This window comes from Accipiter gentilis, chromosome 15, assembly GCF_929443795.1.
Source record: "Accipiter gentilis chromosome 15, bAccGen1.1, whole genome shotgun sequence".
NCBI lineage: Eukaryota > Metazoa > Chordata > Aves > Accipitriformes > Accipitridae > Astur > Astur gentilis.
In genome coordinates this window covers 19,306,998-19,379,086 of record NC_064894.1, presented here as the reverse complement: position 1 = coordinate 19,379,086, position 72,089 = coordinate 19,306,998, and positions in this window count along the sequence as shown.

The window sequence follows — 72,089 nt, the reverse complement described above, 5'->3', positions numbered from 1 at the left end:
GAGAGCTATGTTCACTATCTTCATAAGAAATTGACCACCAAATGATACGTAAAAATCAAGAGAATTCATAGCTGAAAAAAATGTTTTATTTCTGATTAAAATTAATAGAGTGTATGCTTGAATCAATGTTTAATTTTATAAAGGGGTTGCCTTGGTTATATTTTTGTCATAATTGTCATGCATTAGACTCAGTTCACTTTGGTACACAAAGGGGGACACTGGCATAAAAGTCCTGTAAAAGTGGATAATCATGACCCTTGATTCCTCTCTTTTTAACTTGTTAACTCATTTCCCTGGTGTCTTTTGAACTTTGCATTTGCTTATTGACCAGTGGTACAGTGAATTTTGTCTCACAACAGAAAGATGTGTCTGAAAATTAAATCATACTCATATGCCACTGAAGTAAAGCCTTATTAAGCAAGGAAATAGAACAATAGTCCATAACGTTTAAGTGTTCTAGCTGATTCTATAACAACATTTTCTACAGCTGTTAAGGCTAATGTCTCTCTACTATCTCAGAACATTTTTATAGTATTGATTTTATTATTATTATTTTATGCTCAATAAACTTTTAGCATTTTTTTAACAATTACATGTGATTTTCGTGAACAATAGATAGTCTCCCAGGAAAAGGAGGCTTTAAACAACTCTGAATGTGCCGCATACCAGTGAGATATAGAGAGTCTATTATGTAGCTATTTCATTTCAGTGTGCACTAGGCAGAGAAAAGAGCATTTTGTTTGATTAATACCACGCAAGATCTTCTATCAAAATATTAATATCCTTTAAATAGATGTATCCACTTTGTAAATGACATATCATCAACTTTCTCTATTGCCATCATTGCAATATTTATCTGTTTCTCTGGTAATAGTAGCTATAACTCTATGTATGACCCTAAAGAAATAAAACATGCATATGACAGGACAATGGACAAGGTTTGCACTGTATATGTCCACAAAGATTTCTTTCTTGCATTTATTTTCTTAGGTACTCAGGAGGACTAAAATTGCAAAATGACACAAAACCCATCAACAGCTACAAACGGACTGAAACTGTCCACTGGAAGTCAACCTAAAGAGAAAAAACATGCACCCTTCTCAAATCTCTACAGAAATGCTGTTAATGTAATACTGTGCATCGGGAACAGAACCTAATAATAAAAACATAATTACCCCTAAATTTACAATCCATGTATCTGCAGAATTCCCATGATAATCTCATTGCTTCAAATGATATATGCACGCAGAAGCTAGCATTTGATTGAATATAATTAAAATTCAAGGCAGAGGGGGTTATGATTGTTCAGATCACATGCATCAGATGACTAAACACCAGGGAAAGAGAAGACTACTTCAGCTAAAAGGGTAGTCCTGTCACACCAACGAAAGGCTACAAACTTGTCGAATTTTGACTGGAAATCTGAAAGACTATGTGCACCTCAGTTACTTGTACTTGCTACTCAGATCCCGGAAATGAGAAGATGGCCCAAGACAGCCTTGTAACACAGGGACCATTCCCGTGTATTTGGAACACTAGTCCCAAATTTTCATCCAGAACAGTTGTGGTTTTTTTTCTTTACTGGGTCGACAACAGCAGAACAAGAGTCTGATGATCCAGATCCTTGTATCTGGTTTCATAAAGGTCAGCTGTTTGCTGTTACTCAGCAGTGTCAGTGGTTGGTAGAAAACATTTAGAAATGCTTGGCACATAAAGCTGTGAGTGTTGTGTTTTCTAGGTGTGCTCTGGAAGTTCACATACTGACAGTGTCTGATGAAACAAAAGCAGAGTACTTTCATTTAAAATAGAAGTCCCTGAGGATTACACGTCATTTCCAAGAGACTGAGTTCAGTCCCCAGGACAGTCTATGAGGATTCAAAATTAACCTCTTTCTTTCCCATTTCCAAGGGAAAGATATTATGGCACAGGAGAGAGAAAGCAAATTTCTAGAGGTCACTGATGGGAACATTTTGCTGCATATTTAGATTTTGAACCCATGCTGACATGGATATTGCTCTACCAAATCAGGCTAACAATACCTTTATATCGGACAATGTATATGAAAGTGTAAAAAACAGATGATTGTGCCGTGATATTTCCCTCAAACATTCTCCTAGTTTCCAAGCACTTGTTTCATGGAATCTAAAATCATTCTTAAGTGTTTCAAAGGATTTCTCCTCCATTAATTTGTCCCATTGGACATGGATAGTCTTACAGTTTCTGCAAAGCACAGTGATCATAAACTGGGTGAAAGGTTATCTTGTTTTGTTCATCTGAATCAGCCACCTTCCACTTTCACTTAATGTCCGTTTCGTTTTTGACTACAAAAGACAATGACCAATGAATCACTATTGTCGTGGTTTAACCGCAGCCAGCAACTAAGCACCACGCAGCCGCTCACTCACTCCCCCCCATCCAGTGGGATGGGGGAGAAAATCAGGAAAAAAGAAGTAAAAGTCGTGGGTTGAGATAAGAACGGTTTAATAGAACAGAAAAGAAGAAACTAATAATGATAATGATAACACTAATAAAATGACAACATTAATAATGAAAGGATTGGAATGTACAAATGATGCGCAGGGCAATTGCTCACCACCCACCAACCAACACCCCGCCAGTCCCCGAGCAGTGATTCCCTGCCCCCCCCCCACTTCCCAGTTCCTAAACTAGATGGGACGTCCCATGGTATGGAATACACCGTTGGCCAGTTTGGGTCAGGTGCCCTGGTTGTGTCCTGTGCCAACTTCTTGTGCCCTGGCTGGGCATGAGAAGCTGAAAAATCCTTGACTATAGTCTAAACACTACTGAGCAACAACTGCAAACATCAGTGTGTTATCAACATTCTTCTCATACTGAACTCAAAACATAGCACTGTACCAGCTACTAGGAGGACAGTTAACTCTAACCCAGCTGAAACCAGGACAGCTATTCATCTTCTCATTACCATTCATGATTCTGTAGTCTTTTATCATATTCCATTTTGGTCATTTTTTTCCAGGCTGATGAGTGCTAGTCTCCTTAGGTCAATGTCCTGGTTTCAACTGGGATAGAGTTAATTTTCTTTGTAGTAGCTGGTATAGTGTTATGTTTTGTATTTAGTATGAGAAGAATGTTGATAACACACTGATGTTTTTAGATGTTATTAAGTAGTGTTTATACTAAGTCAAGGATTTTTCAGCTTCTCATGCCCAGCCAGCAAGAAGGCTGGAGGCGCACAAGAACCTGGGAGGGGACACAGCCAGGACAGCTGACCCAAACTGGCCAAAGGGGTATTCCATACCGTGTGACGTCATGCCCAGTATATAAACTGGGTGTAGTTGGCCTAGGGGGCAACCGGTGCTCGGGAACTAACTGGGTATCTGTCGGCGAGTGGTGAGCAATTGCATTGTGTACCAGCTGTTTCATATATTCCAATCCTTTTATTATTGTCATTTTATTATTGTTATTACTATCATTATTTTCTTCCTTTCTGTTCTGTTAAACTGTTCTTATCTCAACCCACAACTTCTACCTTTTTCCTTCCGATTCTCTCCCGCATCCCACTGGGTGGGGGGGAGTGAGTGAGCGGCTGCGTGGTGCTTAGTTGCTGGCTGGGGTTAAACCACAACAGTCAACCATCTTATGGAAGTTATTCTATCCATTTGATCATCCTTTTTATCCTTTTCTGAATATTTTCCAGTACTACTGTGGTAAGTCACCTTGTATTCAAGACTGTAGATTTATAACACAGTCTACTGATGCTTTGCAGTTTTGTCCTCTATTCCATTTCTAACAATTTGTAAGGTTCTTTTTGCTTTTCCAGCTACCATTCAGCACAGAGCTGACATTTTTATAAAGCTATCTTTATAATCTCAATATTATATTCTCCCTGTTCTTAGGAGCTAATAGTTCAGGAGTCCATCACTGTATAGGTAAAATCAGAGCTTTGTTTTCCCATGTCTTTAATTTTAATATAAAATTCTACTGAATTTCATTTATACCTTTATTGCCCAGTCACTCTCAGAGTTCTTTTTCAGAACTTCCTGATCCTTACATTTATTGATCTTAACTGCTAATTTCCACATTACTTTGAATACCTCTCGATTCGACCCCTTTTCCAGATCACTTATAAATGTGGGAGAGAAATGGATTTCGATGTTGTGTCCTCCAGTTTGGAAGTTAAACAATTCTGCTTCTTATCTTTTAATTTTGAACTCTCTATATTTACTGGGTTTTATTCATTACACTTTATGTGATAGTTACATGCTTTAGTGTAGAGCCTGATCTATGGAACGGTGAATAAAACACTAGATAACTCCTTTTCTGGGGCAAACCCCACTGACCCACAGACATAACTTCCCAAATGTTCATTCTCTCACTGATCCTATGAATCTTACAGTCACTGTTCCAGGCACTTTAACTTGAAGGGACACATTCATTCATGCTGTTTAGTTTAATCTGTAGTCTAACATAGATCCCAATCTTATCTCCAAAAGAAGTTTTCACGCCAGGAAAACTGATGTCCATATGGTGTCCACCTCAGAGGCACAATCAGATACACTATCCAGAAAAGTTAGAAGAATTTCTCCTTTGGATTTTTCCATCAGTCCCAGCAGCCATGAATTAACTATGGTGAACTCCCTTCCCGGGCTCCATAACTCTCCATGCTTGCACAGAGAATGTATGTACACTGCTCAAGCTTATGAAGTCTACCAGGTGTTGCAGTGTCTGAAGCTGTGCTCAGTAACACCCCAGTTCATTTCTAAATCTGATCTGTGCAGATAAAAGAAGTATAAATTCCCATCTTTTGCTCATCAGTAATTTCCTCATACTTTTGGTAAATGCATGAGAGTTGTTGCTTCATAAAAGTTCTGCTGTCATTCAAATTCAGTTTTCTTCATTCCTAAACCAATTTAATGGCTCACCAAGTACAACTCGAATAGGCCAAAAACTCAAACACAGAAAGCTTACGAAAAAGAAAGTTGGAAACACAAACCACATCTGACACTCAGAAAAATTAACTTTTTGTGATTTGTTTTTACAGGCCATGTTCAAATAACTATTGGTCTGTCTTGAGACTAGGAGACAGCATTAACTTAAGCTGGTGGAAATTTCTGATCTTACTGTATGTCTTTCCTAGGCAGCTGGGTAGACCCAACTTTCATTTAGCAAGGATTTTGTGCATGAAACAATGACACTTATAGATGAATGAAACTATACGAAAAATGTACATGGTCATCTTAGAACAATATGACAGTTGTCTAACTAATGAATAAAGCATTCTCCGATAGAAGAATGTAATCTTGGTGTTTGTTACTTACTTTGTTCTCCCCCTCAACAGGCCACACCATTCATTGCATCGTTTCTCCTTTTGCCAAGTACCACTTCTGTTATTTGGTCTGTTTGACACAAGAAAGTAGTACGTTAGTGTCCTTGGGCAAGCCTTCTTCACGCCCCTCTAAAAGAACTGCTTGACTGGAAAAGGTCTCAGTCTTGCTCAATCAACTCCTTGCCTCTTCTTCATGACTTCAGAAAGAGCTGCTTCTGTATGATCTCCCTTCAGTCCTCATAGTGTTGTCAGTAAACCAGGTCAGTAAAAGAGCTCTTAGGAATAAATCTCCTTCTGCTCTAGTCTCATTCAAATAAACATTACAGCAGGAGCAGGGTAGAGCTCTATGAGCTCTGAACTGGCAGGTTTTCTGGTAAATTTCATATGACTTGAGGAGGAATTCGGTCAAAGAACTGGTGGAGAAAAGGCTTGTTGTTCTTTACCTGTTCATCATTTTATGAGAGAAAAAAAAGCTTGGTTTTGCCTTTTACACCATCTGAACTGCCCTTGGAATGAGGTTTCTTCCTCATCCTGTGAAAAGCCGCTAAGGAAGGATCAAAATCTGAAATGTCATCTGGAAACTTGTTGTAAAATATTAAGATCATTTACATTGTTTAAACCTTATCCCTTACCCTGGCTCATTACTAATTTGCTACATATTCTTATTATATAGAAATCTGGAATGCTTAAAATAGCTCTTCCCAGTTGATCTGATTGTTCAAGTGGTCTCAGACATTATTAATGGAGAGCATGAAAATCACAAAGCCTTGATGTGATGTGTCTTTAATCAGAATGCCATGAAAAAAAACCCTGTATTTTTTTCAAGTGATAGCAGATTGTTACTTTCACTGCATTTAAATGCACATCTAGTAATTTCACATTATTTACATTTTAAAACACTTAGTGCCATTTAGTGCAATTTTGTATTACAATACTAATATTATACTAGCAGTAAATTCAACTCTATTCTGAAATGCAGCATGGAATTGCTCTCCTTTCTTTTAAGTGAACTTTCTTCTACCACATTTTTAATAAATTCTAGTAAACATTAAGTATGCTACTGCTGCTTTCACAGAAGTACTTATACGACACTTTCATTCTGTTTTTAGACTAATAATCTGACTTAATTATGAATGATGCCAAGATTATAAATGATTGGGATGTCTTCTGAAAATGTAAATTGATTTTACATGCTTTTTCTTCTGCCTCTTTCTAAAATAGACTTAATGTTCCAAGCTGGAACATCTGCTTTCAATAAAATCCTTATGTATTTTCCCCAGCGAATGCACTTGTAATATGTAATTTCTCTTTTGTTCACAGCTATTTCCATACTTTGTCTTCATCTTTGTTTCAGGCTTATAGAACGGGGAGTTAAATGCCTTGTACATCTGATGCATTTTGGCATTTTTCTTGGAAAGACGGACCACAAAGCTTGGAGTAATGTGCAATAGCCGTTTACAGCATGGGACGAAACGCTCACTCAGGAAATGTCAAGTCTGAGTGAGATCTGCCACTGCAGCTGTAGGTCTGTTTCTGCCAGGAGGGTGGAAAGAAGTTGTTACGTACAATGTCCTTGGCCTTGCTTGGTATGGGGAAACCAGTGTATGTCATGGAGAAACCGGTGTGTGTCTCTGAAGCTTGCCTCGGCAGGCGTTGTATGTTGTGCGTTAAGAGGGCATTGGTACCACAGAATGCGAAGACTTCCCTGTAAAGTAAATGCCATAGTGACCTGTTTTCCCATGGCACCGAGCAAAGGTACAGAAGTTCCTTTCAGCTCCTCCCCTTTCAACCATTTTTTCATTTCAGGGAGAAAAGTCAAGGGCAGTAGGTATTTCTGCTTCATTAGAAAAGGAAATGGAAGAAGCTTTTTGGTTGCTCCGTCAGACCAGTCGCAGTGTCTCTGGGGGTCTTTGGCAGAGTTAAAACAGGACTAAGACATTTCTGTCCCTTTTGCACAGAAAAGTCTTCAAACCTTCTTTGTCCTCATACCTGTGTCAAGGCTAATAAATAAACCAGAAAGTGAGAAAGGGCCTAGCTGAATGTGGCTGTGCATACACACAGACTTTTCAATGAATTCCAGGAACCTTAATGCATAAATCCGAGACAAAAGCAAAATGCAGCCCCCCAGACAAACAAAAATTGGATTTAAAGACATGCTTTTTTTGCTCTACTAGCTTCCAGTGAAAATAGCTATGCAAATAAAGCCCAGTAATAATTTACAGTGGCGCCTGAAAGTGCCAATGTTCCTTTATTTTTCCTTTTTATTTCTTCATGGCTTCCACCCCAAACTTTTTTAATAACCTAGATGCAGGATAAGTAGGCAGTTGCCTGGGGCAGCCACAGCTTTAGTACCTACGTTTCATTTGAAAAGCTTTGCAGATCTTTTGAGGAGAGCAAGGAAATATTTAGGCAGCAGTCGCTGAGCAGCAGCTGCCAATTCCCCCTCCTCCCCCTGTACAGTCCCAGCAGGATGAGCAAATTAGGTCTTTAAGCCCTGTCTCCAATTTCTCCTCCCCTTCCCTCCAAACATTATCAGCTATTCAACCCAACATCAGCTATTCAACCCAACTCCTTCCCTAACTTTCCCATAGCAAGGGACAACTTTAACACAACACTCCTGGAGTGGGTAAATTTGATTTTTCTCGTGCTTTTGAGAAGCACACAGACAACTCAAGATTCAGGTAAATATTCAGCTTTCCTGAAGGCCTTTAGAATCCTGGAAAGGAAAAAAAAAGATAGATTTTGTTTGTTTGTTTAAATACCACACTACTGATGTTCTGATGTGTGTTGGCCTTTTGTTCCGCAGTCAGCCAGATGATTTAGTTCTCCAAGGTTACACTCTATAACTATCACAAACTGTAATACTAGTTTAAAGATACTTTTAGTATTGTCTGTTAATCAGTCTCAAATCTGTTGGTGTATATTTATCACCATATAGTTGTACTGTATAATGCGCTTGTGGTGTTTGATTTCATCTGTATTACTCCATACAGTTGCAGTCTTTATGGTGTATTACATTTTTTAAGACCTTTATCCATAAAAGTTCATTTAACACACTGTCATTTGCTAAATATCTTTAATTTAGTTTTTCCATTGTTGTTCTTAACATGTATAAAAATAAAATTGAAGAAATAAAATATAAGACCAGTGAATCAGCTGATGAAGAAAGTGTTAACATGAGAATTTTTTTCTGGAAAAAGTCAGAAATTATAGTCCTAGGAATTTTGACAGTTGTTTGCATTAAAAATTAATCATAAACAACAGAAAAACTGAGACAGTTTCATTGTGTTATTGGGATGCTTTCCTAAACAGAAAGTTTAAACTTCAATTTTAATAACAGTCCAATGTATAGTGTAAAAGGATTATCTTTACAACTCATTTGTACCATGACTACTTGTTCAGGTCTCTTGTGTTGCATCTAAATACCAGGAGTTAGTCTACTCATCACTTCTGGAAGTGACTGAAATGTCACATTCCCATGGAAAATCAGAATACAATGAACAAAGCTGGAGACAGTAGCTGGCCCAGCTGATGCTTTTGATATTTTTGATTTTCCTTTATTGGTAAGTATTTTTCCATTTTATTTTTCAATAAATTAAAAAGATAGATTTGTGGTTATACACCACATTTCCTTCCAATGTTACTCTCTTTTATTGTGATTAGAATTTTACATTAAGTGTTAATGCTTTTTACTAAGAAGCAGGTTAATTGTATCATCTAGTTTCAATTAGCTCTAATAGAGTGTATGCATAGCTACAGAGTCTATTGTGCATATCCTCACATAGATGGGGAAATGGAGTAAAAGCTATTATTTTGATGTCCTGATAAATTATGCTCCGTATTATGTTAGATTAACAAAATGCATGACTAATGTCCCATGTACACATGAGCTGTGACAGCATTTCTGAGTGTTAATAAATCTAAGTACTGGCTGATGTCCAGTTCTTTTTTTATGGTAAATGCAAATTAAGTCCACATCTTCTCATTATACTTAGTAATTTACTTTTAAATGATCAAATCTAGTCATTATTGTTGGCAACCTTTATACTGTAGCTCTCCAGACTGAATTAAAAATAGTAATAAAAATAAAGTAATGACTATATCTAGATTGGGGCCTGAAGATAGTTGTTCTTTCTGAAAGCACATTGCAGTCATAATAAACAAATGAATGGCTACAGGCAGCACGTGTTTGAAACACAGTGGACTTGGAGATACTGAATCTGTTTGCAAACTTCACCAGTATTCAAACCAACAAAAATGTTCTTCTGTGCAATAGAATGTAAGTATCAAAAAATTATATTACCCCTTTATTATAAAAAGGAAAAACTTAGTTTTTGAAGCTGTGAGGTACTGCTGAGACCAAGGACATGGAAGGGTGCTAGGAGCAGTGGTGTCTGAATAAGGGTATGGTTGGCTGCAACTAACCCTGTAAGTCACAGCAAACAGCAATTATAAGAGTGGTTTAGACTCCCTCCTGTGGTGTGGACTGATCTGTTCCCTACCACCAGTCCTGGGAGGACAATGATGCTTTTCTTAGGCACAGAGCAAATGGAAACTGCTTCTCTCTCTTGTGGATCTGAGCTGGAAGCATTATTCCAGGCCTGGATCGTACTTGGTTTGCAGAAGCAATTACACATAGAAGAGAGTTCATAAAATGGATGTCACCGCCTGGGCTGCCCATGGTTAACTCTGGACCCCGAGATGATGTAGATCCAAATATAGTTAGTACGAGGTAGAAAGCTTATATGCTACTTGCAATATTTGGTTTCTAGAATGGCTAACTCTACACAGAAAATAGTATTGTCCTTAGCACATGCTGCTGGGTTCAGAATCATGATTTAACGGCATTCTCTTGTGTTGCTGAGGTGACTGCAATCCTGGAGAGATGTTCTTAAAATATTTACTGAATCCCAGAGTCCCTGTGCAGTAAAGAAGTGGGAGCAGAGGACGACATCATTTGTCTGAGTGGCAGACCAGTTCTTGCGTTGACAGGGGACTGTAGTGAATCTTTGCATGTAGAGAACAAGCACCTAGGTCTTTCACCTGGTACAAATGGATATATGAAGCAGGGCATTTTACACATCTTGAGAACCGAGCTTTGAATCTACAGCTGAAGCCATGCTAAGTACAACATAGGTGAGAGGCAAATGCAGTGAGTACAGCATAATTGGAAAGCAGCGCACCTATGATTGTAGCCTAGGATACAGAAATTATTCATCCTGCACTGTATTTTGCAATCCAGCCTTGGGTCACAGAAAAGGCTGCTTCCTTTATGGTGCAGTAGACACGCTCAGGCTGCTTCAGAGAATATTTGTGATCCAAATATTCTAGGTCTGCCGTATATGAAAGGGGGAAAAATTCATAGTGCTTTGCCTTGAGTATAACAGTTTAGCAATTCTGAAAGAGACTATGTTTAATGGGAAGGCTAAAGCCTTACGAGCTCTTCTGGTAAGCCTGTTCAAGCCATGTCTCAATATTTGATGGCTGGGCCGTAACATATTGACTTAGTATTTACTATTGTTTTGTACCTATCTGACTTTTGTGAATGTTACAAATAAGTGCTGCTGCTTTTAACCCAAAGAACTAGGCCAATTATACATACATCTCCCCAAAAGGCTTGTCTTTGAAACATCTTCATAGTCTATTGGTAAAAGATGAACAAATTAACAAATTGAATCTGACAGAATTATACTTCAGTAGCCATTCTTAACCAATTTTTCATGTGAACGTGATTCTAAAGAATATAAAATAGTAAGGGGAAAGAAGGATAGGAATACAGTTTATTCTATGGGCAAGTATTCTCAGCTACTTAAAGGATAAAAAGTCAAAGATAGAAATAACTTGACAGTTTAAATAGTAAACGTATACTGCATGCTGTAGAGGCTGCAAGTTCCTTCCAGGCAAAGGGCCAAATTATTTTGGAGAGAGCACGGTGGTTGGAATTTAATTATTTGACAGAGCTGGAACCTCTGAAGGGCTTCTTTGTGCGTATTGGTGAGAACTCTAATTGAAGCAGACAATGAACAGGTCAGAGCTTACTGAGACTGATTAACTGCATCACCTGCCCTGCAATTATTGTTACTGCTCTTGAGGCTTTTAACTGAGAGAGCTTTCCTCAGGAGGTACATATGTAGTTTTCCAAGAAGGCTTTCCTACCCTCTCTGCTTAAGTGTCTCAACATTACCTGAGTGTAGGCTCATCACATTTATCTAGGGAAAAATAGACCTCTGGAGGGGGTGTTTCAACTCCTCCTAAAATATATATCTAAGATGAATTGGTCTCTGAAGGTGTCATTTCTCACCGCTGGCTTTAGAAGAAATCTAGGGTGATTAATGACTTATATTTAGACATTTGTTGAGATAAAACTTACCGTTGGTGTGTTTTCATTTAAAATTTCTTTGCATGTGAAGAGAAAAATAAGTTACGCGTAGTTGTAGTTTTGATTCTGTATCTTTGAAATTATGTGATCCACTATTAGATATGCAAACAGCCCCAAGTAATGACAGATGTAATGACTCTACTTGTGTGCTAGGAACTGGTCATTGAGATAAGAATGGACAGTCCTGCTCTATTTTCTTTTAGACTGTTTTGTGAGAGAACATTTTCCTGTGATTAAGTTCTGGTTCGTTTCTAAATAAAAAAGCTAACTATTACATTTTTATGACAGATCCATCTGTGAGTAGACAGACCACCATTTTTTTTTTTTTTTCATACATTGTAAATTCTCTTAAATATGTGGAAGAAACTTTAACATTCTAGTAATGAACATCTCTGATTTGAAAAGCTGTGATAGATTTTGAGCACATGCACTGGGATTATCTACAATGGTGAAAAGGAAGGCTATATTTTCTTCCTCACAGTTTACAGGCCGGCATCTATGTTGGGCAAAGTTTTCAAAAGAAATCACTGTAATTAAATAGAGAAACCATACACAGAATTAATTTTAATATTATGTGCACTTAAGTTATTTCATGCTAGGCACCCAAAGTTATTTGTTGCTATTGAAAATCTCTTCTATATAAACCAAATCTAGAGACATCTAGCTGAAATACACATCTCAGGTATCTAGTTCACCTGTAACACAGGTTATCATACATAACCTATATTATTTTAGAGATGCACATTAAAATGATTTCACACCTATTTCCCCCCCCCAAACTTCAATATTTCTTCTTACCAGCTATCCACAAGACTTAGGCTCTGATTAGGCAGCGGGATTGTTTACATTTGCATCCACATGGCAGTCCTTGAAATAATTTTGAATACTTCTATTTTATTTCCAAATTATATTTTTAGAATTCTCAAAGTCTGTTAATTTTATGAACTTCCTTCCCCCTTTTCAAACCATTTTTGCATATTTTATTACAGAGCTTACTTTCCTAGTCAGGCATCACAGCAAAATATTTAAATGCCTAATAATCACAGTCTAGAGCTATAAGTATTAATAAGCTCATTCCTCAGAATCGAAGTACTGCTTTCTTTCTATTCCCTTTTCTTTCCTGTCAAATCTAATAGGAGTCAGAACTTCCTAAATCCTGGTCTACAACCTTATTTTTTTACTGATTTAAAATTACATATTGCAGTCTGTGGTCCTAATCCAATTTTACAGTTTTATGTTTTTTATAGGAGCAAGAGATTGTGATGTAGGTTAAAGTGCATTAAAATTCTGGTTATGTCAAAATTCGTGACAGATCAAGTAAGGAGATGAAAAGGGAATTCTTCAGGGCAGAAAGGACAGCCTTATCTGATGTAGGTGAACCAGATACATAACAAATATTTCATGTTTTTTGAATAGAAGGATATCACAGTCATATAAGAACACTTCTACTGGAAGTCCTCAATTAAAAGCAGTCCCATATGACCTCTTACATTTCAAAAGTCTAGAGTATGAGAAGTGATAGCTTCCCACCACAACCAGAACTAAATGATCTCCAAAGTAACTAACTCAGATCTTATTTAAATATATAAAATGGAGAAGATTGCAAGTCAATAGACAGTGTACTTTTTTCAGCATCACGAGTTAAAATTAATCACATCTAGTGACACTGAGGAAACAAAGTCACGGTGTTGCTTTCTCATCCATTGAAAGGTGGAGGGAAGACAGAACACAAGGAGTTAGTTTGATTTGTAGCAAGAGAGACAAGAATGAAGGGGCCTTTTTTAAAAAAAAAATCAAAACTAGTAAATCAAGGAAAACAGTTACAAATCCTGTATCAGTAATGACATTGATGTGCCTTTTCTGTTTAGAGGCCTGTCTGTTTCTGTATGTTTATATAGTACCTAGCCCAATGTAAATGTTAAGTGATGCTTTTAACAAAAATAGTAAACTGTTGTTCAAAAACCAGTATTGAAGCCAAATTTTGCATTAGTAATTTGTCCTGATTGTATTCTAGGGTAAATTTTCTTTTTTGAAATTTCTGGAATAATCTTTTAATAGATTGAGAAAGGTAAGGTTTCTACCTTGTGTTTGAGCAGCTGCAATGAAAAATGGGTACAAACTCTTGTGCGGGTCTCAGATCGTTCCTTCTTCTATCATCAGATGAATGTTACTGTTCAGTATTTTAACTCTCAGCACAATACTACTTTATTTTAGTCATACATACACTCTATGAAAAGAAGCATGCATCCTTTTAAGTCTGAGCACTCCCTGATACAACTTGGAAATACAGTAAAATAATGTCTTTTGCTCAGTTATTGTCCTGAATCAAACTCCAATGACCAAAGGCATATTTCTGATCTTTTCGGTCTGCCTTTGGAATTCTTCCTGTTTCTATCAGCTCGGGAAACACATTTCACCACTCACTCCCTCAAGATCAGCAACCTGGGGCCATTTTGCCATTCAGTTGTCTGGGGAGAGCTGAAGCTGCTAGACACAACTGAGTGGGAGGGATTCTGATGCTGGACCAGAGTTTTGCCATATTTTGCTAGAGGTAGAAGCTCAGTTTGCTCAGACAAGCCACAGGCAAGAGTCGGGGGCTTATGCAGATTCATTTCCCCTTATCTTTTTGTAGTGTATTGATATTGCCATCTCTCTTCACCTTTTCTGGTACTACGTAAATTGAAATGTTCATGCTAATTCTTTGAATGGTAGAGGATACAGGTAATTTTGACTTTGCTTCTTTTCTGGGTTGACACAAACAGATGTGCTTTATGCTTTATTAGTTTCTTTCTGGGAACTGTGCTGATGAAATAGTTAAGAGTGTGTTGCACATTAGCACTGTCATCACATACAAGTTTATTAGTGTGAGGTATCCACCATGTGCATTGATCCAGGACCACCCTGCAGTACCACAGTTGTTTCACATCTAGATAGAACCCGGGTTCACTAGTAAGATCAAGAGCAAGTAGTTTAGAGTCACAGTAACTCTCTGTGTATGTGAGCCTCTGTTTTGCAAGTGATCCTGTGACATTCTGAGTGGCGACCTTTTTTTTTTTTTTAATTAATTCATACTCTCTAGAAGGGAGCATGACAAAGACTGCAACAGTGAGGAAGGTTTGAAAGGACCAGCGTGCACTAAAAAGAGTAATAGGGAAATAACTGGCAATTCAGGGGACAAAAAAAAGTCAGGAAGGTAATTTTTGTCCCTGCCTGCAAGACTTCTGAATTCCTGTTCCAAAGTGAAATGAAATTGAAGAGTTTCTGAAACATTTTGGTGGTTTACGTGCATAGTGGAAAAAACCTAAGTCGCCCAAAATTATGCTCCTGCAAGGCCAAATCCCATTATCAGGAAGCTAACAAGCTGTGGGAGAAAAGAAGTTTATATCCCTGGTCATCTTACCTGAAGAAAAATTTACATCTCGTATTCATGTGCTGTTTATTCCCTTATTTGAAGAATAAGTCAGAAGTCTCTCCAGATCTCAAGAAACAAGTCTAAAGAGCAAAATTTGCTGCTGATCAAGTTTGTGAGTACAAAGTATTTGAATTTTGACAAAGCTGTATTTCTGCAATGAAAAACATTTTGTTGCAAATTCTCTGTGTCTCATAAACTCATTGCTTCAGAGCTACATGGAAAAAAAATAAAAATTAAACCTGTCATTGGAGAATGCTGTATTGAAGGGATTAAGCAAGTTAAACTAAATATGTACATACTGTCACATTCACTTTATGAGAACACGAGTCTGAGTTTCAAAGAAGTAGAATATTCACATTTTATAGGGTAAACAAAATGGAAATTCTGTTATATCTGAACAACTTACTTCAAGAGAGTCAGCAAAGTATCTGTGTGTTAGCTGGTACTTAACTGTCTTATCCTAATTACTTGCCCTTTAGAACACTTCATATTTGTAGTAAATTTTCATCCTCCAGTATAGATCATTACAATATCAATCCTGAGTGTTAATGGAATTTTTTTTTTGTTTTAACTTCTGTTGACTATAAGTAGTAGGGTCCTTACTGAAACAGATTCATTAATTTGAAAAATGATATTATATTATATTTTAAAGGTCAACTAAAATTGTAATATTAAAAATAAAACAATGGTTAACAATAATTAAAGGTAAGTGAAAGTAATCTCAGAGTTTTTGCCTTTTCTTATAAAGCCTTGTTATGTTTGAGCCCAGGACATGACACAACCATGTGTAAGAATTTATTGCTCTTAAACGAGAATTGTGTCAAGGACACCCACAAGTTCATATTAGCATGGACTGTTCAGTAGTTGATTGATTATTGTTACACAATAGGTTGATTCTTTGCATATTCTTTGGTTTTGGAGTTATATAATGTTTATTGTAATGATTGATTCTTATTATTATATTCAGCAGAAGAAAATGTAGAAACTATTCTTTGAAAAAGCATTTAATTTGTTGTATTATGCAGAGACACATTGCCCAAGTGTTGATCATGTAACTTAAACGTTGAATGAAGGAGGCTTCTGCCATGCTCTTCATCTGTGAAGGAATCCTGAGAACACATGGTCCAATCCTCTTTATGAGAGAGTCTAACCTCAGAACTAGAAAGATTTTATTTATCCTCTTCAACACAGTTCATTTTCTTGAGAGGCCTTTCATATATCATTCGCAGTAAGCATTACGTACACGTATGTGCAGTTAGGCAAAATCTGTGAAGGTTTAGTTAAATGTTGAAAGCTTGGGAAGTCATCATGTATTTACTTATTGTGCTCTAGACACTAATGACAATGGAAAACTAAACCCCATTTTGCTCATATGTTGCACCATAAATAATTTAAAGATGCTTACTTAAAGTTGTGGGCGTATTGGTGAAGATGTAATATGAGTGAAGCCATTCTTATGAAAGGACCAGTTAGAGTTTGATACTACATTTCCTACTTTTTGTCATCTCACTGAAATCTTAAGAATTAAAAAAGAAGAATCCACTCCATGGCTTTGATATCAAAATTATCTGACTTATTTGGAAAATGGGTGTCTTCTGAAACATTTTTTCTTATTCAATACACAAAACAAAATGTTTGGGGTTTGTTTGGTTGGTTGCTTGGTTTTTTTACATACAACGGAATTCATTGGCACTAGTACTGAACAGTCTGCTAGGAAGGCAACATATTTTCATGAATCTCACATAGAACATTTATGGAATTCTTTATAATGATACTACATTTATGAAGGATTTTCCTAAAAGACTTGCATATGTGAGAAAAAAAGCACTGAGAGCAGAGCATAAAGAATGACTTGCAAAATTATATTTCATGTTCATTTATTAGTTAAAGTGGAATTAATTTCCTAGGATGATCATTACTGAGGTAATGCATGACAATCCAATGACAACTTTGCATTTATGCTGTCTTCCTTATAGGTTGTCACACTATAGTTCAAAAGCACTAAATATTTATATATTTAAAAAAAAAAAAAAAAAAAAAAAGAAGGAAAATTAATGACAGAAGCTATAACTCACAGAAAAACTGTTATCTTGTTCAAGCATTCCAGTAGTATCAAAGAGCACTTGAGCCATCAGAAATTATAGGTATTAAACCTAAATCATTGCTTAGGTTTTTCAAATGCAAATTCACTTCTTGGCACATTTTAAGTGGCATATAGTATTTCCTCCAAACTGTATTAGATAAAGTCATGGACTATTACACTGTTGTCATTCAGCTCATTTTGATGAAAAAGCAATTACTTATGGCAGATTAATGCAAAGAGTAGCCATAATCACAGTAGGTTATGTTAAAAGTTTATTAGAAAAACACAAGGCATTTAAATTAACCCAAATGACCAGCATGTCAGTTCAAAAGAAACATGTGCTTTAATTTGTTAAACTGTAACCTTTGCTATATTAGAAAAATACTTTGACACAAACACTTTACAAATGTCAGCAGAAAATCTATACTCCATTTCTTCACATTGGTTTTGTGACACAGTGTTTGCTGATACTCGTCAAGGGATAAGTTACGATTGATTTCCTTCCACCCTTACTCTTTTCTCTTGTATTACGGGGAATTAAAGGGCAAAAATGACCTGGTTTTTTTCCCAGACCATTCATATGGATATGCTACAGTAGGTAAACTTAACTTCTGCCTGGAACTTAAAGGTCAACAGAATCTCTCAAAAAAGCTTTGAATGGTAACAGTTAGAGAAGGCCAGAGCATCCTAATATTGAGGAGGAAAAGTAATGCGGAAAGTGGAAGAGCTGGTGTGGAAGGATATTCTGAGGCATTTGCTTCTGTGTCTTTTCTCTAGATATTACTCCTGTGTATTTGCACACCAAAACAGAATTGCTGAAACCAGCCTGATTTAAAGAATCACTAATATTTCTTGCTCTAGCATAAAATCTCTTAATTTTCCTAACTCTGTTCCTCTCTGTTCCTTTCAACCACTTTTGTCAATGTAAGATTTAAAGGTTGTGTTTATACACTGGAGGTTTGTTCCCCTATTGAAAGAGCATTGCCTTTTTGCTAATGCATTTTCAATTGGATGGGAAGGTGTAGTAAAGACACTTAGAAAATAACGTTAAAGCTGGATCCTACAAATGACACAAGCATATGAGTTGCTTCTTTTCCATGCCTGTAGTTTCAAATATCTGACCATGAGCTGTTAATACACCTGACAAATGAACACACATATGTATAAATACATGTATGTGCACACATATATGTAAACGTACATCTCAGGTGGCTTATTGTGCTGTCAGAGAAATGCTTTTCTTGGAGAAAGCTTTTAAGAAGCAATAAATCATTTTGTTGATGCTCTATCAAGAAACTGCAGTGAGGAAAATGAATGTCTTTGACAGTATAGAAGATAGAAACCAACAAAGCTGTGCATTTCATGCAAATGTGGGTCTTACATGTTTATTTCTTCATTGTCCTTTATTCCCCAGGAAACAATGTAGTCAAAATGAATACCCAGAGAAGATATCTCAACCCAGACCCTCACAGACTTAGCAAAACTTCAGTGATTTAAATGCAATTGTGCCTTATTAGTCCAGGAGAATTTCTGGAATGGCTCCATAGATATTCTATCTGAAGGATAATTGTCTTTCTTCTGTTAACAAAGGTGGGCATTAAGAGCATCTTGAACAAGAGATGTGGCAAATGGAGAAATAAAGGGATCAGAGAAAAACCTTTGATCCAAAGATAAAAAGAATATATATATGTATTTTTAAAAAATAGGTTAACAAAATAATCCTGTATATACGTCTGAAATTACTAATGAGAATGAGCAGGAAGAACATTTAGAGGGCAGTTATGCTGAGATATGTTATGTCCTGCAGCATTTGGGGGGCGGGGGGGGGGGGGGGGGGGGGAGGGATTGATTACTTGTTTCTAAAAATTGCCAGAAATTGGTATCACAGGTTCTGTACTAGTCTTTCCTGACATATGAATTTCATGTTAGGTATGTTCCTTACTAATTGTAGAGAAATCCGTCACAGACTTGCATTTTTGTATGTGATTTAACAAAAGTTTTGACTGTGTTGAACATGGACTACAATTAGGAAACAAAATTAAAATACTTCTGTCATGGTTTAACCCCAGTCAGCAACTGAGCACCACGCAGCCGCTCACTCACTCCCCCCCCATCCAGTGGGATAGGGGAGAAAATCAGGGAAAGAAGTAAAAGTCGTGAGTTGAGATAAGAACGGTTTAATAGAACAGAAAGGAAGAAACTAATAATGATAATGATAATGACAACAGCAATAATAAAAGGATTGGAATGTACAAATGATGCACAGGGCAATTGCTCACCACCCGCCGACGGACACCCAGCTAGTCCCAGAGCAGTGATCCCCCACCCCCACTCCCCCTCAGTTTCTATACTAGACATGAAATCACATGGTATGGAATACCCCATTGGCCACTGTGGGACGGCTGCCCTGCCTGTGTCCTCTCCAGCCTTCTCGCTGGCTGGGCATGAGAAGCTGAAAAATCCTTGACTTAGTCTAAACATTACTTGGCAACAACTGAACACATCAGGGTGTTATCAACATTCTTCTCATACTGAACTCAAAACATAGCACTGCACCAGCTACTAGGAAAACAATTAGCTCTATCCCAGCTGAAACCAGGACAACTTCTTTCTGCTGATGTCCACATATTCAAAGGAATGTAGCCTCTTAAGTCATCTGTGATGGGATAAACCAAAGGGATTCCCACTCCTTGCACGGAATAACTTTCTATGCAGGAATAACAGCAAGATAATATAATGTAAGTAATACAGTTTGCAAGGAGTTGAGAGATCATCACAGACAGTACACGGGTGCAGGTGACTACCATACAATTGAATTTTCCTGGTTTCAGTTCAGAGAAATGTGATCCATTAGCTTTCAAACCCATAAAAATAATAACAAAAAGTCTCAATAAGAGACATCATTCTGCACTTTGGCTTTTTGAATGTCATTATGCTCAATACAAAATGACAAGGACCTTAACAAAATGAAGAAATCCTCATTGAAAAGAAAGAAAAAAATTGTTTAATACCTTGCAACGGAAACTGACATAAGAAGTTCCAGTGCTCTTTTCAAAAGGGCAACAGACCTTTGTAAAAAGTTTACTTTGGTTGAAAGACCAAGTAGCTTAAGTATTTGTTTCCCAAAATGTATATTACCATATTGCTTAATAGATGTCAGTGATGTGATACTTGAACCTTTTTGATTAAGCTCCTGTTGAACTTTAGATTGCAATAATCAACAGTCTGTACAATTTAAATTTTAGATTATTTAAGAAGTCTTCAGAAGCGCAGACATTATAATATGAGATGATTATTGTCGTTGTTATGAAAGAGGCTGCTAAATCCAGTGGGAATGTTCATCAGCATACTGTAATCAACAGCTACGGAGAATGCTTAATTACAGTTATTTAGGTGACATGTTGATGCAGTAGTAGTGGTGTTGAAAGCAGAAAAGTTGCATGAATTAGCACTTGTAGCCATGTGAGAGGGTATTAAAAGGCATCAATATCAATGTAGAATGTCTGATTATGTGGCTGTTTATACTAATTTGTCTTACTATTAAACTACAGTGCTCAGCATAAAAGACCATTGGGCTTACATTTTCTGTCTTTGATACTTATTCAAAAGGGAAATTATTACATTGTATTTGATTGTCCAGAATTAAATGTTCATAGTAGATTTAAATAGCTTTAATGGATAAAGTATACAAAAGAAAATGAAGTACATGTACCAACAATTCTTGTAACTCTAAGTTTTATTTTTAACATCATTTCCCTGATTAGATTAGGTGTCAAAACTGGCTTGTAAGAAATTATGAATGCACAATTTTACATATTCATATATTTTGTATATTCATGAATTCTGTATATTCACTAGGTAAATTCATATAGCTTAGTAACAATCATTGTTTTGGGTTACTACTTAATAGCTTCTGGACTTGTGATCTTTTAAGTATTAGGCTCATCAGTCAGTAGTGAGTCTTGCTTTGACTTGGGATATTCTTATGACTTACATATTACATCCATAAATGAACAAAGCTGTTAAAATCCTTGTCTCTAAATTGGAGAGACATGGATTTGACATGTGAACTACTTGGTGGATAAGGAATTGGCTGCATGGTCGCACTTAAAGAGTTGCGGTCAATGGCTCAATGTCTGAGTGGAGAGCCGTGATGACTGGGTTCCTCATGGGTCAGTACTGGGACCGGCATAGTTTAACATATTTCTTGGTGACAAGGACAGTGGCATTGAGTGCACCCTCAGCAGCTTTGCTGATGACACCAAGCTGTGTGGTGCGATCAACACGCTGGAGGGAAGGGATGCCGTCCAGAGGGGCCTTGACAGGCTTGAGAAGTGGGCCCGTGTGAACCTCATGAAGTTCAACAAGGCCAAGTGCAAGGTCCTGCACCTGGGTTGGGGCAATCCCAAGCACAAATAGAGGGTGGGCGATGAGTGGGTTGAGAGTAGCCCTGCAGAGAAGGGCTTGGGGGTATTCGTTGATGAGGAGCTCAACATGACCTGGCAAAGTGCATTTCAGCCCAGAAAGCCAACCCTATCCTGAGCTGCATCAAAAGAAGCATGGCCAGCAGGTCAAGGGAAGTGATTCTCCCCCTCTACTCTGCTCTTGCAAGACCTCACCTGGAGTACTGCATTCAGCTCTAGGGCCCCCAACATAAGAAGGACATGGACCTGTTGGAGCGAGTCCAGAGGAGGGCCATGGAGATGATCAGAGAGCTGGAGCACCTCTCCTATGAAGACAGGCTGAGAGAGTTGGGGTTGTTCAGCCTGGAGAAGAGAAGGCTCCAGGGACACCTTATAGCAGCCTTCCAGTACCTAAAGGGGGTCAACAAGAAAGCCAGAGAGGGAGTTGTTACAAGTGCATTTAGTGATAAGACAAGGGGTGATGGTTTTAAAATGAAAGAGGGTAGATTCAGACTAGATGTGAGGAAGAAATTTTTCACTTTGAGGGTGGTGAGGCACTGGAACAGGTTGCCCAGAGAGGTTGTGGATGCCCCATCCCTGGCAGCATTCAAGGCCAGGTTGGATGGGGCTTGAAGTGACCTGGTCTAGTGGAAGGTGCCTCTGCCCATGGCAGGGAAGGGTTTGGACTAAATGATCTCCAAGATGACTTCCAACCCAAACCATTCTATGATTCTGTGATATTTCATTTTTCATGTAACCAAAATACTTTATCTCATCTGATAAATATCAATCTATTGTTATTAAATTTGGGGTCCATATGAAACCAGTGTTAAATGTACCACAATCTAAGATTTTTTTGGTTTTGCTATGTACTTTTCAGAATTCTATTTCAGTATTTAAATCTTTATGTCTTTAAAAATTGTATTATTAATTTTATAATAGTTAAAAAGGAACTGGCAACTAAATCTGAAATTTCCTGACAACCATAAGTATTAGGACTATTGATTCATCAGGATGATTTTATGTGTGCATTATGTGGCATTATGCAAGAATTCAGAGAAGTGACTAAAGACTAATGTAAGTTGAAATACTGTGAATTTCATGACCCTCTAGTGCTTTCCTTTACATTAAACAAAGTGTAGATAAATTGTAAGATACTTGCTGAAACCTTAATCCTTTTCTGGCAGTTTTCTTTAAAGCTAAAATTTTTCCATTTCATACAAAACTAATGATGTTTTTCTATATTTACATATTCAACTTAGTCTCTGGGAGGATTTTTTTCTCCCCCATCATATAATTAGCTATAAAAAGGTCTTAATCTGTCATCTGCATGCAGCCAACCTGAGCATCTGGAACTCAGAATGCAAAGTAAGTGACATTTTCTCAAAAGGTATTAAGTGCATGCAATGTATTTTAGGAGAAACAGGGAAAGATGCAACCTCTCCCTGCCATTTTGAGTATCTGCCTACTCAGGGATTATAATTAGAAAAAGTACCTGAGTAGATTAGTAATTTTGACTGTTGAGAACATTTAACCCTAGTCCTTAAGTAGGCTTTTATTGCCATTGAAATATAAATACATAGTAGCCTATTGATTATACATTGCAGCTCGAGTTCAAAGTTGCTTTGTCTAAAATGAAAATAAAAATATTTCTTCATATGGCATTTGTTCATACAGAAAAGATTGGGAAAGAGGGAGAGGGCAGGTGTTTTATTTCTTTGCTCTACATGTTCATTCTTTACACGATGTCTGTTGAAGAACTAGTGAAAAAAACTTTAGGACAAGGATGGAAGAATGATGGTAGGCCTCATGTGTGTAGCGGTAGGTATGAAGTGATTTGCTTCTCTGCATGTTCAAATTGAGAAAGAAAGCTGTTCCATACATCACAGAATCACAGAATGCTTGAGGTTGGAAGGGAAGTCTGGAGGTCATCAGGTCCAACCCCTTGCTCTGGCAGGCCCACCTAAAGCCAGTTTCCCAGGACCTTGTCCAGATGGCTTTTGAATAATTCCAATGATGTAGACTCCACAACCCCTCTGAGCAATCTGTGCCAGTGCTCAGTCACCTTCACAGTAAAAGAAGTGTTTCCTGATGTTCAAAGAGAACCTCTTGTGTTTCAGTTTGTGCCCATTGGCCTCTGGTCCTGTCGCTGGCTGCCTGTCACTGGGTGAAAAGAGCCTGACTCTGTCCTCTTTGCACCCTCCCTTTAAGACATTTATATACATTGATGAGATCCCACCTGAGCCTCCTCTTATCCATGCTGAATAATCCCGGCTCTCTCAGTTATTCATCATAGGAGAGATGTTCCAGTCCCTTAATCATCATTGTGTCCCTTCATTGAATTATCTCCAGTATGTCCGTGTCTCTCTTGTACTGGGGAGCCCAGGACTGGATGCATTACTCCAAGTGTGGCCTCAGCAGTGTGAGTGCATGGGAAGGATCACCTCACTTGACCTGCTGGCAATACTTCTAATGCAGCCCAGGACACCATTAGCCTTCTTTGCTGCAAGGCCACATTGCCAGCTCATGTTCAACTTGGTGTCTACCAGAATCCCCAGGTACTTTTCCACCAAGCTACTTTCAAGCTGGGTGGCCCCCAACATGTATTGGTGCATGGGTTTTTCCTCCCAGGTACAGGACTTTGCACTTCTCCTTGTTGAACTTCATGAGGTTCCCTCCCGTCCGCCCATTTCTCCAGCTTTTTGAGGTCCCTCTGGGTGGCAGCACAACCCTCTGGCATATCAGCCTCTCCTCCCAGTTTTGTGTCATTAGCAAACTTGCTGAGGGTACACTCTGCCCTATCATCCCAAACATTCACAAAGATCTTAAACAGAACTGGATCCACTATTGACCCCTGGGGTACACCAACAGTTACTGCCCTCCAACTAGACTTCGTGCCACTGATCACCACACATTTCGTTGATTTTGTGATCCCTTCTTGTCACATCACCCCATGGCCTTTGCTCAGGGACCCTGTCTGTCACTCCCTCACAGGACTGTTGGTTACTCTCTCTCTCCCTCACCATTCTTAGTTTAAATTCCTCATGATGGTGTCAGCCATCCTGTTGGTGAAAATAGCTTTTTCCTTCTTTGTGAGGAGGATCCCATCTCTCGCAATCAGGCACTGATCTGTTAACAGGGTCCTATGGTCATAGAGCCCCAAACCTGGTCACCAACACCAGTTCTGCAACCAATTATTGACTTGTCCTATTAATGCTCTTCTCAAACCCTTTCCCCTCAATGGCAGGATTGAGGAAGACAATGCATGTCCTTGACTACTAGTTTTAGACCTCTGTAGTCACTTTTGATACTGTCCAAGTTTTCCATGGCAGTATCATTTGTGCCCACATGGAATAAGTGCAGGGGGTAATAGTCAGAGGGACAGATGAGCTTCAGCAGTCCCTCTACAACATCCCAGATCCTGGCCCCTGGCAGGCAACAAAACTCTCTAGATGTTTAGTCAGGTTGACAGATGGGCGTCTCTGTCCCCCAGAGCAGGTAGTCGTAATGACTTACTGTTTCTTCCTGGTGGACTTGCATGGTCTAGGTTTGGTGGACCAGGTTCTTTCCTTGTAGGCACATCTGACTCCTCTTCAACTTTGAGAGCAGTGACTCTTTTTGATGAAGCTTGAGTAGATAGATGAAGTATAGTTCAGAATTTTGCTTGTGCATAAATAAGTAAATAAAAAGTAAATAAAAATAAATAAAAATATTCTTAAGTTGTCTTAAAAATTACCTTTGTGTCCTGTTATTCCACTCTCCCATGCATTGTGACTCTGTTTTTAGTGAGCTGTAGTGATATGGGGAACATAATAAACATTTAAGGCCAAACATCCTAATCCTTGGGCTCCCTATATGGTCTCTGTGGCTGTGAGATCAGTGTTAACTGAAATTTCAGACCAGAGAAGAAATGTGCTGAGGAGACTCTGCCTAAATCTATGTATAAAGAAAAAAAAGGACCAGGAAAGTGCTGGAACTTCCTCTTTGTAGTTCATTTGTTTTTCAGACAGTATGATTTTGCTGACGGGTAGGCTAAGGATTGAGCTAACTGCCAAGAAGTGTGAACCCTTGTTCATCTTAGTACTTGGGATGGTTTCAAATCACAAGTCCCATTTCCTGCCTGGTTATGGAACATCATTCTGGGAGAAGATATCAATAGGAAGGGAATCTGACAATGTAAGTGACTAGCAGGGAAAGAAAAATCTGTGTTCCAGTTCTTGATTCACTTTTTTTTTTTTCTTTTTTTTTTTCAGTTTTGTATCCAGTGACTATACCAACTCACTCACTGCAAGGAGGAGGGAACAGAGCCTCTCAGCACTGCCATGGATACTAGGGAAGGCAAGTTATGTTCATGATTTTTAGAAGCTGTGCCTCACATAGGTGGAGACATATGGTGGAAAAGCACCCAAGTTGCAATGCAGTTTTAGACCAGGTACAGGAGCTTGTCTTTCTAGACAGTGTGCATCCAGGAGACTTTCAGTCAGACCAGAAAAAACCTCAGCAAGTTCCACCAAAGTCAGACTACAGTGTAGACCTTTCAGATTACATTCTCAGATGGAAATACCTAAATCTCAGTGCTAGGTTCAGGAAGGTGTTCAAAGCCTCATGCTGTTAAAACACAAAATAGATCACAGGAGTATGGGAAACTGAGCTGTGCTATGGTTAAAGATTGCAGGAGGCTGTGTTGTTAATCTAGGTTTTAATCAACTGACAACTATTCCATTTACTGTAGCTAGTGGTCATACTCAACCTACATTGGTAAATGTAGGTCCTTTCAGGAATACTTGCTTTTATAATGTTCTAACTTCTCACCCCGCCCGTGTCCTTATGCTTTTATTCCATAGTGGCAATCAAAAAGGTTGTTTCTCTTTATGGTTATACTAAGTCGTTATGAAATCATAATTTTATAAATACGGGGCCAATGGAGACCATTACAACACTTAGGCTGAATGATGTTTTTATTCCAAGACTTCCAGAAAAAATATGAAATCTTAAAGAAATGACAGCCCACCACTTCCTTTGGCAGTCTTTTGCAATGGTTAACTGGAAATTCTATGCTGTACTTTCTGTCTTCACTACGGCTGAATGTTTGCCTGTAGACTTTTGAGCCTTCTTTCTAGCAGCTTCCAAATGACTTTGCTGTTTAGTATGTTTCTGAAGATTTTCTTCCACTAAATAATAGATAAAAATAATCATAATGTTAAATTGAGTTTCTGAGACTTTTTGTCAGCAATTTTACCCTCTTTCTGTACTATTATTTAGTTGGGTCTGAAAAAGCAAAAAGCAAAACCTGAAATGATCAATGCAGAATAAATAAGAGATAGTGATCTCTCAGGCACATTTGTTAAGGGGAAGCATCACTTGTATAAAACATAGTTAAAATATAATGGACTCCAGATGCTACACAGTCATAATGTGTTTACTTTCAAAGCACAAGACAATCACACTGAGGAAAAGCCCTACTGAAATGTCTTTATTTCTCCTTTGTAAAATTACTTTGGTAGATATAATCATCTTGTTGAGGGATGTTAGTCATGGTTGCTCATTCTACAATTATTGACTCAATGTATTCAGAGTAGTTTGTATATCAAATCTGTTGTGTATCTGTGCTAATCAAATATCTGATCATATATAAACTACAAGTTAATACTTGATTATGAGTTGTGATAAGCCAATGTTCATAATGTGTTAAATTCACATTTTTCAATACTGAGACTGGATATCTACCTCTGTATTAAGGCACAATTATTCCCCTGAATTCTTCAAATGCAGGCCATCGTTTTAGATTTGTATTTGTGTTTAGGTTCAGATATATTGCTTCTTCTCCAGAGCCATAAATAATGACTGTTGCCAAACCATATAAATTGTTGCTATAGATCCCATTAGATACTGTATAGGGTAATCAAATGTTCTGAGACAGCACGGTGTTCATAATTTACTAGGGATTCCCTTGCATATACACACTCTGCAGACATACAACTATCTTGTAAGTATTTTTTAAATTCATTCTCTGTGGCCATGATCTAATAGAGAAGAAAGAGGAAATGTATGCATACAAAAGCTGTGGAACTTCAATAACACTACCTACATCGAACTGACAAGCTTCATCAAACAGAAGAAAGTGTTACATATAAATTATTTTTTTATGATAGTTTATTCTGTTTTCATTCTGCTTTATAGATATGGTCAGGATGATCCAGTGATTACACTGATGTTTGTTGTATTACCGTTTCTTTTGGCTCTTTTTCATTATATTTTCCAGCCCAAGGGAGACTTCTTTTTACATGTCTGTCAAACATGAGGCAGAATTCAATGCTCATCCTATTACTCTGAAGGGAGAGCTTTTAAGGGAGAACTAACAAACAAAATTCCACAAATCCTGCCCTGAGCTCCTTCTGAGTTTCAGCTGAACCTACAGTCACTAGCACACTTCCACCCCCAAGCTCTTTGACTAGCTCTCTAAGGATATCATTAAAAGTACTGTATACTGTGTATAGAAAAGTGAAGAGGCATATGATGTAGTCTGCAGTACACTGTATGCCTTATTTATATAATAAACCAAGTCCAATTACATGTGATGTGACATGTGCTTGGGAGAAAGCGTCTGCAGTAACAAAAAGAATAAAACTAATTTAGAAAGCCAGTGTTTTAAGAGTAGATGGAAAGTAGGTGGCAACATTTTCTAACAGTTTTCTGTGCAGTGCAGGCTATTAAAAGTTTTCAGAAAACTCTTTTACTTTTTTCATTAAGATATATCCTATAGAAGGCAATGACTAAGTCACGGCTGTAGTTAATGGATCAGACTGATTGCTGATGGCAAGGCAACAAGTGTTGATACCACAGAGAAAATTGTCAGCATGCAAATGTCAAAAGCATGTTAGAAAGTAGTGGGTTTGGTCCTTTCAGATTATACACCTTCATATCAGAATTACAAAGTTACAGAAGGACATTCTGTTACCATACATTATATCTAGCTGTTATAGACATTTTGGGGAAACACGCTGGCCCTGTTGAAATCCATGGTTCAACTCCTCCCTTCGAATTTGTAGTTTACCAGGCAATCTGTCTTTGTAATAAATAGAAAACCCTTCTTTTTGAATTCTTTTGAAATCTGTTTGTGCTTACCTTTGTAAAGCTATAGCATAACCAACTATTGAATAATACAGTTTATACATTTCGAAAAAAATAAAATCAGGTCAGTTGTGTAAACGTGCATAGCAATATTATTTGGAATGGGGAGAGTTAAGTAGTGACATAACTACTAGTATCATTTTCTAAAGCTTGTAAATGCCTTTTCTTCAGAAGAAAAACCAACAGTGCTGAGGTCAATGATCTTGTTAGATAAAAATTTAATTTGTAATAGTACTTGATGAATATGTTGATTTTCATGCCAAGCTTGTCAAATAGAGGGAGATTAATTCAGTATTACTTTAGACTTCTAGAATGTAAGTATCTTAACTTAAATTAGTTGTTTAGGCTATCTCTGAAATCAACACAGAAAGATCCCAAGGGACAATTCAACTCATCCAATGGTAAATACCTAAAAGAAAGATAGGTGATATTGTCTGGAGGAGCCTGTCTGCCTAGGTTAGACCAAAATCCTAAAGACAAACTGACTACAGTTATCACAGTTTCATTAAAATCTCCTGAAACCCCCCATCTCTGGCTATATCACTCTATTGGGCTTGTGTGGAAAAGTTTTGGTAGTAGGGGGGGCTACAGGGGTGGCTTCTGTGAGAAGCTGCTAGAAGCTTCCCCTATGTTAAATAAAGCCAGTGCCAGTTGGCTCCAAGATGGACCTGCCTGTCCTGGTTTTGACTGGGATAAAGTTATTTTTCTTCCTAGTAGCTGGTATAATGTTGTGGTTTGGATTTAGTATGAGAAGAATGCTGATAACACACTGATGTTTTCAGTGGTTGCTAAGTAATGTTTAGACTAAGTCAAGGATTTTTCAGCTTCTCATGCGCAGCCAGCAAGAAGGCTGGAGGGGCACATGTCCCCTCATGCCCTGTGGGAGGGGACACAGCCAGGGCATCTGACCCAAACTGGCCAAAGGGGTATTCCATACCGTGTGACATCATGTCCAGTATATAAACTGGGGGCAGTAGGCTGGGAGGGCCTGACCACTGTTTGGGGACTGGCTGAACATCAGTCAGCAGGCTGGTGAGCAATTGCATTGAGCATCACTTCTCTTTCTTGGGTTATATTTCACTCTCCTTTTGTTAACTTCCTTTTCATTACAAATATTATTATTTATTATTATATTATATTAGGGTTTTTTTTTTTCAATTATTAAACTGCTCTTATCTCAACCCATGTGTTTTACATGTTTTCAATTCTCCTCCTCATCCTCCTGGGGTAGAGGGGGGAGGAGTGAGTCAGTGTCCGTGTGGTGGTTAGTTGCTGGCTGGGGTGAAACACAACACCACCCTGGCCAAGGCTGAGCCCATCAGTGATGGTAGAAGTGCCTCTGGGATAACAGGTTTAAGAAGGGGAAAAAAGTTGCTGCAGAACTGGGCAATTGCAGGCAGAAAGGGGAGTGAGGACATGTGAGAGCACCAGCCCTGCAGCCCCCCAGGTCAGTGCAGAAGGAGGGCAGGAGATGCTCCAGGCGCCGGAGCAGAGATTCCCCTGCAGCCCGTGGGGATGAAGACCCTGGTGAGGCAGGCTGTGTTCCTGCAGCCCAGGGAGCTCCACGGGGGAGCAGATCTCCACCTGCAGCCTGGGGAGGACCCCACGCTGGAGCAGGGGGATGCCCGAAGGAGGCTGTGACCCCACGGGAAGCCCGCGCTGGAGCAGGCTCCTGGCAGGACCTGTGGCCCCGTGGAGAGAGGAGCCCACGCTGGAGCAGGTTTTCTGGCAGGACTTGTGACCCCGTGGGGGACCCACGCTGGAGCAGTCTGGGCCTGAAGGACTGCAGCCTGGGGAAGGGACCCACGCTGGAGCGGTTTGTGAAGAATTTCAGCCCAGGGGAAGGACTCGTGTTGGAGAAGTTTGTGGAGAACTGTCTCCCATGGGAGGGACCCGACACTGGAGCAGGGGAGGAGTGTGAGGAGGAAGGAGCGGCAGAGACAACGTGTGATGAACTGACCCCAACCCCCATTCCCCGTCCCTCTGCACTGCTCAGAGGGTAAAGAAATCGAGAGTAAAGTTAAGCCCAGGAAGAAGAGAGGGGATGGGGGAAAGTGTTTTGAGATTTAGTTTTTATTTCTCATTAGCCTGCCCTGATTTGATTGGTAATAAATTAAATTAATTTTCCCCAAGTCGAGTCTGGTTTGCCCATGATGTTAACTGGTGAGTGAACTCCCTGTCCTTATCTCGACCCATGAGCTTTTTGTTATATGCTCTCTTGCCTGTCCAGCTGACAAGGGGAGAGATAGAGCAGCTTTGGTGGGCACCTGGTGTCCAGCCAGGGTCAGCCCACCACTGTAACTAATTTCTTATCCTTCACAGAGTCTTTAAAAATATAGACATTTTCCATACTGTTACATGGAACTGTCAAGTGTGCATATATATTTTGATTTTGAGCAGGAAATGTGCTCCTATGCTGGAACATATGGTTTTATAGATCAGTGTTATTGGAGTGAGCTTTTTGTGACAAGCTATTAATCTCTGAAAGACTTTCTCCAAATGCAGAGGGATACTTTCAGCAAGCAATTGTTAGTCTTGGTTTAAAACCTCACTGAGAAAGAAAATAGGACAGTGTCAGACATTTAACAGATTTTACCTATTTCCACAAGCAAAGCTAGAGTAAATGTCCTGTATTTAGGCATAAGGTTGGGCTACTGAAATTAAAAGCATTTATACAGTATTTACAAGAATCAAACCAATTTGAGAATTATTAATTCAAGTTCTTTGATATTTATTTCTCTCATGCTCAATAAGACATTGGAGAAGAGAAGGCTCCAGAGAGACCTTACTGCAGCCTTTCAATACCTAAAGTGGGTTTATAAGAAAGATGGGGACAGACTTTTTAATAGGGCCTCTAGCAATAGGACAAGTGGTAATAGTTTTAAACTAAAAGATGGTAGATTCAGACTAGATATAAGGAAGAAATTTTTTATGATGAGGGTGGTGAAACACTGGAACAGTTTGCCCAGGGAGGCTGTGGATTCTAGGAGGAGAAGTCTCATATTTGTAGGATAACTAGATATTACTAAAAGCTCAACCCCTCTCCCTTGGTTGAGCTGGATAAATAGTAATAGTTGAATCTATATATTAGCTGGCCAACAGTTAAGGATCTTCTAAGCCAGGTGTTTCTGTTATCAAGAGAGACATACCCATCCAGAAGGTGATTCTTCTTGCCTATGCTAGACTTTTAGCTCACTTCTACTAAATCTCTCTCCCTTGCCTGAAATGAGCCCCATTATCCACAAAACAGGGCACAGATGACTAGAATGGGAACAAAAAAATGGTTTGAAAATATACTATTAGTATGTGGAATATTTTCTTAGAATTGCAAAGCGAGAAGCTTTGGAATGGAACAGTCAATTTTTCTTCTTTCTTCACTGAGATTTGGAATATTTTTAGTCAGAATAGAAATATCACAGAACAGTCATCTTTGAAGTACACTTGCTCAAAATACAGTATTTGGTCTATCCTGCCAAATCCTGGCAGTACTTGTATCTAGGAAAAAAGAAAAAAAGTTCAAAATATCAGTTAATTCTTTTCATTCGTCAAGGAGAGTGTTCATTGTGGAATATACAATGATTCAAATAACTCATTTACTTATCTGGATATGTTCACTGAGCTCTAGTTAAAATTCTAAGTTACAAGAAATACTGTATGAAATACTACTTTGAACTAGAATCTTTTCAAAGGGATATTCTCCAGAGATGTTTTTCTATGTTTACAAGCCCTGTTTTAGAGGGTTAATTACATCCAAGTGTTTCCTTTTAGTTTTAGGTTCTCCTCTACAAAGACTGAAACATCCTTACAAAATCAGGGTCCAGAGCTGCGATCTTGATTTCTCAATGAGGAGTATAGGTACCTAAATAAGATATTTTATTTTTTTTTCCCCATAAACTGATCTGTTACTGTAAGTGGTTTTAGTTAATCTAGGCTTGCCTCTGACTGAACCTATGAATCTGTCTGTCATTTAATAAATGGTGAGCAGGGCAGTTTTCATTCTTCGTCCACTGGAAAAGTGACTCATAAAGGTTTAAAACTTTTGCACAGACTTTGTGTAGTGGATCCAAGAAGATTTACTTTAGCACGTCTAGGATTGCTAATCAAGCTTAAGCCTTCAGATAGAAGAGTTGAAGTCTCAGTCATTCAAAATTACTGAAACAAATGTGAACTAGCACTGAGGCATGTACATGTAAGCACAAAAAAGAGATCTTGTCTTTTTAAACCGGCCATATTGTCTTACAGTCCAGCAATGTAGCAAACTAATTTCTTAAAATCTAGTCATAGACTTGAGGTGCTTATAGCCAAAAACTTATGGTGGGCTTCAGGCTGAAACTGAGACATCTGGTTTTGCCTTGGCTATATTGTAGAATTATGCTTCTGTTACTTAAACACAACCCCTTCCAACCTTTGAGACACCCTCATGTATCCCAGAAAGCCTCTTAGGTGCCTCTCCAGGAGGACATAGGTCTCCCATCAGTCCTGTGCTATATCTGCCAGCTCTGTGACGATGTCTCAGATATCCAAAGGCATCTCAGATGGCACTGGACATGTAATTTTAGGCATATTTATGATTTAAGAATTATATTCTAGTTGTCCTTAGGTTCACTAGGTGTCTAAACTAGAAGCTGACAAGTCTATACAATCCATGAAACTCGGAAGAAATTCCATTGACCAGCCACTAGCTGTTTACTTCAGAAGGAGTAGACTGCAATCCAAGAACAGGCAAATGGCACACTTATAAATACACATATGTGAACATCTTGAACTTGAACTTCATCTTGACCTTATAGATTCAACCTCGCCATCTGCAAAAGAAACACTGGTTTTTGAACACTGTAAGCTGCAGTGGCAGAGAGCATGAGATTTCATCGTGCATAAGGCTAACCAGGAAAGCATAATGATTCTTTACTGTTCTAATGAAACTTGTGCTTAGAGCAGTTTAAGTGCTAAGAGTCTTTTTAGTTAGAACATTGAAAACTTCAGTCATATCTTCTATTGTTCATAAAAATAATGAAAACAAGAAGTTGTAAATCATCTGATAAGTTTATAAGATGGTCTCAATTAACAAGTTTGTTTCCATTGAACTGCTAAAATAATCTATTGTGCATTTATGATGTCAATGCATACCTATTATGGGGCTTGAAGAATCAATATATTTGCTGATATAAGGGTTTAAAAACTTACAGTCTAAATAATAGTTTAGAACTATGTATGTCATATAAGTATATAGCATACAGTATACTGAATAATGGTTCTGTTTGGAATTATTCACTTACCAAGTAAACCAAAATGCATCTAATTGCTAGTTTTGAGAACAAGTGAAAGTCTGAAATTTTGCCTAAGGTTTTTGGAGAAAGAAAGTAAAGGCTTTCATGGCTTTGTCCAAAACTGGTCCTCTATCTCATGAATTACTACTAGACACTTATTTTCAGAGTATTCAGGTATAATTGTATTCCAAAGTACAGGTAGTCTTGAACTAGACTTGGAATTAAACCAAGCAATTAGAATAATTTTACATAATACTTCTAGTCCAGCTGAATCAGAACCTTTGACATAAACTGAAGTGTCTTGTTGGAGCAAATGCTCCACTATGGGACTATTCCTTTTGTTGTCTTCTGTGAAAAGGAGGAGATTAGATGTACCCTGCCACAATGTAGTTGACTTTGATCATGAACTTACATGAACAGGTTTAGGATGGACTTATTTAAATTACTAAATATATTTTATTTTGCCTAGTGACAGAGAACTACAATACACGTCCTTTACAGCCCTGCAAGCACTCATATTTCATTCCTGTAAATGGTAGCCGTTTCATACATGGAAGAATTAAAAAATACATTCAGTTGAACTACAGAGTAAAGTTTGAGCCTGTACAGCTAAACTGAAATTGTACAGACTAACATTAGTACTATAAAGGACATAATTAGCTGAACTGTGTGATTAAAACTCAGTTGAAATACTGCTTGATTTTAAAGTTTAAGAAAGGGATATGCTTATTTACATAATGTTTTACAGCAAGATGACCATGCATTAGCACTAATGTCCACTTGCTACTTTTATAACAGTAATTTCAATAACATATGATCTTTAAAATTGCAAGAAAAGAAATTGTAAACATTAAATGATAAACTATAATTCCACACAGAGTTCATTAATGTGTAATTGAATGACAAGTTAAGACTTAAAGAATGGCTAACAGTTTTGGTAGCTTAAAAACAAAGTACTATATTCATTTGCAGTTTAAGATAAGGTTTGCCAGCCTTACGCTATTTTAAGGGGAAGGTTTCTTTTTAATTAGCTGATAAGTTCTATAATATGACACTAACTTGAGAAAGATAATTTAAAGTCTGCATTTTCATTTAAAAAACCAATTAAATCCAATTCAAAAGATTTATTTAACCATGGATGTTTTTTAATTCTGCTTAAAATCATATTTAAGAACAAGATTATTCTTTCTTTGGCATGGGAGAAAAGTTGTGACAGTGAATTAAGAGCACTGTTTATTTTTATGCTTATAAACAGGGGCATTTATTCTGATTTTGTACTGGTTTTCCATTAAGGGTGATTTCATTAATTTTTAACCTTCAGTTACACTAGAGTGAGTGAGAGCAATACAGGAGCAGAAGCATCGCATTTATTTAAATCAGTGTGGCATAATTAATTCCATTAGTTTTCAAAATTTAAAAGGGATAAATCTGTAGACAGTTTTAAGCACACCAAATAGTTAATAAATAAATAAATAAATACGTACAGATATTTAAAACAACACAAGACATAAATTGTCAATTATGGCTTCCTTTCTGTTACTGTACGTCTTAGAAGATGAGAATGGAAATCTTAGGTGTAGGATTGCACTGTTAGATCACGTGTCATATCCTATCATGTTCTTATCATATCAATAAAATATGATGCACAAAATTTTGCCTGGACAGTAAAAAGACTACTCAAAACTGATATGCTCCACATATCCTGAAAATCCTGGACAGAGGATGATCCAGGCCAACTAAACATACAGCAGATGTCTGCTGAGGCAATTCATCCGGGACATGCAAAGTCCACTGTGGAGGTGCAGATCTTCCTCTGGGCAGCATGTGCCCTGTCGGTGTGAACGTATACCCCATTTGCACACATGCTTCACCCAGGGAAATCCTATGAAAAGTCATGCCGAGCTGCTCCCAGCATGATTTAGGGAGCGCTAGAACTCGGCTACTACTGAAAACTTTTTCTTAATTAAAATCACAATAAAGATGACTCACCTTAACTCAGATGTGATAAGGGCCCGAATGACCTTGGTTTATCCAGCAGTTCTTCTTGCCCCGCATCTTCCTTGCTGTCTGTGGCTGGCCAAAGGGCTCAGTAGCGGTGACAGAGGTGACACCAGCGCGCATGCCTTCAGTGGCATTTGCAACGACACGTGGCTTCCCTGCATGCCATTTTTCTGCCTTTGCCTCTTAACTTCTCTTTGTTGTGCCCAATTTTCAACAAACTGTTTTATGCCACTTTATAGTGATCAGCTTTGAGCTTCGTTTTAGTGTTTCTTCTTGTACTGGAGGCACAAGAGAAAAGAACTGCTCTCAATGCACCACTGCTTTGTGCTACTGTATTTAACATAGGAGCAGACTACTGTGACTTCGGTATAAAACCTGCTCAAAACTGAGAAATCCTACTGAAAACAGTAATTGAAATATCCAGTATCTCAGTATCATATTTTAGACAGTGAAAAGTAGCTAGTGCTTGAAAAGAATAAAAAAAAGAACTTCAGTACTAGAAAATATGGGACAGCTGATTTTCATTTTAGATCTCTTCTTAATTTCTCCGTCAGTGGCTTAAATCTGAAAGAGGAGGTATACTATTTTATATGTCTACTACTTTCTGATCTTAGAGAAATTGAACCTTTCTTCTTAAGTTATTTTAAATTTGTATTTTTGTGAGCTCTTTGTCCTGATAATTGGTAGAAATTCACTGGGCACTTGTGGAAACTAAAAAAGAAATGTGTCTTCAAATCATGGTGGAAGTATTTTAAGGAAATGTGAATGATAATTTAATGAAAATTACATGTTTACAGATCCAATTCATGTTTATAGTCTGGACTTTAAATTTAATTATACCCATTTATAAGTTTTATAATAAATATTCATCTACTATCAATTACCCATTTAGCAGAAACATTCAATTATTTTTCTTTTTTTTTCTGAAGAATAAGATTAAATTGTTTTTTTTAATTAGTTATTCATCAGCATTATCGACAAGGGCAATAGAAACATGCACAGCTTTACATAGCATATTTAAATATGAATGCCAAGCTTTATGCAGAGCTCTTAGTGACTAATGCAGAGATGTAATCTAAAATTTATTTTTAGCATTACAGTAATAAAAAAAGAAAAAAAGTTGATTTCACAACCTTTGCACTTTCATAATACTAGGCCTTGTGAGATGACAGATTTCTAAATATCTTAGAATTAGATCCGCGCATGGTCTGGAGCTACCAGCCTGCAGAAAAATTGCATTAAAAAGAAATGTATTTTTGTTCATTCTATTTTTGCGGGTAAGGTTATTGTGTTTAAATAAACACAATGAAATATTTCACACAAAAACACTGATCCAAAAACGTGACAACAGTTATTCACTTGAAAATGTTAAAATATTTTGCATTCCCAAAATGTAATTGCATTTTGCTTTCTTTTTAAACTACACAGTTGGCACAATATTAAGCTTCACTTCCTGATGAGAGGTGTTAACATTAAGGCTCCTTTCCTCTGTGTAGACAGATTTCTGCATGATGGTTCATTTCCAGTGAACCAAATAGCATCATCTTCAGAAATCAGCAAAGGAAAGCTAGTTTTCTAGGGTTCCATCCCATGCCTTGCACTGACTTTACTCTCAGTGGCAGAGGAAATGCTGCTTAATACTGAACCGACACAAAAGGAAATTTCTGGATCAGTTGCACTGTGATTACACTATAACAGATCGGAAGTAAAAGCTTAGGGTTTGTGGTGGGTTTTTTTATTATTATTTCTTTAGGAAAGGAGTGCAAAAATACTTATTAGCAAAATGAAAATTCTTGTGAGAACTAGTCCTTACAGAAAAACACTTGGACCATAGATTCTGTACTCTGGCAGATTCAGGTTTTTAATGCCTCCTTAACAGGTTTCTGAAACAGCAGTTTGCCTATTTTCTGTCCATTACTTAGGTACGGGGAAGGAATCAAGCACATTGACTTTAATGGGACTTCACTCATTTTATTGGCTATGCTCCAGCCAGTCAAACCTGTAGCCCAGGAATATTCTCCAGCTGCTCTATTTTGCCTTTAAGATACTAGGTAGTTAATACAGTTTCTTCCTACACCTGACTTTTTTTTTCTTTTTTTGTTTTTTGTGTGTGTGCGTGTGTGAAATATCAGAGACACTTTGAAGGAAATTAGAAAGAGAAATCAGAGGAAATGCTCTAGCATAATATTACTACCTTAATGTGGAGGTTTATATAGCTTTTGACAGGATTGATTGCATATAAAATTTTGCAGCTGAGCAGGTATGCATTTCCTACGCTGAACTGAGATTCTGCTGTCAGCTGCTGTGAATTTCTACCAAGAGTGCAATAAAAGTAGCATAGATTTCTGTTTACATGTGTTGCTATGCAATATTTAAAGTGTAAAGAATTTGAAAGGTTGTTAATAGATGGAAGTGTTTATGCTAGAGGAGATGGAAAAATGGAATAAGGAGTAGGAGGCATATGGTAACTCAGATGAGAAACATTTCATGCTGGGAGAGACATTCCTCTTCTATGGTGTGTTGAATAATCTGGTGTGGGTGTTTTTCTTTGTTTATATGATGTCCTAAGAGCAACACAGTTCCTGTGAGGAAATGAGTATTTTAATGAATTTTAGACAGTCTTGCCTGAGAGAAATATGTATCTAGCTATAAAATATGCAAAGATAGCCCCAAATGATGATGGCTTCATTTTAATGTTCTGTGTTTATTGTATTAATATTTTAAATAACTCAGTCAAGATGAGGAGCTTCTGCTTACATGTGTATAGCTATATATTTTCAACTGACTTGTAGTTTCTCTAGGACAAGACTTCAGCTGATGAAAAAGCCTTTAAAAACAGGTTCTGAAATGAGTGTTCTGCCTATTTCTTGAAGTTGTGTGTGTGAATTTGGGAAAAGTGGTGAATTAAGAAGAGTACCATTTAAATCTTGCTCAAATGAAAGGACTTGAGTGCTGGAACATGTGGCATACAACACCCCCGGCCTCAGAGCCTGTCTCTAAGAGCAGAATTTGCAAAGCTAATTTCAGTTTGGAGCAAGGTGAGATTGACAGCTGCCAGTACACTAAGTGCTGGGATGCCCAAACCAATCAATAGGAAATGTAGAAGAGCAGAGCATTTCTGAAATGCTGTCTCCTGCAGAGACTGCACTCCCCAAAGCTGGAAGGCACAGTTCTGGTTTTTGCACATTCACCTGATAAAAGCACTTGCCCAGCAAGTGGTGATCTGCTTCCCGGGATGCTGATGGAGTTTGTATTTGCTACTTGTTGGCTGAAGGAACAAAAAAACCCTAGAATAATTCTAAGAGCAGCAACTCAAGACAGCATCTTTCCCATCGGACCAGCTGAACTGCTAACATCTGCTCTCCTTTGGCCTGCGTGGCTTTTGCACCTCTTGCTCACAGTGTCACAGTTATCCACAAAAAGGACAAAAGGCAGTTGCCTCCCATAGCTGTATGATTAGCACAGTCTGTTATCACACACCAGCTCCAATCCTAACCTTCCTCACCCTTTGGGGGGACGTCTCAACATCGGTCTCCTGGAGCAGATGTTCTAACAAATGACCCATCAGAAGTCACAGTTTAAGTAAACTTTGTGTGTTCTGTGAACACTGAGCAAACTGGCTCAGTAGAGATTTTCAGTAGAGATTGATGGAAGGGTGCCTGTTTTACGGGCGTTGGGAGAGGATAAATATTGAGGAGACAGATACACAGTAATCAGCTCAGCAAAGGCCGTGCAAAATACAGTCCTTGTTCAGACATTTTGAGAAGTTACTGTTCAAAACGCTGGTTTGTCTCAGACATCTGTGGATGTTAGTTTTCTTTCCCTCCTATATCTCCTTTCTTTTTTTTTCCATCAGTCTTCCAAACTTCAGCACCTTGTCCTGTTTGAGTGAGACTCAAAAAGCTCCTCATTGTGGTGTTTATAATGTCCAGATTCTCCAGTTAACCAGAAAATGGACTTGTAATGTCATTTGCCATTAATGCAGACATATGCAAGAATGTAAACTTTTTTTGCTGAAAAATGACTGCAAGGATTTATTTCAGGTAACTTCAGATGTACTGCATTTAAAGTGGTGATCTTGAGATAAAAGTTTTTCTATCCCTTTGCCATATTATGCCACACTCCAAAAGGTCCCCATGAAACACGTGAACAGGAGTCTTTTACTTGCTTAGGGCATTCAGGGAGACATAACAGAAGCTGAAAAATACATTCATTTCTGTAATAATTCCTTCTCTTAGACTAAAAACAGCATTAAAATAAAACTCAGTAGATAAGTGAAGGGTCTAGAGATAATATCGCCGCCAGCAACAGACCAGTGATTGATTGATGTGTGATATATTAGCTAAAAATAATGATTTTTCCCCCTACAGCATATTTGTTAATCTTAGCTGCATTCCAACCTAGACCCCTCTCACAGAAATATTCCGGAATGATTTAAAAATTAGGAAACAAACTCCTATTCTGTTCTTATTAGTGGCAAAACGTCAACTTTCCCCAGTTAACTGCAGAAATACATATTTCTCTCATACAGACAATTTTTTTGCAAGAAAAGAGGACACATCCAAAAGGCAGAAGCAAGACTGTATTATATTTAGTTGGTAAGAAAACCTATGTAGTTTTCAACTTGAATTATGTAAGCAACAGCATGCTGAAGATTTTATTATTATTACTAATATTAATATTAGTAATAATATTATTAATTTATTTGCTTTTTGCTTGACAGTATCTAAATGAAATCTTCAGTTCCAGATTTTATTTAAAACTACAATGTCCAGGGAAGTAACTTTGTTTATCTGAAACGGTACAGTATTCATATTTCTTTTTTCTGTCTCTGCTTAAAGTTTGAATCCCTAGTGAGTAGTGTTCTGGCTCTGTAGTGAATATGTGGCAACTGTATGGAATAACACCAGGACACCACTGACATTTTGTTGATAAGATTTGCATTAGAATATATTCACAGACAGCCTGTCTTGCAAATATACATTACTGTAAAGCCTTTATCAATTTCAGACACACTCAGCCTTTATCATGCATAAAACTTACAGAAACATTTGCCAAGAACAGTTATCCAAAAAGATAGAGAAAAGAAAGTAAAGCGTTTTATAACAGTTCAGTTCCCTGTTGTGTCAAGATGGAGAAAAGAATCAAAAACACAGTAATAAATTCTTGTTTTATTCATCTACGTTTATTTCTTTGCAAATGTCTTATGCAAATGTAGACCATTAACATGCTCTTTCTAGACAGCTCGGCTCATATATCTAGGTGTTCTCTCCTACTCTTTCTGTTCCATGTCTTCTGAGAAACTAACTGTAAAAATGCCTTTTCAGTTTTTTTGTTATTGTTTCTATTCCCTTCAGAGTCAATTATCTTGTTTTCTGGATTATGCAAAACACACCAAAAACTACAGTTCACCATTTTTATTTATCAGCTCTGGGATGTCACTTAGTTTTACAGAGGAGATACATGACTGAACAAACTCATACAAAGGCAATCACACAACAGTTTTATGTTGTCCAGCTGATAACATTGAGGAATCCTCATCTCATATAATTCAACAGTAAAACTGTCATTTGCCTCAACTGAAATGAGATCTGTGCTAACAGGAAGTTTTACTCGGGTCGCTAACTAAATGAAAAGTTAGCTATTGGCAGTTGCCAAATCCTGCTGCAGCACGCTTCAGCTGGTGGCATGAAGTCTAGGTGTGGACTGTGGATCTTTTCAGTCTGTCCTCCGCTTCCTCTTTAGTCCAAGCAGCAAAGGACTGACAACTTAACTCCCAAACCCTACAGGAATTAGAAGTCTGGGTCATGTTGCCATGATTCAGTTTCTCTGTGAGCCAGCAGAAACTCATATAATGCTATTATTTTCCTTCATAGTTTTCCACTCCATAGTTTTCCATTTGCACAAGAAAGAAAACCTGCCTGATCGTTTTTCCGTAAGTGACAAGATGAAGTAGCTACTTCTAGAAGTGCTGCTTGTACACTGGCACTCATTTATGAGGACGATATTTTTGAGTCCAATATTTATGAGTCCAATATATGATATTTTGTGGTGCTTCTGTAGATTCTGGGGAACCACCTGGCTCTGGACTTCCCAATGCCCACATCTCTTGTAGATCTGCATTTTACCTTCTCTCACCTTGAGCCAGCTCAGGTCCTGAAGTGATACGGCTGTGTTGATGCGTTTCTGAGCTGAGGTGAAGTTCCGAGAGGAATCATTAACTAGCTCAGGTGTAGTGCCAAATAGAGGAACTCTTATTGTCATCTTTTGCATCTGCATGTTACTTTGATGTACTGCACTGACTTTTAGGATCAGGTAGCATTGGTTTGGAGATCTCTTCAGAGTATGCGGAGACACACTGTAGGTGTTGCACAGTGTTATGCCTGCACAGCTGCTGTGCTCAGCACTGGGACTGTCTCTATCCTAGTAAATGGAGTGTTCCTGGGACCACTGGCTGACACTGAGGACAGCTACAACAGAACTTTTTGCATCGGTATGAAAGAACCCCTGTCTTACAAACCAGGGCTGCTGCAGGCAAGTTTCCTATTGCGAACTGGTCCTGACCTGTGCTAACTGCTGAACTGTACTCACGAGTTGTTGGGGACTGCTATTTGTCACTGCCCAAAAGCATGCTAGGGGCAATTCTAATAAGCCACTAATGTAGAGAGCTGAGCTCCTGTGCCCAGAAATGTTTCCTCTCCCTGGTATGTCTGTACCCTTGGAGCACAGGCTGCACTCCAGCCTGGCCTCCTTTTACCCTCAGCCTGCTGCTGCTCCTCAGCTCCTTGCTGGGGGAGAAAAGAGATTTTTATTTTTTTTCTCTCTTCTTTGATTTCAAGACAAGGCATCATACAAAGGTTTAACCAACCTGTTGAGTCTCTCTCTTCTTTTCTTTTTTTTTTTTTTTTTGTTCCCCTGGGCAAGAGCTTCCTTTCCTGCATGTATGTACTGCAGTTTGATGCTAATAACCACAATACCATTGCCTATTTTCAATGTAAAGATGCTGATGGCCCTGAAGTCCTGCTTTCATATCTCTCAAATGTACTCCAGGGGCTTTTAAGCCCCAAATTGCTTGTTTCTTGTGGGTTTAATTCTTTTACTTGAACATAAAAGTTTTCTGCTTATTAAAAATATAAATGCTATGTCTACAATTTCCAAAAGCTTTGCTAATCATGGAAGGGTCTAAGAAAGCTCCAGAGCAATTATATCTTGTAATTATAAGAAAAAAAGTTCCCAACTACTTCTTAGTGGATCACAACATTTACCAGTTTGGAGCCTGCAGCTATATGGATGAGATTAGCTGCTAATTGGAGAGAGGAAAAAAAGAAGGAATAGAAAATGAATTTTATGTTTTAAACCAGCTTGGACTTGTATCTGATTTACAATGAGAGGATCTATTTGTGTGAGTTGCTTTTTTTTTCTTCTTCTTCTTCTCCAGAAACCAGGAAAGGAGCTGAAATGTGCCATTATATGTACAATACAGTTTGCAAATCACAGATATTTTTTGAAAAGGCAAAATGGGGAAGGTTGGTCTGCTGCTTCCAGGGACTCTGGAATAATAATTGCTCTTTATACATGCTGTGTCCTTGCCATTCTCATAAAAGCATGGCATCATGGAGACCAGGGCACATCAGAAGAAGGAGGAGGCGTGACAAGGTTGAGTGGGGCTTCAGACTTTCCCCAGTACAAAGTCCCTTGAAATTCTTTCCTCAACTATGCAAACTGCTCTCAGGCACCTACAAAGGTCACATTTATGAGACGGGCTGATATTTAGTTTCAGGGGTGGGAGTACATCCCTTAGATGTTATGCAGTTCCAGATCTTGATCCCAACTAAAATTCTCTTATAACATGCCGTGTCAATACAGAAAGCCTGTGTAGCTTGTACAGGCTGCAACTGGTACATCCGCAGAGTTGTGCAGCAACTGGAAATCTCAGTTCAAATGCTGAAGGTGCTTGAGGCACGATAGCACAGTGCCAGTGCCAGCCCAAGGTAAGATGGTGTACTTCTCCATAGCTTCAGTGCAGAGTTGTGCAGCTGGTTGCTTCCATTCTGGTACTAGTGAAATCTTCACTGAACTGGGGTGCTGGGGCAGGTGGGGGGTGTTTCTGTACTGATTTCTATTGAACTGTATAGGGGCACTTAAAAGTGTAATTAAGAACTTCCAGGCTGTTTTTCATATGCAAAACATTTGGGACACAAAATTAAAGGCTTCTTCGTAGAAGGATCTGTCCCTTCCTGCTACTTTGTTTCTTTGTAGCATTTTGCAATATTAATTCATTTACCAGATTTTGTGTGTTTAGAAGTTGATAGTTTGAGGTTTGATTCATCAGCCCCTCTTCCTTACAGCAAAAGTAGTGCCTAATTAACATTTAGCTGCCTTGCTGTAAAGTTGTTTGAGATGGTGGATGATATTTTAGCTGACTGTCATGCAGTGGAAATGACAGAAATAGCAACTATCTGGGACTAACTGGAATTTGAAAGTGGGGTTTCTTCCAAGGCTGGCAAATCTTATCTATATCATGCCTAAGGAGAAGTGCAGTAACATATTTCACAGAAGATAAGATTAGGCTACAGGAGAGGAGTTATAAACAGGTGTTCTTGGCAATTGCTAGATTTTAAATCTAAGCCCGTGTAGCTCTCAAAGACTGAGCTAACCATTACTTCGCAAATAAAAATAATTGCTTAAATGAATTAATGCAAGTACAGGACAGTTTCTTACCAAAGCTGGTAAAGTAACACAAATTTAGATGGGTGTTACTTTTTTTAATGGCTTTGGTGACTGAGTAATATGATTAAAGTATTACTCTTCCAGCATCCAAAAATTCTTTGTGTGCTATTTCCAGCTAGGGAGCCTGTACATGCAGGCAATGAGGAATATGTCTTAATGAAAAACATTTGGATTGGAACTTATTTGCATGCCAAGCTATGAGATTTTCATATATTTCAGAAATATGTTTTATAAAACCCTACAGCTTGGCAACATATGTGTCTCTATTAGATGCTATGCAGGCTGCTTGAAATTGGCCTTGCGCTGAGCCTGCCCTGTCTGGTCCAGTGCTTTTAGATTACCTATGCTTGTTATCCTTGATCATTTCAGTACAATTTGCACTGGAACAGAACTGCACAAATTATTTTTTACTATTAAATATTTCTCCAGAAATGTAATTCTGAGTCCTCCAAATGTGTTAGCAAGTATTTCACATATACTTTGGTCCAAAACGCAGGGCAAGATATGGAAAAGTCAAGGTATTTCTGCTGTTTATTTTGACATAAGGCTGTCTCCTCTAAAGTGTGTGTGTAGAGTTGTAGACAGTTCAAATGTAAAGAAATCTTGATCAGAGTAGACATTTCAGTTGCCCACTAGTTTGGCTACACTGTTAGTCGAGCCATTTTCAGATAGCTTGTGTCTTCCATATACTAAAATTATGTTGATAGTAAATATGCTAAAATTAGAGTCTACTTTAAAAAAACAGAAACTCGGCTGAACTTGTCTGACTTCTTTGTCACGTAGATGGAGCCTTATAAATGATTGAAGAAGGATAAATACTTTTTCCCTCTAATATAAGTTCCAGGATGTCTGAATATGTAGAAAATATTACACCATTACTTATGTCATCACCCTTACTATTAAATCCTGTGTGAAATCTACTTATGCTTAGGCAAGGGGAGATCATTGGTTTCAGGAAGTGACAGAAAGTTTTGTGAGAGGGAGATGAAATTTAGTCATGTCATTTCCTTATATCCTTTGGAACTCTCGGACCAAATAGTTAAACCAGCAGTACTCTTGGAATAAGATCTGTTCATCACAGCTGCTTTTTCCAGTACTGATACTAAATTGCAATAAATGAATCAAGAAAAATGGTTAATTATCAAAATCAGAATATTCTGACATTGGAATTTTCTAGTTAAATATAATCTACAGATCATACAGCTTTCAAAATATGTGAGTCATGATTTCGACTACTGAAAAGTTCAGCTAGTTCTTGCTTTCTAGTAGTTGTGTCTGTTTTCTTAAGGTCTTTTGTTCTTATTCTGTTCTTGCTCAGTACAAAAGAAGGTGGCTACTTCTCTGTACACTTCTCAGGCCATCAGCAGAGCTACTCTCAATGTCATTCTGTATTGCTCAGATTTTTTTTTGGTAAATTTCAAATTTGTTGACATTGTATAGTGATCAACTTGGTGTTCTTTGTACCACTGTAGCTTAGACCCTATTGAATCATTTTTTGTATGATCAAGGAGGCAGGGGCATGGAACATTATTCTGAAGCATTCCCTATGTTATTAAGTGCATGCAACTATTCTCCTTTGTGGATTCCGGAATATGTTCGTATATTTTATGTATGCATATGCATTATGACAAACTGTATTTGGAAATGCCAAGAAATGTCACTACTGTTAGCTTGTTAGCCATGGTATGTTAGCTTTCTGTCCAAAACAAAACTGACAAATCAAGAGCTTCTCCAAGTCAGGATATGCCAGCTAGATGGATTTGTGCCTGTTACCTCTCTCAGTAGGAAGTCTGGAGGGATGGGGGTGAAATTAATGCCAGGGCATGTGGTATTTAAAAGCAACATAGCTATTCTACCACCACATCAACTGACAATGAAATCTATTAATTATTTGCAGCCTTTATGAACAGCCACTTGAAATATCTCTTGAGGTTTCTACCATAAGGCTGCCTATTACTCTTATTTAGTTCCTAAGACATCAATTAAGCTTGACAAAGCAGAAAAAATGAATGTCACATTTGGTATACTTCTGGCTGACTGCATTGATTTTTGGCTTCTGAATAGGTTCATTTACATGGTGTAATTCAAGCTTGTCATGATTGTAATTTTGTTGGATATCCTCCTCCAATAACTTCTCCACCATTTTCTAATTTCCCATGGGAGGTCAAACATCGCTCTAAGAGCTACATTTTAAAAATAGTTGGGCATTAGATTTGTTAAAAACACTTAGTAAAAATAATGAGTTTAGTAATTCTTTCACACACAGTTGTCAGAAATCTGAAAATGCTAGAAACAACAGGTGTCTGAGACACCTTCGGTGTAGGAGAACATTGTGGCTTTAAACACGACTCTCTCATCCTTTTACAGAAATCCAGGCTTGGAATTAATGATGTTCAAGATCTTAATCTCCTTTCAGATTCTTGATGTGTGGATCTGGCTTCATGTGTATTCTGCTGACATTCAAGAGTTTTCCTTCATGATCATTTTCCACCTGTCTCTGACATTCCAAACCATTCCAGATATTGCATATGAAAGATGAAGCAAGAAATGAGGCATAATTATTTACCTTAAGGTACTCTTTCTCAATTCACTTTATTACTCTGGTCATGCTATCTTTGATATGGAAACACTGACATGATTCCAAGTTTTAATAAGTAATTTCTTGGGTCTGGGGGCAGCTGATACAGTTCCTATATCTTCACCAGCTTTAGAGGCCAAGTGCTTCAAAACAGCCCTTTTTTCTGGGCATCTACTAAAACAGGCAAATGCTATTTCCTGTCAAATTATCAACACCACGAAGAGGCAGTGAAATAAGGATATATTGTCTTCTGAGAAGAAAAAAAAAAAAAAAACCAGTTAAAAATTTAATTTATTGTTAAAAACATGACTTTTTTTTTTTTTTTCTTCATTTGTCTTAATGCTAGTGATCATGGTCCTGAGAGAAAAAATATAGGCAGTGAGAGTAATTGACATAATGAAATTCTATGCTTGACAAATAGTTCCTTATTCATAATTCTCTTTGTTTGTTTGCTTTTACTCTGTTTAACAAGTCTTTTGGGGGACATAAAGTTCAGGGAGCCATTGTACTGAACATTCTATATCTGTTGTTTTGGGGTTTTGTGGGGGTTTTTCTTGGTTTGTTGGGGTTTTTTTTGAGAAACAGTGTTTTTGCTGAAAGCAAAGGACAAGAAGGGAGTATGACCAAAAAAAAACAGAAAAAAAGGAAAAAGACAAGCAAAATCAATCTAATTCATTTGGACTACCTTCTTTATTCCTTAATAGCCTTATGTCATGTTAGTACTTATTAAATAAATATACAAACAAGATCATATTCTGCTACACTACAGACTTCCAGTTTTGTTTATTAAGTCACAATGAACTGCATGGTAAACTGCGTTGAAAATAAAGAGGACATTGAAAGAAATACAGCTTATTTCAGGGGAAAAAAACCCACAACAAAAACCACACTGGGGAAGTATGGCTTTCTGAACCTGCAAAATGTGGGTTTAATGCCAATTCAATGCAAAAATTCATATTAACATATCACTTAACATCCTCGGCTGTGTTTTGGCTGTAACAAAGTGGAATCCCCTGCTCCAAGGCTCATCCATCGCCTCCTCATCTTCATGTAAGGAAAGATTTCCAATTTACCCATGACTGAAGATTTGTGTTGGGCAGGAATGAAAAGGGTAGCACGAAGCTTTTAAGGAGCCAGCTGGCTAGAGAGTGATAAGTTTCTCCTTTGCCAGAGAATTCCCTCCTCTGTCAGAAAATGGAGCTGTGAGCTTTCTCTGGGAGTTGAACAGCTTAACCTCATCATCCGGTGAAAGACCTGAATGCCAAACCTTGTCTGAGAGACAGGAACAGGTACAGAGATGGTGACAGCAGGAGGAAATGCTACCACCAGAGGGGGGCTGTGCTGGTTAGGGCTGGGCATTCCAGAAAAGATGCGTTTTAAGGGGGCCGACAAAACTGCGAGTGGCATGAAAAAGGTGAAGGTGAAGCAGTTCTTTGCTGCCTTTTCCACAGAAGAGCAGTTCAAAATAGTCAAAAAAAGGTGATTATTTATGCAGTGGAATTTGGTGCTGCAGGGAACGGGAGACATGACGTATTCTCTGTCAGCCACTGTCAAAGGCAGAAAACCATATTGGATTGTTAGATTGAGTTTCAGTATAACTCATTACAGGGGTTCTTATGTTCATATGAGCAGGTTTGCTACCTCCAAAATACAGTGAAACTGTGGACACCTCAGATACAGCCTGCTGAATACGTCCATGTCGCTTTTGCATGGATTGCATAAAGGGAAATCCATAGCAAAGTCTATGAAGCTGACCAGGTGATACTCACACATTGCTTAACTACCGTATTGGCGTGGTTCAGTGGCAGCACTCAGTTTTTGCAAGCTGTACGTACATTAGGACAACGCCTGAGAACAGCGTACCCCCATGTGAAAAGGCCTTACACAGCACTGCGCCCGCTTGGGGCAGTTTCCTGCCTTAGATGCTATAATGCCTTGTAATAATTACCTCACTGACATCAGTTAATGGGGCTACTTCCTAGGAAGGTCTTCACAGCTCATTCTGCAGGACTGATTGAGTCAGGACAACTTCTTCTGGGTTCATTTGTAGCATGCTCCTTGAGGTTGTCCTTTCAGCCACAGCTTGCTCACAACATCGTCGGGTGTAGCACATTATGTAACAGTAAATCACCCGTGCTCTTGGGTTGTGTTGTCTGCCCTTGTTTCATTAAAATAAATCTTGATTAATAGGGCTATTTTCATGAAAAGTATTTAGATAGCTTGGAATCCATTTACTTAAGAGGCTTTGATGCTGTAGGCTGAGGCTAATGAAAAACATAATAGTCTTAGCAGAGCAACACAGGCGAAATATTAATACAGGTATTTTTTTTCATATTGCGGTTTTGTGGGGAAAACCTTATGGGATTAGCTGGCAGAAAAAAAGGTTAATCTTTTAATTTTAAGGTGTAACAAGTAATTGTTTTAAATGAAAAGAAATCAACATTATTGAAGCTAACTAGTTCCTTACCCAGGGAACCTAATTTAATCCACGAATGGCATGGAGAAGGGGAAGCGAGAATATTTATCCACTATTAGTCATACTAGAACTAAGGCATCCAATTAAATCAGCCTGCAGTGGGTTTTAAAGAAACAAAAGTATGCTTTTTCACACACAACACAGTTGAGTAATGGAATTCATTGCTACAAAATAATTTGGATACTAAAAATACAAATTGGATTCAATAAGAGAAGTAAAAGAGAAATGGCTTTGTCTATCTGAGGCTGTAAAACACTGTGATCCAGCTGTAAGCACAGATTACAGAAAGTAAAACTGTGTTGCAGGGAAGGGTCACTTTATCCTTTTCCTGTTTCTTCTTACCTTCCCTTAAGCGTTGCTACTGATTTCTGTCATAGACACAATACCAGGCTAAATTAACTTCAGTGCTGACTCAGTGATAGCATTTTCACCTTTTTATCCAAGTATTAATCTCTTATTATCATAAGACTGGAATACCACATGGTCCTACTGTATTTCCCCCATTGACTGACAGACAGCTCCAGGAAGGAATTCCAGGAGTCCTTTCATGATTGATGGTGTCACTGCTGTTGTGTGATTGACTCTGCTCCTCCTTTCCCCCTTCCTGCTCCTGTATGATCCTGTGGGCTTCCCTGAATTGGTTCCCTGGAATTTACATGGCCACGTGATTAAAAAAAATTCCCCCCCCCCCCCCCCCCCGATTCATTTTCAGAAAAAATAATGAGCTAATCTGATTTGCAGTATGGTGACACAAACTTCAGGGCTGATGAAAAGGGTAATGGGGGAAGAGGGCTAATCTTTCCACAGATTATCAATCCTTAGATCTTTTTTATGTTTTCCTTTAAAATATATTTTACTGCAACAAATTGTTATTCTTGTCCCTGTTCCTTTAAATCTCATCTAAGAAAGAAATACCTCTTAAATTGGAGGTTAATCCAACTATTACTTGGGTGTACTCTGACTGGGATCTTATCTTCAGAAGTAGATTTTACAGCTCTGACAACAGTTTTTTTAACACCAGATAGACTTTTTCATTTCTTGTGACTAAATTTTTATACACAATTTCTAAACCTTGGTTTTGATTGAAGTACGCTTCAAAGTAGTATCTTCAAGAGACCACAAGAGCACAACTCACATCTTAGTATTCAGTTTGTGAATCTGATATGGTAGTATTGTCAATAAATGGTAAACTGTCTGTTACAGCTAATAATGTTGTTTGATCTGATTCTTTGAATAAAATTGAAATTCCCTTTTTTATTAAAGGTATTTTCATTAACTTTTCTTTTAATGCTTTAAATACATAAGCTACACGTCAACCATTTTGACCATTGGTTCTTAGCCACAATTTATGAGCTCTTCTTTAGAATCATCAATGTACAACTTAAGTCGTGAACTTCGTGTCAAAATTGTTCAAGATTAGGGCTGTATAACCAAACTCTTTTAGATTGCTCAAATTATTTATTGACGTTTGCATCCCATATCCACCAGACATCCTTTTATAGTAGCATTCTCAAATTGCTGATTTGGGCATCTAGATTACTTGCATATTTCCCTAGAAATGTCTGTATTTTAAGGATTCATTATCCTTATTTTTCACATGCAGATAGCTTCAGACATGTATGTAGCCTGTGTTACACTTCTGCCAGATGTATTATTTATATTTATTTAACTTCTAGACAGATGTGACTCTTTTCTGCAGCTTTTCCTCAAATAAAAATATGAACTATGTAATTTTAGTACGTTTTGTATATTATTAAATATCTGATATATTTTCCTGTAAACCACCATGTCTTTGTGTTCTTAAATTGTGAATTCTGAGCTGGATTTTACAACTTTGATGAAGCTTTAATGTAAAAAAAAAAGATTGATCAACAAATCTTAGAGGAAATTTTCTCTGTAAGGGATGGAAAGAGTCTGTGTGTCTTCTTGTCAGTCAGTCTGCTAGCACTGACTCACTCTTACATAGCTGGTCTGTGTTAGAATGCTCCTTGTGATGTTAAATTTCAGCCACACGTCTCTCAATTGCAGGGTAGAGGTACTCCTTTAATGCCAAAGGCAGTTGTGTAGGCTCTCTTATGGTCAGTCAAAAGAAAAGGGTACTTTCTGAGAATGACTCATTTGACTGGCTTTAAATGTCTACCTTAAGATGAGATTAATTACTTTGCTGTGCTCCACTGAGCATAAAGGAGTCCAGGTGGCTACTAGCTCAGATGCAGACATAAAAATTAAGTAAGATGAATCCCATCTCAAACTTCTATCAGGATGTTAATTATTTCACATTGTAAAACCGTAAGTTTTTTTACTTAATTATTTTTGTTCTGTAAGTTTGGTAAAATTTCTCTCTCTTTAGGTAGGGTGGTGTGTTCTTTTTTTCTCTCTTCCATGGTGACTAGAAAGTGTATGCAATGTGAATCTTCTATTTGTTCTGTGATCCCCACAGCAATGGATACATCTACCTAACTCTTTAACTTGATTATAGTCTCCATCATCTCTGCCTGTACTCATCTGAGAGTTCTCTAACGCTTGAGAAATATTCTCAAATTCAATATTTAATTATTTTTTCCTCTAATGACTTGACAATACTCACAGTGTGTTATGAGTACTATTTCCAAAGTAGTATTAGAAACCACTTTTTTTTCCAAAATCTTCATATATTTCACTTACTCTTTAGTGTAGTTAAGAACAGTGAAAGGTGAGGGTTCAGTGCATTTACTTCTGCCTGAAAGTTTCTCTAATAGCATCTTTTCTGTCATTGCTTTTGTCCATTTTGAAAAGGGTAACTATTTCCCTTGTTTTTGGGTTGCTAGTTTGTTTCTTTTCTGACAAAATTCAGTACATTTATTCTATGTAGCATTCCATCATACTGTCACCTTTCTCCTGTATGGTGGTGTCCTGCTTTCAGCTGTGATAAAGTTAATTTTCTTTCTAGTAGCCGGTATAGTGTTGTGGTTTGGATTAACTATGAGAAGAATATTGATAACACTGATGTTTTCAGTTGTTGCTAAGTAGTGTTTAGACTAAGCCAAGGACTTTTCAGCTTCTGATGCCCAGTCAGCAAGAAGACTGGAGGGGCACGAGAAGTTGGGAGGGGACACAGCCAGGGCAGCTGACCCAAACTGGCCAAAGGGGTATTCCATACCATGGGATGTCATGCCCGGTATATAAACTGGGGGAAGATGGCCTGGGGGGCAATTCCTGCTTGGGAACTAACTGGACATTGTTTGGCAAGTGGTGAGCAATTGCATTGTGCATCACTTGTTTTGTATATTTGATTTATTTTATTATTATTACTGTCATTTTATTATTGTTACTATTATCATTCTTATTTTCTTCCTTTCTGTCCTGTTAAACTGCTCTCATCTCAACCTGCAAGTTTGACCTTTTTTCTCTTCCGATTCTCTTCCCCATCCCACTGGCTGGGGGGGAAGTGAGTGAGCGGCTGCGTGGTGCTTAGTTGCTGCTGGGGTTAAACCCTGACAGGTGTGTGTACTGAGCTGGTATTTCCAAACGGTGTTTAACATAAGTCCCTCTTTTCACCTTGGGTCCCTATCTTGACTTCCTGGTAACAGCCCTGCACTCGTAACTGCCTGTGCACCCTTAGTGACATGTCAGTCAGGCTGGTCTCTGGGCTCCAGTTACTATATTGGCATGTGAAGCAACCGCTTGAGCGCATGACAAATGTTGTAGGTTAGACAGAGACCTGTCATCTTCAGGAACATCTGAAGTCCAAGTGGCATATCCTAGATGATCCTAAAGGACACTATACATGTATTTGTAGTATATTATATCAAATCTCAAATCTCTGCTCGATTATAAGGATAGTCTAGACTGGTAGGCAATTAATCTTGAATTAAATTCTCAATTAGGTCTTTGAGATAGTTCCATGAAACTTTTCTCAAATTTTAAGACTTGTATTTTTTTTCTGGAATACTTTAAAATCTTACTTGAACCCTTATTTCTTTCTGTGTCATCCTCCCTTTCCCCACAAATCATATACTTTCAGATCTGCTTGTGTCTCATCCTCTTAACTCAGTAATTGTTAAATTCTTCATATTGTTGCCAGAATTAACATTTACAGGTGGGAGTGAGGAGGTGAAAGCTCCAGGAAAGAAGGAAGGGAGGGACAGAAGTGTTTTCTCTGCATATCTTCCTTTCCCTTGGAGTGCATTCTGTCCTACCTTTGAGAGGTGCTTACTAGAAGGACTGGAGATTTAATGCTCTGATTTTCTGGCAGCGGGTTGGCTACCCAGGACACATGAGAAACTAAAATGATTTGTGCATCTAGCCATAAGTGATTTGCCTGAGGTTATTTGAGAACACTATAGTTGGAAGCTGAAGCATGCATTACCTAATCTAGTGCCCTAACCACTTGTTTGTTCTTCCTCTGCACATATGTGCTGAAATTATGTTTATTAAAAATGTTCATTATTGTCATAGAACTGCTCAACACTTGGATCCAAGTGATATCTCTGTGGCGTAACCTGGAGTTTAACCTCCTTCCTTTATAAATTCAGATATAAATTCATGTTGTTTAATCAATACTTTCTAAGACTACATGAATACCAAATGTACAGACTGTGCACCTTTTTCCTGATTGCAGTGATATTTTAAAAAATCATATAAATAATTATGTTAATTGAATCATTCAATGCCAGCCTCTTATTGGAAAGCCCGAACATTGCTGAATAATTGCCTGGCAGGCATTCATAAAACAGCTCTGGGTGACCAAACTGCTTTGACGTTACTTGTAATGTCCATGTATCATTCATCACCCAGTGTGTGTGGTACATGGTTACAGTCTCTGATAATGTTAAGTTTGTATACCTTTCCATGGGTATTTAAGAATTAAGAACAGTGACTCTGAAACATATGGTACAAAGAGAAGCATGTTCAGTTTTGTTGCACAGTTAGTCAGAAAACTTACCATATATAAGACAACAACAACACCAACATAATAATCTGTTTATCCCATTAAGCAGTGCCATTCTGATAATAGCATACAGCTTACAGGAGACACAGTAGAGTATTTTCTCAATCTGATCAGCTATCCACCCTTCCTTAGCATAAAACATGAAGAATTTTGTCCTTACATAGCACCACAAAGACAAATATAAATATGATTTATAATTGCATCTATATTTACATTTATCTTGAAATATGGTACCAATTTGACCTTAGATATATGGAAAAAATATTATTCATATTAACTGCTAGTTACCCTAAGTATGTAGACAGTGATTAACATTTCTGTTCTTGTTACTCTTATTCTGTTCTCACCACTTTAGAATTACGGGCTTTAATACCGTTTCTGGTTTTAAGTACAGAGAAACTGGTAAGAAAGGAAAAGCAGCAACCTGCTCTCCATGTCAGTAGGGGGTTCTGTGGTTGAGCCTGCTGTGGTTTTTTTTGTGAAGGATGAATAATTCTGGTTGAGAAGCAGAGTAGAGGGAGTTGTTATTTTCTATTTGCCAGCAGGTGAAAAATGTGATGGATGATTGCACCCAAGAACATAACAAGAACTCTGGAGATAGGGGTTCAAGTCTCTTACTTTCTCTCTCTATCGGTTCTCAATTTGTATAAAAAGAGAAGCAACGTTTTCCTTTATCATAGAAGTGTTGCAAGGGTAAATGTGATGCTATGTGTGAGTCACACAAAAGCAGCGACAAACACTGTATTAGGGTAGGGATCAGTAAATGCAGCTGGCCTGACAGAATCTTATAAAAAATTCTTTTCTTGTCCTTCTTTTCTTTTCTTCCCAGTCTTTGAGGGTCTGTGAGTAAGGGGCACTGAATAATTGAAAACATGAACCAAGTGCACCCGTGACAGTACGAGCTGCTGGTGCTTAACATCCTGAAACTACTCTTCTAGGAGGAGTGCAAGGAACCCTATCCAGCTTAATGGCCTTCTTAAAGCTGAAGTCAGGTGCTGTAGATGGGGAATGAGGAGGAACAACCTTGTTAATACTTCCTAAACCGAGGGCTCTTTCTCTGAAAGGTCTCCAGGTTTCACCATTTTTCTGTGATTTCACAACTGACACTAAATCCTGTTCAGTTAGGACTGAATGTTTTTCCAGAAAAAACCAGGTTTGCTTTAAAACAGATTAGTCAGGTAGTCCTGGACAAGCCTCATAAGCTTATGGTATAGTAACAGTCAAAAATAAGTAAGTAAGACAAAAAGAAAACTTTTGTCAATATACCATTTTGCCTTCACATCAAAGGAAAGGACAAAAGGTATTTGCAGTCTGAAATGTCTTTAATCTTTCCTTTTTGGGAAAGTATCTTGTCCAATGGAAGAACGTATTCTGAAAGTAGCCTGACAAATATTTCCACTGTAGATGTGCAGCTGAACATAAGGTCTCAAGGTGCAACTGTGGGCATTAGGGACTAGAACAGTAATGAGAACTTTTTCTTTTTTTTTTTTTTTTTTTTTACTTCTCAGTGGTATGGGGTAGGGTTGAGTTAGAACAGGACTGCTATAGAAAAGCTGGTAGCAATATTTTAAATTAATTTTCCCCAAGTCAAGTCTGCTTTGCCTGTGGCAGCAACTGGTGAGAAATCTCCTCATTTTTATCTCAGCCCATGAACTTTCTATTCTTATTTTGATCCCCTGGAGAGGGGGAGTGAGCAGCTGGGTGGGCGTTTGGCTTTTAGTAAAGCTTAGCACACCACAGGACTATAACCTTTTGGAGGACGTTCTTAGGCCCAGCACTTGTTATCTATTCAGTAAATGGATAGTATAATGCAACAAAGTCCCTGTTATGACGGAGGTCAGGCCAGATGGTATAATCATCCCCTTGGCTTTAAACTTTGGAACCATGAAACCTATTAAAGTTTTGTGCACAACCTGAAAGGAAGACAAAGTTTAACCTATGACCTCAACTATCTCAAAGTTTTATAAGATTAGAGCTGTTTGTGGTTTAGCAAGAAACTTGTTAAACTTGACAATTTTGTGCAGATTCACTGAAACAGCTGTGGGTGAAAAAGGCTAAGTGGTTTAAAGGGTCAGTCTTATTGAGAAGTGTTTGTAGTACATTGGGAATGGACTTTCTGCTCTGTATTTGTACACTGATTAGGAAAATGGGAACCTGACCCGTGGCTGAGGTTTTGACTGCTTTTGTAGTCCAAACTACTAGTTCTGTAAGCACTGATCTAATCAAGTCTGGTTTATTATGGATTTATATCTCCCAGTTAATTGTGTACTTCAGTGGAAGTTATATCTGTGATCAGAACACCAATAAGGCCTTTGTCACAGAACCTCTGGTGTCTAATTTTAGTCTTTCTCTGTATGGATCATTTTGTGACAACTAGTGAGAGTCATAAGGTCTTTCCAACATCAGCTGCCTATTTTTCACAAAGACCTTATATACTTGAAATTGTCTTTATATTTCACCTCTTCTGTCACATCTGGCTGAAATCAGACAAGGCTTTCAGAAGTTTTTAGAGAAACACTTTGTCTTTCTCATATACATACACAGACTAAGTGACCGAGCTGAATAAGCTTTAGCTTCTTTGGAAACTAGGCTAATAAATAGCAACAGTGAAAGATTGCCTCACTCAATGTTTTTGGAGTCTGTGGTGAATGTAAAGTGTACTTTCACAGTATTCAAAAGGATATAAATAAAAAACCATGTATGCATGCACAGCACCACAATGGAAACTATTTCACCACAGATCCTCATACCTCTTGGGCTGGACCAGGAGAATCTGTCAGCATTTTGGGGCAGTACGGGAAAAGAAACAAGTATCGTTGAGTGTTGGCCTAAGGCTTGCTCCCTCTGGCTATTGATCAGAGCAGTGCAGATGTGCTCTTTAATGTCCTCACTCCAAGTGTAAGTGTATGAACAAGGAGGAGAAAGGGTGTGTGTGGGGAGGTGGAAATCTCGCAGATCACAGAAACAGAAGAGAAAGTCTGAAACAACAAATCTTACAGTTACCTGTGTTGGGACTGTATACCTATGACAATATCCTGGCATTTCTGGAGCATGAGAAAGTTGCAGACCCTGGAAGATATATTACAATCTTAAAATATAAATCTAATTTCTAACCTAGGAGGAAAGAAAGGGCTTTGAGAGATATAGGGATGTTTTCAGAAGGGCATCTTGCTTTTTCCCAAAACAACAATACTCTCTGTCCTTTTGCTTCTAAACCTGGGGCTTCTAAATGCTGTATGCAGGAGAATAGATATACTTGCAAATAGAAAAATCCCTGGGCATCTGAAGAGAAGGAAAAAGTGAGAGACCAGCTACTGGAAAAGGTGTTTCTTATTAAGTAGCATAAAACTTATTTTCACCACTTCATTACAGAATTTTAAGGTAGTCTCAGTAAAAATATAATCCTCATTGCAATCTTTAAATCACTTGGAAGTTTCCAAGCTACATTCATCCTCATGAACTCCCAGCCCATAGCAAAGATTCTGATGGGTACCATTGTGGTGGTATCCATCAGAGATTACCCTGGTGTGGACAAGTCTGAGGAATAAAGGTCTGTAGGAGCAGTATCATTCTCAAGTGTTTGTATTATTACAACTACCAGAACAATGGAAAGTGGTACTGGGTCTGAAGTAACTTCTTTTCTTTTTCTTCCATCTTTTCTTGTATATTTGCTTGCTTTCTCCCCCCCCCCCCCCCCCGCCTTTTTTTTTTCTTTTTAAATTGAATAAAACTTGGAGAGGAAAAGAAAAGATCAATCTGTCCTAGTTCTGAACCTAAGCAAGGCTGAATTTAAAGATCTAGATAAAACTGTTGCACAATCTGGGCCTCTTCACTGAAGATATTCTGTCATCCATATTTAAGAATTTGAAAATCAACCTGTTTGTACAATACAAAAAGAAAACACGTGATTAGCAGTAGGGAAAACTTGTTATCATCTGTCATTTATTATGTAACTTCACCAGACTCGGAACTGTGAGAAGTTGACATCACTGTAGTTTACCTGTTTGGAGTTGCAGTGTGGGGAAAACACAAAAAAATTTGCCTCAATCTAATATGGTGCAATAACCATGTGCTTCATCTGGTTCCTCAGGGGGAAACAAAACAAAACAAAACAAACCAAACCCAAACCCAACCCTGAAAAAAAACCAACAAAAAGAAAAACAAAATATTAAAATCACATTTGCCATGAAGACTTGTTTTATCTAGCAACCACACGTCATTATGATAAAGATTCGACCCTTTTATTTTTTATTTTTTGATACAACTGACTATGTTAAATAATGATATTTTTGAGAAGTGTTAAGGAAACTAGGCCTTAAGCCTCATTGTTTCTAAGACTATTCATATTAGACATATAATTAAAGACTAGAGATTGTTTTAGATGTGATTAATAGAATGCAGGTGTTTATAAGACAATATGCATAAACTGCTTATTTGTCCCATGTGTAGCCCTCACTATGACTGGCTTAAAACCCAGTCAAGCTGAACCAACAGAAAAAGGATCATACATCTTAAACCTAAGACATAAGAATAGATAAGAGTAAGTGATTAACTTTAGAGTAAGATGAATTAATAGAACAACCTGAGTGATTCTCAGAAATTCAAAGGTGATCTTTGATGTGTAAGAAGATAGGTGACTGTGGCGACTGGAGACCTTCTGCCTACGACCACTAACTTCGGAAGAACCTGCACAAGACAATAAGAATCAGTTGAGACAGGAAAATGCCTTGGTCTTTTGAAACCACTGGAGAATAGAGAACTGAGAGTTTGTGGAAGAACACCTAGAACTTCTTTTGACAAATTTTCAATTGCATATTGTTTTGTAAAATCGTATATATATAGAAGGCATTTTTGAGTTATCTTTTGCCATTCACTGTGGTGGTGGCCCAACTGAGTTGTTAATAAAGCAAACCTAGAGAAACCCATGACTAAAATTCTTTAACAGAATAGAGATTCCCTACCGTTATTCTGATTGTTACAGAAATAGAGACAGAAGCAAGGTAATCCTATGAATTCATCAAAAGTCACTAGAAAAGTGAGTAGAAAGCATTTCAAGTTAGAGTGAGAAAGCTGGATTAAGCATCAGAAATCATTCACACTTAAAAGTAGGCAAAAAAAATAACACAGGAGTTGTATCCATATGTTTTTCAACTTTGCTTCAAAACAAAAGTGTTTTAGTGGAGCACTTTGGAATGTAATTTTTTCTGAGACAAACAGATTTTTTTTCCTTTCAGATTCTTGACTGAGACAGAGTTCTATGTGATCATTTGTTCTACATCAAACTAGATGTAACATGGTACCAAATATGATGAGGCAGCAGATGGAAGCTAAAGGAAAATCACGTCCAGAACAGATACTTATATTATGGAACATCTGCTATTCAGGAGCTGAGGAATACATTTGGAATAACCTTGCAATAAAGGAAATTGACTCCAGGTAATGTTTACAAGGGTCCTGTTTCCCAATGTGTCAATGACTTCATGCTTGTATTCCCCAAGAAAATATTCTGGAAGACTGTAGCCTATAGGAGGAATCAAGGAAACTTGTTTCACCTCATTTAAAAGAGAAAATAAAGTTCTACCTGTTATTATATAACAGCCTGTCTTGAAAAGTGAACTTCAAAGGTTTGAAAATCTCTGAAATGTCATTTATTTCTAACAGGAACATAGTGAATACAGGCTTGATTGTAGTGATTTGCCAGACTTAATATCTATGATGGAGATCTTCTGGTGTCAAGAAACACCTTCGTTGCCTAAGTTTAAGCCCACAGATCTCAGTACTGCAGAAAAATGGACTTCAGTATATCACAACAGTGATCCTACAACAGCAAGATCATGTTAAGTTAGTGAAGATAATAATCACAATTGAGTTGTTTTCCTTTCCATATGAAAGCAGGAGAGACCTGACTGTATAAAACCACTTTTAATTAGCACATTGTTAAGTAAACAATGTAGCCAGATGTACTACTGTAGGAAGTTAGCAAGCTACTGTGTAGTAAGTGAATAACCCATTGCATAGGTTTTTTAACTCTAAGTATAGAAAGCTTTAATAGTAGGAAAAAGTTTCATGCTACAGTACTGAAAAACCTATAGTCTAGGTTCTACCTGTATTCTACCTATAAATTCTACTTATATTAAGAAAAGAAGTGTCACTTTCCTTCCTGTTTCATGAATAATCTGCTCTCACTAATTTGCAGGACAATTAGCTTCTGGTGTTTCTTCTTTTGTACAATATGAATGTTCAAATAGCAGGTGGTCTTGTATTTCTTTCCCTGAATATACTTAGGGCCCTGTTTCAGAGGCAAATCTGAATCTTTTCTAGCTCCTTCAAAGAGTTATTTCCCCCAAAATTCAGTGTCCTTAAAGTATGGAAAGGTTACAGTACAGCCTGACTGACAGCTTCAGCTCGCAAAGTAATTTACTATTTGTGCCAAATGAAGTTTTTATGATTCTTCGTGAAAATAAATAAATAAATATTTTTTTCTGGAAAGGACTTTGCAGTTCAACAAGTCCAGTTCTTGCTATTATAGACTTATGTCACAGGGAAAAACTGCTCACTTCTCATACTTTAAACCAAGTCGAGATTGAAGTAGTTTATGGATTTATCGATGACACATAATTAACTGGCAATCAGTGACCTGTGCGTTCAGGATTAATATCAACCACACAAGAGATAAACCACAGCAGTAGAGACTTACAGAATGCTAATTTACAGCTACAAGGTTGCAAACACCCCTCGCTCTATATCTAATCCCCCAAAGGGCTATTGCCCATCTACTGACCCCTCCACAGACCTTGTGGCTTACACACACATGCACGTGGATGTACCCCCCCCACCCCTCCAGCCAGAAGTGCAAGTTCCCGGCTCACTCCCCTTTCCTGGGGAAGACGAGGGTACTCCAGCCCTACATGCCTCCGTGCCAGCTCCACAACTGCTCACCCTAGTGAGGAAGCCCCCAGGGGGATCACACCTCCATTCCCTGTAGGTGGCCCACAAGCCCCCTCATGAAGGGGGCTGCTCCTGGCACCCCATGGGGACACTGTCCTGCCAGGCCCAGGAAGCGGCAGGGACTCACCGTGCGGATGCTCCTCTGCTACCCGCTCTGTCTCCCCTCCACTACAAATCTTCTTCTATACTTCTTTTCAAGCTTACACACAACTGCAGTCATCACCTGATCAAGGTCTGTCTTTAAGAATGGGAAAGGTTATTGCCTCTAGAGTAAATCCTCTTGAAATTTCTTTCCAAAATTCAATCTCATCATATGGAATTTCATTTACTTTAATTTCCAGCTTCAGTTTGTTCAATGCCTGTTTGTGACATGTTGTTCTTATATCAACAATTTCCTTACTTTCATTTGCAAATGATGACTTTTTGGCATCAAATTCTTTCTATCCACCAAGAAAACAATGGAAAAAAATGAAAAATTTTAGAGGTTTAAAAAGAATAAATTTACTTGACTAAGATGTTTTGACTGGCTTCCAGACTCAGGCCGAAAATATTGTTTTATAGCAAAAAGCAAACACAAATTTCTTAGTTTCTTTTTATAACGACACAAATGTCAAATCACAGAGTTTCCAGTGAAATCAAAAGGTATTTCTGTCCTTTCTTGGACTGGAGTTTCAAATAGACAGTAAAGTAGGCTTCATCTCCAGACTGACATCTACATTTATGTGTCTAAATGTAGATGTACACATGTGCTAATTGTAAACACTCCTGGTACTGACAGTGGAGTCATGTTCAGTAGACCACAATTCAGCTCATTCTGAAGAAGACACTTAAAGGTCAATTCATCTGCCCCACAGAGTTACCTACTCCCCTTTGAAATGTCTTACGGCATCTGAGAAATTCATGTGAATTTCTGGAAGATATTACATAAGACTTAGGGATAACCTGTGCTTATGTTGGTAGCTGGAGGCCTGGTGGAGTACAGTAAGTGAGTTTCTCTTTTAATCAGCTGAATATATAACTAGGTTAGACCTTTGTACGTGTAAGCACATACACCTAGGTGTCTCTGTCTGGGGCTGATGCCCACTTGTAACTACAGTTATTGAGGAGATACGTAATTCAGCCAACCTGCACATATACTGCCTCACTAAAGAGAACTGCGTGAAATAGTGAAATAGGAAAAAATACATAGTTTCTAGAAAAGAATTGGGATTAAAAAAAAAGTGAAATCAGGTCAGATTCAGAAAACAGTCTTGCAGCTTAGATTAAATTAACAGAAAATCAAAACATGTAAAAATGACTAACTTGATTTCTTTCACTCTGAAATATATTTTCAGTTTTGTCAAAGTTAAATGGAAATAAAAGGCATTTTAAGTTCAGTGAAACATTACAGGTATATCCAGAACAAATTTGTTTTGTTGTTTTGTTGGTTTTTTTTTCTTTAGCCTTTCCACTGAAACAGATGCTTCGTTGCTTTTACAGTTCAGTGTCTCAGCAGTGTATTCATTGATTTCTGTGAGCACAAACTCAGATTCCTTAGTGATAATGATGGTCTTGCTGTTCAGTTATTGCCAGAAAATAGAATCCATGAGTTTGGTCCTGTTACCACCCTGTTCTCTGTGGTATGTTTGTCATTTTATGAAAATCCTGAAAGTTTTAGTTCTGTTTACTCACTAGTTCTCAGAAGAAGCAGGAAAAAGTCAAGAGAGGAAACTGAAAGTTTGAGAAAACCTTAAACAAACCTGGATTTACTATCTGGGAGTAAATTATTTTAAGAGTCCCATAGAGCACACACCAGGGCACCTTGTTCTCTTGTTTCTTGCGCAGCTTGGCCACTAAAAATATATCTTTGTTTTTGGATGGTATTGTTCCATGTGGGTACAGAAAACCAGGAAAAAAAAGTCCTAAAAATCAAGCAAGTTTTTAAGAGATTCTGGATATGTTGCTTATACTTTGGATTTTCCTGTCTGTAAGACAGATATCCCAATGTTTTTTTACCTATCGTATTCAATTGTCTGAGTTGCTTGTGCAGAAAATTCTCAGTCTTAAGTTGGAGACTGGTTTGGAAGGACAGAGAAATGTGTATCTTTTTTTGGGGGGGGGGATTCAGTGTTCAGAAGTAACTGCTGTTGGCATTTGGCCACAATTAATTCAGAGAACATCCATGAAGGATCACCAGCAGAGAGGCTTTATGTCACCAGTCTTTCATGAGACTCACAGGAACAAGGGAATCTAGACGTGTTTCCTCTTTACATATTAGATTTTGGAGGGGACCAGAAAACCCAGCCCTCTGTTACTGTTTTGCCCTCTGGGTACTGCAAGACACTGAGGTTTTGGGACTATTGTTTCTTGGAGTCTGCCTGTGAGACACAGTAGGGACTGTTTAACAAGGGAGGCAATTGTTTGGTCTTTGACAAAACCACCACTTTTCATTCCTGTCAGGAATCTGAAACATCTGATGACATCTTATATTGTGATTTGGTGCCCTAGTGAAGAACAGTTCTCAGAAAGTCCTTCTTTCCCACAGTCCACTGAGTTTATGAAAATATTTATCTCCATAAATGTCTCAGCTCTAGTGTATTCCTCACTTTGTTCTCCACCATGGCCTGTGGTCATTGGCCAACTCTTGAATAACACAAACCAGGTTATAAACCTCCTAGGGAGAATATACATAGGTAGGTAGCCAGATGACAGGTGAATGGTGAAGGAAGGATAAAGTGAGCCCTTATTGAAGAAAGTTGGAGGTGAAAGAGACAGACATTAATCCTCATATCTGTTGTCAGGTACAGTCAGAGGATATGAGTAACAGCCAGTTAGAGGTAATAGGTAACAGCTTCTGGTTGTTAACCCAGTGATATAGTCCTTGCCTCAGAAATTTCAGTAATATGCTAGTAAGTCATGACAGGGCTCAAACAAGCTTTTCTTTGTAGAGCTGCCTGGTGAATTCAAGCTGTACTTATAAAACAAAAACGTCGTGATTTGGTGATGTTTATTTTGATCTAGGTAGAAGTGTTTGCACTTGTGGGCATGGTGTGCTGAATGCTGGTACAGCCATCTTCTTTGGCTGGGTAAAGACCTGTGGTGTAGAACTACATAGTCCTCCCCAGCATGGTTTACAGCAACAGGGTGGCCTTTATGAGAACATTAATAGAGCAGTGGACCTGAGCATTTTTGCAGTAAGAGCTTCAGACTGGTCCAATATTTAAACTCTTACTGGATACTCTAATACATCTTTTCTATATACTGGGTTTATATAGGCAGTCCTTGTCCTCCATAGGTGTCTATTACTCATTTTCTGCCACAAGTCTTTTACTTTCTTCCCTGGCTTCTTAGCACAATACAGTCTATAAAGTACTCAGAAATAATTCTGTTAAAAAGTGAAGGCATGCCACACTATGATCTACCTGCATTAATACAGCTTTTACACATGAGGAAGTAACTGCTGAATTTGAATGAGATAATTATGGGCAAATGCATCAATAGAGAGGCAGACATTTTAAAGCTTCAGACACTAATTGCCTGTTTTGTTTTGTTCTTAGTGGGTATCTTTTATTTTTGCCTTTGAAAACTTGTATGCTTGCAGCCAGCTTTCTCAGATGTGTAAAATAAGAAAGAATACATTGATTTGAGAAATAAGTAGCAGCCACATATGTAAACAAGATATGCCTTTTTGTCTCACATCAGAATACTTTTTCCTTTTGACCCTCATTAATCTCCTGCAGTTTTCTTGCTAAGGCATGTTTATCACAACAAGACGACACTTCATCAGATGTAACCATGATCTGAGTAAGGGGTTATGCAGTTGTGTGGCTGCATCCAACATGTGCTGCATAAACAAGTACTTTGCTAGATAGTATTATTATGGGAAAACTTTCTTCTTAATCCCCTTGGAAGTCCTTACCTGTGCTGATGGATTCAAGATACAAAACAATTACAGAAGACATTTCTACATTTCCCTATGCAGCGTGACTTCCTTTGAGTTGCAAGAGTGATGGTCTTCTCTAATGATCAGTCCACATTCCAATTCACCCAATCAATTTCCATTTTACTTTGAAGGTGGGCATCAAATAACCTTTCCTTTGGGTATGACCTTTAATAATTTCCAGATCTGTAGTAATGACATAAAGATTCTATATCCTATTACCAGTGTAGGCTCATCCGCCTACCCTATTAGTTTTGCCCTTTGGGTCTTCCAAACTCTTTATCACTTCCAAATGCATCTGACACTGCCAGGAATTTACTAAAACTACATAGTTATTAATCTTTTAAGAAGCATATTAATTTCTATATAACTTTTAAAAGACTCTTTATAATTTCTTGTATTTTTATGGTGGAAAACTACTCATTGATTCCTTAGCTTGATTTATCATGTCTTTCATAAATGAGCAAGAAGAATATAATAAATGCTAAAGCATCAAATCCAAGCTAGAGAAGAAGAATCAATAAATTAATGTATTTTCATTTGTTACATTTGCTTTTCCAGTTTTAACCTTTAAGACATAATCTTGACATAATTTCTGTCTTTTCTAATTAAGAAATGTAAAAATATTAGGGTGGGATCTTGAGTGTGACTCAGATCAAAATCACAACATCCAGAGCCCGAGTCAGTTGCCTCAATAAAGGTATCTAGAACCATTTGGGACAGCCTAGGTAAGCAGAGACATCTTCAAACAGCTGGCAGATATGATGCAGGTACTATAAAAGTCATATTCATGGCTGGTTCTGGGAGGCCTCAAAATTTTAGTTGCCTGACGAAATACACCTTATCATACTGGGACCTGAATTTCTGGTACAGTCAATGGAGAGAGATAAAGATCTTTGAAGGTCTTCAGACTGAAGTCTTATCTACTTGAGTGGATAGGTCCTGGAAGACTTTGGGGTCACATAGATGTTTCTGGACAATTTGACAAGTGGACAATACGGAGGCACTGAATCCTTTTCATTAGAAGATGGTTTCAGGAGACATTCACATTGTAGATGCAGGTTACTTCCTAGGCTAAGCAGTCTGAAATCTGTAACTATTTTACTAATAAAATAAATGATACAATAATATCAGGAATTCAGACTTCATTGAAACCTCATTGATGAGAGATTTATCATTAAAATCATGAAAATATATGAGAATGCAACAGAGAGTTAAATTCCTAGCCTTCTCATTGATGTCCTGCGAAGGCAGGCTTTTGCAGACAATAAAATATCACATTAAGAGAAAACATTAAAGAAACAGCTGACTTCATTAGGGAGAAACATCTATCAGAAGTTGTAGTGATCCAATAGCAGCAGGACTGGGGTGTATGTGGATTAATAGAACAGATCTTAAGAAAAGAAATCAATAAAAGAAGGAGAAGAGCTACGTTGCAGGTACGTAAGAAAACATAAATTCTCTTAAGTAAAACATGTCAAGGCTTGAAATGAACCCTGTTCACCCCAGGACAGCAACTCACCTGGAAATGTTTACCAGTTTCAATATTCAGATGGTTCAAAGCCATTAAACTCCCCCAAAAGCAGAGACTTGATCTGTCTCTAACATTCTAAACAAACACCACTGACCATTAGTTGGTTTCAACATGCAAAACTCTGTTTATTACCCTTGCCTTATCACTTTGGAAATTAATTATATTAATATCATAGTTTTTGTTATGCAAAGTTTTCCTGCAGACCTTTTTTATGCCAAAATTTATAGACTACTTTAACCTCAGACGGTATCAAAGTTTATCCTTGTACTTCAGAACCACTGCTTCCTGTAACTGTAAACCATGTTTTGTGTTAAAATGTGAATCAGAAGTAGCTTTTCAAAGATCCTGTTAATCAGTGAGTATTAACAACAGTTCATTGTTAGAATAACAATGGAATAAAAAATAGAGCTTCTTTTGTGACCTTTCTGTAACCAATTTAGAAATGTAACTTCATTTTCTTTGAACTCCAAGGTCTGTTCTATCTATATTTTCTTATTTGAAATACTGAGGTTTTGTTCCCCCCCCCCCCCCCTTATTTCTTTTGAATAACCTGGTTTTCCTCTGTCTAGTTCCTAAGTTGATTCAGCCATCATAATAATTATCTCTGACTAGACTTTAATTGCACTTTATCAGCCAAGAACCATTGTTTAGTGAGCTGATAGGTTTGGCAGTGATATTGAAGAATTTGTCATGCTGTACATGGAGAAGATACATTAGAATGTAATTACATCAAATAATGGAAATGAAAGAGAACAACACAAAAAAGAGAAACAAAGGTAACATTCTTCACAATTCTACTAAATTTCTCTTTGTGTCAGTATCCTACTGGACTACTCTGACCAATAAGTGAATCTCTCTCCATGGATTCAGTGAAAGGGCTCAATGGAAAATACTGTGGGCTTCCTTTCGGAGGGGCTATTCTACGGGGGGTGGGGGTGGGGAGGGGAAAGAGAGAGAGAGAAAGAGAGAGAGAGATTTGTTATAATGGAAAATACCTAGTATTTTCAAAATTTTGGCACATGATGGGGTCTTTTTTTGGAAAAAAATATTCAAGTAACAATATATGTAACAGCAGGCCACTAATCTGTTGGAGTTTTTTTAGGACGCAGACCATTAGAGAAAAAATGTGAACAATATTGTCCAAAAGGACTGCATTTAAGTAAATGAGATACTAGGTTTGGGGTAAATAAAATAAATCAGGAGAAGCTATATTATCCATCAGCTGAAATGCATTTAAAAAATACTCATGTGGAAAGTTTCACAAAATCACATGGTCACAGAGATTCAGAATATAGAAGGACCAGAAGGACCAGGATCATAAAATTAATTAAAGAAAAACATATTATTTGCCTTAAGTACCAAGGAAGGAAGTCTATTAGATTAGCTTTTTCCGTCTGTTTCTTAATATACAATCCATGTATTTCTTGAACTAATTTCCAGTTTCAAATGTCCAGATTTTACAGCCTGTTACACATTCAGCTTGTCTTGTGAGCAGATGATTCCTACTTTTAGCAACAATTTTGTATACAGCTGACATGCAGAGCACCTTAGCTAAGTCTAGCTAATCATGATGTATGAGCTAAAAATCAGAGAAAAAGTCACCTCAACTATTACTCTTAGCTTTCCTACCTTTTTGATAAAATTTACATAAATTCAGCCATCCTTCCTACTGCTTATTACACCTTTGCTTGGGTAGAGGAAGCCAGAAACTGTGGGGAGCTTGCAGAGTGAAAAATATGCTTTTTTTTTTTTTTCCTGCATATTTGCCCTGAATTTACATGCCAGAAGAATGAATGAATGAAAGCTGTTGGTTGTCACCAGGGACCATCTGTCTCTGTCCATGTAAAGAGGATTTTGGAATCAGATCACCTTTGCTTTGCTTATGAAGAGGAGGAGAAAATATCTGTTGGTAGCTCAAAAACTAGAGAAAGACAAACCATCTGGAATTGACAAGTCTCCAAAGGGAAAGGTGGCATTTTGGATCAAGGTTAGGCAATACGGAAGCCCATCATCAGGGAGAGTTAGTGGAACTTTTTAAATGCAGATTTGGCTTTTGTATTTCACTTTCTTATTGCCATAACATGAGAATGAGATGCTTATTTTCAGGGCTCCAGTTCTAGTTCCCTTTTTACATCTGTATAATATAACGCAAAAGCCAGAATGTTGTGAGCATGTTTCCCAATAGCTCTTGATACCACAGTTGAAATTCTGACTTTGAGTTTTAAATAAAGAACCCCACCTTTGACTCACAGAAGATGTGAGTCAAAATGTAGGCAGTGTGGGTGAACTATAGTTGGAGCTTTAATTCAGGTTCAAGACGTGAATTAATACCCTGATGTGAACATAGATCAAGACATTCTCTGCTGATGGAGATCCCAGGAAAAAATGAAACAATGAGGAAGACTAAAGCTTTTTTCCTTCCCAAATCATTAGGCATTCTAGGAGGTACACTCCATGTCTACGAGGTCTTTTTTAGCCTCTCGAATGGGGAAGTGCTGGAAATGGTGGGGAGATACAAAATCTTCTCCCCATTCCTGAGGAGGAATTAGAAAAAGTTGAAAATACTGTTGGCCTTTGTGACAAAGCTTCTCTGATCTGAACTTTACCCACCAGCTCTCAAGTCACAGCTTCAAATATTTTTGGGAATGCTCAGGAAGAGAAAACCTTGGGGAAAAACTGTTTTGCTCATTTAACCTTTTTTTGCCAGACATTTTCAGTTTGCAGTTTGGATTTTGTCACCATCCCTTAGGACAGTATTTCTATTCTCCAGAGAAATGCATGAAAGACATAGACTCCACAGGGATATTTAGGATTAAGCTATAAATGCTGACTGACGTGTACTGGAAACAGCTGCCCTGAGTCTACTCCTGAGCTCACTTTTTTTCATCACAGTATTATTTTAGTAAAGATTTTAACAAATACTTCACAGACAAGAAAGACTCTTTTCTTCCAGTTACCTTCAATAATTTTTGTTGGTTGCCTTTCCCTGATTGTAACATCAACAACTTCTTATGAGCAGGTACCCACAATTTCTACTTTAATTTCAGCTGGGTGCAAAGTCTCAGTGACTTAAATGCTAATGTAGCAAATCAAATTTTAAACCGAATATAAGAGGAAAAAGGCAGTGTCATACTGACAACCTCTTGATTGTAAATTAAAATAAGTTATTTTACATACTGTTTCCTTTATTCCAATCCATTTTTTTACTGCTCAAGTAAACTGATGAAAGTTTTTCCAAGAAAACTGAAATAAAAATTCATTGAATGGAACTGAGCATCATGAATTAGCTTCTTTGATACTGTAAGAAATTTAAGTTTTTAAAAATAGATTATTTCATCAATTCAACGTTCAGTTACAATATTTTCCTATTAATTTTTTGTTCAAAAATTTCAGCTGAGAAATTTTATATACTCTAAAGACAAAAATATATATTGACAACAGGTGCTAATATTAATGAATCTGTCAAATTCTTGGACACGTCTGTTCTTTCTCAGGGCTCAGGATGCTTTTTTTGTGACTGATGTCATAACTGGTGTTCTTGTGACAGGAAGAAAGTATAGAAAACTAATGTCATAAACTTTAAAGATATATTCTGTGTCTTAAGAGAATTGTCATTGGCTGTCAGGAATTACAATTTAGCATTGACAAGTTGTTCATAATTTACCCTGTGAGATAAATTGACAGCCAATGCTATATTTTATTTTCTACTTACACTGTTGGGTTTGGATTTTTTTAATTTTTTTTTTTTCAGAAACTATTACTGTTTATAGCCAGATTTCAAAATAGTCAAGAGAAGGCATTATCTCTGCTGATACCTTTCGAATTACTTTTAGTAAGAATTAGTGAATGACCAGACTTCAGCTTCTTTGAAATTAAACTTCTTTGAGCACTATTAAGAAAACAAAACGTGGAAATAAAGTAAAATGATGCCGTATGAAAATTACTTTCTATCAAACAGTTTATTCTTCATTACAGGATAATTTAGGCTGGAATGGATTTTTGGAAGTCATATATACTAACCTGTTCCTCAAAGCAGGGCTACCAGGTTGCCTGGGGTCTAGCTGAATTTTGAAAGTCTCCAAGGATGGAGGTTCCACAGCTGCTCTGGGCAGCCAGTTCTAGTGCTTCAGCACATTTAGTATGATTTGGTTTATGGTCTTCCTTCATCAGTCATGAATAGGTTAACTTCTTTTTTTCTTACATTACAGTCAGTTTTTTTTAATTCTTTTTTTTTTTTTTTTTTTTTTTTTTTTCTTTCCTTCTGTATATTTTCCAGATCGGCTAACTGTTCTGCTTCCTTGTTGGGTCTCAGCTGGTGAAGATCATCCTGTGAGACATAGCCACAGTGCACAGTAGCACTAATATTACTAAAGGTTTGTACAGTTCAAATTTGGAAGTAGCAAGGTCTGCAGAAAGCAAAGAGAAACAATAATATTTTAGATGAACTCTGTATTTTATCTTTGTGTTATAATCTTTGAAAGATATTCTACTTTTGAAACCTTTCTTTGAAGATTTCCTGATAATGTGAATGAAGAACTGAGGAAATCTAAGGCTCCTTTACTTGCCAGCTTGCATAGGATAATATAAAATAGCACAATCAGAATAACACATAGCCAACTGCCTTCTCTATATGTTACTAGAGGAATGAAATGGCAGCATCAGAGGATGCTGGGAATTTAAAAGGATCATTATTTATCCAGTCATTTGTTATTTTGGAAGCTGTTGTTTGTCTCTTTTTTTTTTTTTTTTTTTTTTTTTTTTTTTTTTTTTCTTCAGACATTAGTCACTAAGTTGATCCAAGTTCCCTTCTGGGCTACTTAAAATTATGATTTGCAAATCAGTTGCAAATGCCTGAGTGTGAGCATTTGTATGTATGTGAGAGAGAAAATATATGCATAGTTCTGTGCAAGGACAGGAAGAATTACAAGGGGCATCATAATCATAGTAGCTGGAACAATCGGTTGTTATGGATTTCTTGCTCTGAAAGAGT